Source organism: Magnolia sinica, chromosome 4 (assembly GCF_029962835.1).
Source record: "Magnolia sinica isolate HGM2019 chromosome 4, MsV1, whole genome shotgun sequence".
Lineage (NCBI taxonomy): Eukaryota > Viridiplantae > Streptophyta > Magnoliopsida > Magnoliales > Magnoliaceae > Magnolia > Magnolia sinica.
Genome location: NC_080576.1, coordinates 113,413,004 through 113,473,951, shown reverse-complemented (window position 1 = coordinate 113,473,951; position 60,948 = coordinate 113,413,004). Strand labels below are relative to the sequence as shown.

Here is a 60,948-nt window from a genome sequence, read left to right as displayed (position 1 = left end):
AGTCTGACTTTGGGGGTATGAGCTATTTATAGTGGGTCCTAGGATTTGGACTGTTTAGTTTGAGTCACACGTATGGTAAGAACCGCCGGTTGCGTATGACGCAGGGACTCAAACATTACACACGTGGCATAAATTAACTCAAACGGGAACTCACTGTCGTTTAGTTAAAGTCCCAAAATCAGATTCTTAGAATAATCCTAACCTCTGATTGGTGGAGACTTGTTTGTTGAAATAAGACCATCGGATTTTTTTCATTTATAACCGTCCAATGTTTGTCCACCAATCCGATAGTCAGATAATCGAATAAGCTTAACATTTGCCATATGAAATATCTAAACTGGGATCAATAATTTGAACAGTTTAATTTGATTACCTGTATTCCAAACATCCGATCTGTAAGTAGTTTCTAAGTGCTTGCGTATCATACATCATACACTAACAGAGTATCAATGCTTTTCTCTTCAAATAACGAGGGCGGATTAGGTGAGACGCCGGCCTCACCCGAGACCGTGCGGCCTTTACCATGGGGTTACCGCCGGCCCACCTTTATGTGTTTTATTATGTATCCACGCCGTCTATCAGTTTTTCTAAATTATTTTAGGAAAATATAACAAAAATTAACTATATCAAATTATCAGATGGACAATATCATAAGAAAGAGTGGTGACTGAACATTAATGGCCCACAAAAGTTTTGGATCAAGCTGATATGTTTTATTTCCTTTCATCCACGCTTATGTGACCTTATCGACAAATCAGATCCTTACTCTTGCTCGTGTGGTAAACTCTCCCGAGTTTCAACACCCGGTCAAAGGTTGGAGTATGCATAGTTGGTGAAATCACACTAGGGCGTGAGTGTGTGGAGGTATGTGTGCGTGTGTAAAAAAGTAAAAAAAAAAAAAAAGATTGTAGGAAAGTCAATCACCACTGTTCCTCATGGTATGATCCGGAAGCGGATTGCGTATTGAGTGGGTCCACCGTGATTTATCGACTCCGTCCATCCACATACTATTTTAGGGCTTGATCCTAAAAATGAAGTATATCCAAACCTCAAGTGCAACACACCTTAGGAAACAGTGTGAATTTAACATCTACCGTTGAAAATTTCTTGGTGGCCACAGAAGTTTTGGATCAAGCTTCGCCGAGGCCGGGGTCTCACCTAATCCGCTTCTTCAATTAACTATTAACTACCCTTCTTAAAAATGAGAATTTTTTCCGTCCGTGGTCTGCATCTTGTCATAATACGATGGATTTTCAATTGTGACACGCGGGGCCCACATTTATGTAATCCAGACCATTGTTCTGTTTCATCCTACGATGTATGTGAATTTCTGTAAAAATCAAAACACCTAATCGAAAGATCGCAGAGATTGATATGACGACATATTTCAGTTGAATTTAGACCGATGATAGTCGATCTTTAGGATACAAAGGAGTTATGGTCCTATCCAAGGTATTTTGATTCATAACCATTCAATGATGAGACACAAGGTATCTATGGTCCTGATTATCTGAATATAGAACCTAATTGCTACAATTAAAACTCGTGTACATAGATTAGCGCCACGTATCTGTTAGATAGTTTCTCCTCAAAAATACCCGCCAAAACAAGACGTGCACTCCAGTAGTACCGGTACCACCGTAAGCTTACGGTTGCACCGGGCAGATATGAGGCCGGAGTGGTTTATGTGACACATCCAACCGTCCATGAGATGATTTCCATTATCTTACGTCCAGTTGCTGAAAATTAGCACGATCCGAAACTCTGTGTAGGCCAGAGCCTAGGGAACTTGGTGGGAGGGAACTCTCACCCTTGATTCTCTCCGGGGTCCACATTAGTTTTATAAGATCTTATTTTTCTCCTAACCCTTAATCCATGGAAAATGAAGGGTATGGACAGTCTGGATTTTGTATAAACAATATGGTGGGCCCTCAAACAGACCGAGGGTGCGCCTCACCTTTCAACTTGTCCCCTTTTCTGTTGCATACGTGAGTTTCTTTTTGGGCTCATTTTGAGGTGCTGTAGGTAAATTGAGGCGAAGAATCTGATGGACGTTTCGGATTTAGTTAATACATTTCGTGGGACCCACTTCTTCCCCGTACCAACTTAGGATCGCACCTACAAAACAATGGCGGGAAAAGAACCATTTCCCGCCAATTCCATTCTTTCATTACATTCTCTATAAAAAAATTCCCCTCTTCTGTCCCGCTCAAATCAAATCCTCTCTTCGCTCTCTCACAAACCCTAGAAATCCTCTCCTCTGTCTTTCAAACCGTAGAAGTCCTCTCTTCTCCCTCCCTCCCTCCCTCCCTCTCTCTCTCGATCCCTAGAAAACCTCTCTCCTTCTCTCACTCAAGAAATCAAAAGGGGAAGATGTTGGAGCTGAGGCTAGTTCAAGGGAGCCTCTTGAAGAAGGTTCTTGAAGCTATCAAGGACCTCGTCACCGATGCCAACTTCGATTGCTCGGCCACCGGATTCTCGCTCCAGGCCATGGATTCCAGCCACGTGGCGCTCGTGGCCCTCCTCCTGCGATCGGAGGGCTTCGAGCACTACCGCTGCGATCGCAACCTGTCCATGGGCATGAATCTCAGCAACATGTCCAAGATGCTAAAATGTGCCGGGAATGATGATATCATCACCATCAAGGCCGATGACGGAAGCGATACCGTCACTTTCATGTTCGAAAGTCCCAGTAAGGATTTCTATCCATCTATTTATTTTATTTGGTTTTTTAATTAAATGTTTTTATATTATTGGGGAAATATGTGGCCATTTGGGCAATCATTCCATACTGGCGGGCCCACCTTTCATTGATCCAGATTGTTAGTCAGGTGGGCCCCACTATAGATAGGTAATGCTGGGGGAAATCTCCACCATCAGACAGTCCTGGTTTTGTGATACCCAACTGAACAGTAACATTCCCTAGTCTTAGGGAAATAGGGTGTTTATGTGGGCCAACATTTCATGCTGGTGGGCCCACCTTTCATTGATCCAGACCATTGATCAGGTGTGGCCTCCACTATAGATAGTTAATGCCCGGGAAGATCTCCACAATCAGGCAGTCTTAGCTATGTGACTATTGCTCTGTAAATGGATGGTAGCATTTTGTTGTAGTCTTGGGGAATAATAGTGTTCACATGGGCCATCATTTCATGCTGGTGGGTCCACCTTCATTGATCTGGATTGTTAGTCAGGTGGGCCCATAGAAAGGCATTGGGAAAACCTCCCCCATCAGGCAATCCTATCCGTGTGATAATTTCCCTACAAATGAATGGCAGTAAACGCAATTCAAGATTCAGAGTTTCTTGAATAGATCAGATCATATTATCAATCCTTGCATAGTATTGTGGAATGTATCTGTTGAGGTTTGCTAATTCTGTGGGCCACAAGCTGGTACGTGTGCTGATATGGAACATGCGTGCTTGATTATGTCTTTCCATCAGGAGGGCTACAATTTTTGGATCTTCTCTCACAAAATTCCAGCCCTTTCACACCACAGGTGGGCCACAGCAAGCAAAACAAATGAATAGCCAGACAAAAAAAAAACTTGTTTTAACCTTAAGCTTACTTTGTATATTGTGGCCCATCTGATGACTGAAATGGACTGAGTTGAGTTTTGAGGTCTTTCATGTGTTCTGTTTTGGCACTGTTTCCTGCATATGATGTGCAGGGCTCCCACCCCACGTCGTTATGCATTGACAATACAAACCATGCTTCCTGATGCATTGGCATGTTCTGATACAGGCCTTTTTTTTAATATTAATTGCCCAATGATTTTTATGCGAACTTTCAATATCATATGGAGCTTTGCTGAGCCACACACGTGGGCAATAAAGCTCGTGTATCTTCCAGCATGATGCAATAGGTCCTAGATTCAATCCATCCATCAAAAAGGAACCACTGTATTGATGCCCTAGCCCAAAAATCAGGGTGATCCACTGGTCAGGTAGACCACAGTTTGCAAAACAAATGCAAAGCTATGAAAAACTTGGCTGAATTTTTCTATCCCATCCAACTGTTTCCGATATTGGGCCCAGAATCTGATTGAGCTGGATTTTTTATTTTTTATTTTTGGGAAAATGTTCAAGGTTGGACCAACCTGATGATGGGTTGGGTCCCAGAGTGATGTGCCATGCTGGCAGATGTGTGGCATGCACATCAGTTTTTTTTTTTTTTCATAGGTATGTGCTTAGCAAACTCTATATCATATGATGCATTCTGATATCTTGAACTTTGGATGATATTTCTGATCTTGTATGTGCATGGGTGAGTCTGGTGAATGATGTTTAATTTACTGTCCTCTACAGTGTGGCCCACTGTATCAATAATCTTAATTGCTAGAAATGGGCCCACTATATAGGATGCTGACACAAATGAAAATGCCAACTGCTGTATTGTCTAGAAGAGAAGAAATGGATGGATAATTTGGGTCTTTTAGCAAATTTCTTCTGTTCATTGTGGAATTTTTTTGTATGTAGTCTATTTTATTTATTCTGGTTTATTTGTAAATTCCTTTTTATTGCCCATCCAAGAAAGAATGATTGAAGTTGCTGTTATCTCTCAAAAAAAAGAAAAAAAAAGAATGATTGAAATTATGCATTTTCCCCAGAAATTTATCACTGATCTAGGTTTTGTCATTCTTGAAGGTCAAGATAAGATTGCTGATTTTGAGATGAAGCTAATGGACATTGATAGCGAGCATCTTGGAATTCCAGAAGCAGAGTATCATGCCATTGTAAAGATGCCATCAGCCGAGTTCTCAAGGATTTGCAAGGACCTCAGCAGCATTGGAGATACTGGTATCATCATCATCATCATCATTGCATGAGTTAGTATTGAGATACTTCTGTACACAGAATATTGTGTACTGAATTCACCCACCATCCATTGGTTGAAATCTGAATCATCCTGCACATTTTGAATGTGTAGGCATTCTTGTCAGTTGTTTCATACTAATGTCCAATATTCATATCAACGGTTATAGTTCACCAACAATATCTATGTTTTGGATTGGGGTAATTGCAGTTGTAATTTCAGTGACAAAGGAAGGAGTGAAGTTCTCTACCAGGGGTGATATTGGAACTGCAAATATTGTTTGCCGGCAAAATACATCTGTAGACAAGGTGCGTTAGATATTGACTGCTTTTCCTCCTTTGTTAACAGGCTGAGGCATTTCTCTCCATTTAAGTGGTTGGCGTTTTGTTATTGTAGTGACATATAACCCAAACAGTAAGTTCATTAATGAACAAGTCATTGTAATAATGACAAATGTCATCTATTTGTCAGTGTTTCTAAGCTGGGCTGGACTGGATGGTTTGATTAATCTGGGTCAGAACCAGCCATGGAAATGAGTCAAGTTTCCTGGATAACCATTTGAGCAAGAAATCATTTAAACCATCCAACTCGTCTGCACATCTGGATTGGGAATATTGCCAGTTGGACTGCTGCTTCAATTCTACTGTTTATTGGTAAAATTCAAAATGGGTTGTGCTGTTGGAGGACCCTTTTATTTTTTTTTTATTTTATAGAGCGAACACTACCAACTGTGCTACAGGCAGCTAGTTTTCTGCTTATTTTATTTGTTTAAACATGTCATGGTTGGACTGGAGCAGAACATTGTTTGGATTTGGAACAAACTGCTGACAGAAAGGTCTGGTCTTAGGATAATGTTTGTCATACATTATGTATGGTGGGCTAAAGTTTTAATTTTAAACTCAATTTGGTGAGAACACGTTTGGGGTTACATAAGAGGCTCCTACCCACATGGTGTATTACCACATTTTGTTCAGTTTTCTGTGGCTGATGCGTGGAGATAGCAATGTGAATTTGAATGGGATTATTGTCCTGAATCCCATTTGGATCTGTGTTGCGCTTTGTGCCCCCCCACATTTCCACTGGAATTTGGTTTCAATCATATGCTACAACCCAATCTGATTGACGTTATGTTTTCTGAGGAAAACAGCCAGAGGAAGCGACGATCATAGAGATGAATGAGCCTGTGTCATTGACCTTTGCTCTGAGGTACATGAATTCTTTTGCCAAGGCTACTCCATTGTCGAATGCGGTGACCATAAGCCTATCCTCGGAACTGCCTGTTGTTGTGGAATACAAGATTGCAGAGATGGGTTATATCCGGTTTTATCTTGCCCCCAAGATTGAAGATGAGGATGAGGAGACCCAGACGAAGCCTCCGCCAGAGAAGAAGCCCAAGGTAGAAACAAAGACTGATGACTAGAGATAATCAGCCTTTTTGAAGTTGTTGAGCCTCGTTGTTATTCCTTTTCCAATTTCATCTTGCCTCATCTCTTTATCTTCTTGATTTAGTTATGTTTCTTATTTCTCCAACGAGAAAAGGAATTCTAAGAGAGATTTAGGACAGCTCGTGCATGTATAATGTTGTTTTGGGCAACTGTCAGGATAATATTTTTGGTGGAAGAATTATGTTTAATCAGTCTGAGTTATGCTTTGGACCTATGCCTCATCTATGGGGGACCCCCAAGTATTTGGTGGTTTAATTTTTGGAAATTGCATACCACTGGCTCTATTTTTTGTGAATGTGTATCCGCCATCAGTCAGTAGTATCAACTGAGAACTGACCCGTCTTACTCTGAACATTAATTGATCTCAAATATTCTCTGTTACTTCCTACAAAAAAAGCTTCAATTTCCTATCACAGCAGTCAAGAAACTGCATCTACGTGTACCTGCGTGTGTTGCCTTTGGCTGTGCACATGCACACAATATTCTTTACTCAAATCGACTTGAGGTTGGCTCAGGTAGAGTCAAAACTCGCCCATGGTACTGAATACGAGTTGATGTCGGTGAGGGTTTTAGTATTTTCGATTCTGAGATTCTCAGTGCATGGACCATAGTCAATAGGTTCCCATGATACAAATAACTTGGATCACTGAACGTCGCACTTTACCTGCACAGTGGTGTGAAGGGATAACGACGACTGCAGGAATGGATATCATCCCATGCTTCAAAGAGTTCTGAACTTGTCCAAGACCATGATGGGCCAGATTGTTCCTGTTGGGGCCCACTTAAAATGTCTCACCTCCCCAAAATCCAATCAACTGGTGCAGTCTATGGGTTGGGGTTTTGGGTTTTAGTCGGGCGTGTGGGTGCCAAGGACGAGCCTAAATGCAGGCCATTGTTCATTGGACGGCCCTTGTTGGTCCCGCCACAGATGGTCTGCAATATGGAAACTAGTCAGCCAGACCATCCTAGCCACAACGGATGGTGGATGATAACGATGGTTAAAACATTGGAAAAAGTAATGGCAGCGACAGTTTGATGTGTTTTGATCTGACCGGAACCGCTGATGGGGGGTGATCCGGATTCATACAGGTAGAAAATCCTAGCCGTTAAACTGCCACCATGAGTTGCTACTTCATTTATTAACCTGCTATTTGTAGGCCAGTGATCTGATGGTTCGGATCCTCTAACCTGAAGTGTTATTCGATATCTGCCATCTAAGATGAGTCTTGTCTGATCTGTGCTCCGGGTCACCAAAAAGTAGGTCCCATTCATATGGACCGGTGCATCACAGCTGCAAGACCCATAGTTCCAAATTGAATATATACATTTTGTTTAATACTAAACTATTTCTCTGAATTAAATCTTTGGGTGATCCTGCCTTTCATTTGCAGCTAATCTACCAGACAAGATATTTGGTTTCATTGACTTGTGGCATGTGCAGAAAGACTCATAGTATGTATGGTCTGGACCAGTCAAAAGAGGGGCTAACCCGCCAGCAATGTCCTGCCATACAAAAAGGTCAGCTTATGTTGGCAGGGCTTATCATAAAATACCCCCTCCATCCATACATGCCTAGAGCAGAAACCACATCTTAAAATTTTCACTTCCCAAATTGAAATAATTCAAAACAATACTATTTTCATATTATTTGGTGAGAAAGACAATCCTCCCAAATCTACACACCCTTCCAACCATGGATAAAAGACTCAGATTGACTGATTCAGCCCTCAGTCGTGGGTTGGCAGTGACCCGGGGGAGAGGGTAATCGTGGCATTGAACTGGATCGGGTAGCACCAAAATCCGAGTTGACTTGGACGGGTTGTGTTGGACCCATCCAAGTCCTAAAAACACCATGTTCTCAACTTCTCCAATCCACCATAATTCTAAGAGGGCAAAAACAATGAAAATGACCCTAGAAACAGGCTTCACATTCAACACCTTTCCAATCTACCATAATTCTGAGAGAGAAAAAAAAAAAAAACAATGAAAATGACCCTAGAAATAGGCTTCACTTTCAACACCATTCCAATCTACCATAATTCTGAGAGAGAAAAAAAAAAATGAAAATGAACCCTAGAAATAGGCTTCACCTTCAACACCTTTCCAATCTACCATAATTCAGAAAAGAAAAAAACACTGAAAATGCCGCCAAGAAGGCTTCATATACAGCTGCATATGAAGCTCCCGGAACCTAAAAAGCATATTTACTGTATGGCTCATACTAGTGACAGCAAACAAGAATGTAATATCAAATTATATAAAAATAAAAAAGCTGTGGATAGGGTGTCACGGGTACCTCCAACTTTCTCCAGCATAAACGGCATCACTTCCGAGCTCTTCTTCGATTCGGAGTAGCTGTAATAGATATTGGAAATCTCTGTCAGTTTCTTTTTCTCAATTTATCAGGCAACCAGCCAACCGGATATGGCTTAGAGCAGTTTAAAATATCATTTAAAATGTAAAATGATTGGAATTCAATTGCAGCAAGGTCATAAGTAGGTGCAGAACATGGACAGGACGACAGCTTAGAAAACTTTGGCTATGGCACTGTTTGGTCGCCACTTAAAAATGATCTCATCTAATTTTAGTTAACAGTACTTGTGTATAAGAGATCTTGGTTGATATAAATTATAGGTAATCAAGATTATTTTTAATCCTTCTCTAATTGACAATTACTGTTAACTAAAATGTGATCTAACTCATTTTAAGTGGCAACCAAACAAAGCCTAAGCTTTTCTCAGCCTTGTGTTTTTCTTTTTTGGTAGCCCACCTGATTTTTGCACCAGGTTATCTACACAATGGGACTGCCGTGATGGATGGTTTGGATCTCCTACATATATCAGTGTTTTGTAAGGTATTTTATCTACTATCATGATAAGGTAAAAACGAAGATTAAATATGTAACCAAGTGTGGATGTGAGACCATCGCCACTGGTGCAAAGACTCAATTGCAGGCTTTTATGCCTTCATAGCCCATGAGGTAAACTGATCCTAGACATAAATTATTATTGTTATTTTTTAAAAAAAAAATGTTTGCGTATATTTTACACTGTTACTGTTAGCTATGGGAAAGGGTGCAGCTTGGGTGATTGGGTTAGGTTGAGGGTCAACTGGAGCCCGAACTGTCCTCTAGAGGGCCCAACCTACAACCTGACCCGACCTGAATTCCAACCTGAGGTGCCCAACCCAAACTCCTCTATACTTGACCCCACCTGACCCAAATAGATGTGAACATTCCCAACCTGACCTAAGCCAATCCAATTTCAAAATGGGTCAGCATTTTCCAACCCAAACCTGATCCGGTGACCTTGACAACACAACCTGAACTAAGTGATGTGCCAGACAGTCCCAACAATAAAGGGGTTGATTTCAAGTGGATAGCCAATGATCAAACTTTCACCAAGAAAATCATGAAAGCCAACCTGAAATAGCCAGGTCAGGGTTATGATGATGATGATTGTTAATGCGGGAGAAACTTCTCAACCTCTAGGGTTTTAAGGAAACAAAATTGCATTCCCATAATTGAACTGAATAACCTTATAGTTTATATATCATAAAGCCATAATAAAAAGAACAAGAAAAACAAATGACAGACTAATGGCAATAAGAAGTGAATAACAAAGATACTAAAGTATTTGGGCTGGGCTCAGGTCATCGGTTGAATGGCAGACCTCCAAATCAGGCTTGGGAACACATTATCGAAATGGAAACTAGAAACATGGAAAAGCAATCTCAGTGGAAGACTAACTTTGATCAAGGCAGATAAAGCAGCTTTATCCAGCATGCTGGAATATCTTCATCTATTTTTAAATGCACAGGAAAGATTGTCAATGAGCTGGAATCAATCCAGAAAACGTTTCTGTGGAACGAAAATGAAGAAAGTGAATGTCCCGATTGGTTGCATGGAAGAATGTTTGCAGACAGAAGGATAGAAAGACAGGTTATTCACATTCCATTTTATGAGAAGCAGATAGAAAGCTAAGCAGTGGCAATTCTAAAGATTCCCCGGGGAAAAGATGTCTCCAGTATTACTAATAGTATGTGGATGAATCAAGTAGGGATGTAAATGGGCCAGAGCCGGGCTGGCCCATTGGGCTTTCAGGCATGGCCTGCTTTCGGCCAAAAAAGTAGGCCCAAGGGTCAATCCTGGGCCTAAAGTCTAAGCCCATCTATTAATCACGCTGGGCTCATGCCTTGCATAAGAACTTGTCATCTTGACCTACTCTGTTATGGTTTCAAGGGTATTTTTGTCAATATCATGCATGGTAAGGCATGCCAGATGAACAGCCTAGATATTGTACCAAAGAGGGTGGCGGGTGGCCAGGCTCAGACGTAGACGATGCATAATCATCATGGGCCATGCTCAGGCCTCTTTCTTTAAGCCTGTCATGGGCCCAGGCCAAGCTTGGACAGACCTCGGCCCAGCCCATCGAGAGCCCTAGGTGTTGGGTTCAGTCCTGAAAAGATTGAAAATATACCGAAAAAGAAATTTAAGAGACCATTTCTGAGTCATAAATGGACCTGGTTGTATTTTGCAAGCCGCTCTCCTCGGCAAGGTGCGCCCGCCCTGATTTGACCGGTGGCTAGACCCACAGCTAAGTCGGCGATGAAAGAATCCTCAGTCTCTCCGCACCTATGAGATGCCACGACTCCCCAGTTTGCATCTTTTGCAAGCTTCACAATTTCAATAGCCTCCGTTACAGTTCCTATCTGATTCACCTGGATTAAACCCGATAATTTATTAGAACATGGAAGAGATCCGCAGGGATTCCATAGTCATGTTCAAGCAGCTCTTCAGTTTAGACAATCTACCTACTCATATATGGCTCTGGGAAATTTACAGGGTACCGGCCTTAGCAAACATACAATTTGTAGGGCCGCAGGATTCCATTAGTGTCGAACACATGGTCCAGTGACCTAGACCAATGATCTGATAGGACCAATGATTTAAATAAGAATAGTATCGGCCTACACTGTGGATATAGCAGGTGGCTATACAAGGGGAGTAATTAAATTCCCATGTTTCACAAAATATTGCAATGCATTGCCAATATATCAATTCATTGCAACATTTTGCCAAAAAACTTCATAAAATTCCCTGGTGTCCTTGATAAATATGATGCATAGCAAATCTACGATATGTATCTGCAATAGATTCCCCTATGGAAATTCAAAAAAGAAAAAAGAAAAAACTCAAAAGTCCCACAAAAATCCATTTTCTCCCAAATTCGTTTAGGGGAATCTGTTATCCTACTTGTACTTTATGATTTATAAATTATAATGAACTCATTTTGGACATTATTGCATCACTTGGGTAGACAACAGATTGTTTAGTACCCTATACAAAGGAAACATTGTGCATCCTTGTTTTTTGCAATCTTTTGAGTTCTGTGTAATCATGTCTCTTTCAACATATCCTAAAGTTTTTTGGAAAAAATAAAAATAAAAATCTATCATTTCTCAACGTTTCCCTCAAAAAGTGATACATTCCCAGTACATGCGATATTTTCCATGTGATACTGATATGTTTACGTGTCCCAAGAGCGTGATATGTGCACAGATACCAATATTTAAATCACTAGATACCCCAATGTTTTTTGTTTTTGTTTTTTTTTTTTGAATTGATGGGACCCCACTATGATAGGGAATGCCCCTAAATCACTCAGATTGACAGATCCTAACCCTTTGATCTTCATCCTATTTTCTGTTTTGTCGACAATTCCTGTATTTACTTGACTGTTTCTTTCAGGCCACTGATCCAAGGATTGGGATCATCCAATCTGGAAAAAGTTTTTGGGGCCATCACCCATCGATGATGGGGTCCAACGGTCAATGAAAGGAAGAGCGGCACATACAGGATCCTGCACTTCAGGAAACTGCACATTTTCTGAGGCTCAGTATCCTATGGCTCTAGTATATAATTCACGTGCGACTCCCTTCAAGATTTTCTTTCCTTTCTTTTTAAGGATTTATCAGAGTGAACTTGAGATCCGATAGTTCTGAACGCAGTTAGGAAATTGAAATTCCAAGCTACACCAATGAGGAATCCTCTAAAGAAAGAAGCAGCTCACCCACCACTGCAAAACAAGAACAAACAACCACCCTTGACAAAGCATGCCATAGAAAGACATTGCCAAATTATCCAAATACCTTGAGAAGAAGGGCATTGCAGGCGGACTCGTTTATAGCTCGTTCAATGCGTTTTGGATTCGACATCAGTAACTCATCCCCAACAGCCTGCAAAACGGTTCTGTCTTAAGCCAGTCCTTATTTTAACATGGTGGGTTGTAGTAGGACAAGACAGACCTGACAAATTCCGAGGCCAGAGAATAACTTGTTAAGTTCCCAATCGTCCTTGTCAAATGGATCCTCAATTGAGACAATTGGATAGTCTGGCATACGAAAAGTCAAAAGATTAAAGCTGTATTCTCCTATTCTATGGAGCAAACAGGAAGAAAAAACAGAAAAACAGCCAAAACAATTCTAAGTTCTGTAAAGAGTTTCACGTGATACCTGAACAGAGTTGTGTGTATATCTCAATCATATCCTCTCCCGTCTTGAAATTCTGCCCTGACTTATTTGGGGATTTGAAGTCTAAATCGTACTTCTTCCCTAAATCAGGAAGGAGGAAATGAGCTCAGCAATTCCATCAATGAGCTCGCATCCTTCGATTTAAAAAAACATAATAATAATAAAGTATACACACATGCCTTGGACAAATCATGAGTTAAACAATGGTCAAAATAAAATAAAATAAAAAGAATTTTAAAAAAATACATTTGGAAGAGAAATATGCAAAAACAGTAATAATTTGAAGTTGTCAACTAGATGGAACTTGCAGGCCACTTGAAAGATGGAAGAAAACTTTTAAGAAGAAGACATGCCCATCCTCAGGACAGTTTTCAACTATTGACATGACCATAAAAAACCACACATTTTCAAATGCCACTAGATTATCATTATCTAGAGAATTTCATCATCACCTATGCAGAAGTCAGTAGCAGCAACATCCATTGCCAACTTAATTCTATCGTTATATCCTGCTCTGTCGATTGCCTCCTTTACAATATCCAAGCCTTCAGTGAAACTGCGAACAGGAAGTAAAACAATGATATAGTAAGTAGAAGCAACTTCGTTGTTTCAATTAGTTATCCAAGATACTATTGAATTCTTGATCTTGTGCATCAGTATATCTTAATGACGACAGCAACCAAATATAATCCTATTCATTTGTACTGCAGCCCAATACAAAAAAAGAAAAAGAAAAAGAAAAAAAGAAGAAGAAGAAGAAGGACAGAAAAACGAATATGGTTATATCTCAGCCAAAATATTCCATTTGTGGGTCCTCAATGAAGATGAAAAAACCATAAACAAGAACATGAATTTGAGAATCCATATAATAGTGTAAGGAAGAAAATAACATGCCTCGAGATATTTGGAGCAAATCCACCATCATCACCAACATTGCATCCAGCTGAGCCATATTTTTCCGTAATAACAGCCTGCCCTTTTTGTGAAAAAAGAGAGATAATTCAGAATTAGCGGAGAAAGATGGGCTGGAAGGATATAAGCATTGTGCCAGTAAAAAGGCCAGCTCAACATTTTTCTAAAGCTATACAGATTCATAAATATGTATGCATAAATTACAAAAACAGAATAAATCAGGATCACAGGTCCATGGATGTGAAGTGAAAAACAGAAAGCATTGACACTGTTTATGACTGAACTGAAGTAATGCATTTTGTTCAAAAGCTCCATAGATACTCTTCGAGAATATATACAGTAAGCCAGGCATTAGCAAACATGACTCAAAGCTATCGGACTTAAACATGGGGACACAGGTTGCCGTTGGAAATGGTTACAAGGAGTCAGATAAAAGGACCAGGAAACCTGATCCTCTAACACGTCCATTCGGTTATATGAAGATGCTGAGAACACGACAAACACAAAATGCAGAAAGATGCAACAACTCAAAATGAATTTACATATGGATGGTAAATAAACAAACTATTATGTACAAGACATAATAAGGTTTTCTCCTAACAGCTGCATCTAAGTGTCCAGCATGGAAATCTTTTCAGACAATGGAGTGTCGTCAAGACCAGAAGGTCATAGGCACCATTATCTTTTGTTACAGGAGAGCTTGACTCTATCATTGACCTGGCTATTCAAAAGGGCTTCCCCTAAGACCATTTCCTTCCTCAAATTTGTGCTGATCATTTCAGGGATTTTTTTATTTTTTTATTTTTTTGAAGATTAACTAAACACTTTATTGGCACCAAACCGGCACAAACAATTACACCCTTAACAGAAAAGAAAAGTTAAAGTCTTGTAGGAGATTTATACATAGCCCATTCAACTACAAGACTTTTAACCTTAAAAATGACCTCCCCTTCCTTAGAATTAACATCACTGAAACACCTACCGTTTCTTTCCCCCCAAATGACCCAAAAAAACAGCCAACATAGCCAAGTCTCCAAATGGCCCACTAATGTTTCTGAAGATGAACACCATGCCAAGAAATAAGGTCTGGAACTGAATTTGTCATGACCCAAGAGATGCCAAAAGAGCCGAGGATAGAGTTCCATACACTCCTAGCAAAAGGGCAATGTATGAAAAGATGATTAATAGATTCTACGACCACCATACACATGATGCAGATGTTAGGAAGTACCATGGCCCCTTTTTTGGAGGTTATCAATAGTTAGAATTTTGCCTCTGCCAACAAGCCGACATGGTGTTCATCTTCAGAAGTACACGCATGATAGGCACCTTCATGCAAGGTCCATCTGTATTGGAACCAGGGAAGCACATCATATCAATGGGATTTGGATCGAGAAAATGATTATAAATTAGCACCCCAGATTCTAGTTATGCATCTAAGCATGCAAACATGCGAGATCTTCTCAAAAGCGATTATAGTTTCTCTAGATTACAACTCATTTCGGCTTACATACTCTCACCTTAGCTTAAGAAGGGAAACAGAGATCTTTTTGGCTTACGGGCTCTGTGTTATGCCGAAAGACTCTTCTGATAATTTGGAAGAGTAACATCTTCTGAGAGTGGAAAAAAAAAAAATGATTGGCGAAGCAGATGCACTTCTTGAGCATATATTTCTATAAATGGACAAGATCATACCTTTTAACACATGATATGGTAAGTTCCCTTTTTAAAAAAAAAGATAAAAACATAGTTGATCTATATGCCATACAGCACACACTTTTCATCTTAGCTAGCTTGATAGCTATCAACCAGAGAGTTACAAAAGATCAAAATAGGTTTCTCTTAAAGTTCATCACATCTTTTGGTTTAACCATTTTGCCAGTAAATTTAATCAGGAATTATATGGTCTGTAGCACCAAACGAACAATTGTGGACCAACTCGGCATGGCTTTAGACAATGTCCAATACCAACTCAATTTCTTTCTGAATGATCTGGTCTACGGTAACAAACAAACAGTTATGTATCAACGCGTCGGCTAGTCTAAAGAAGGCATGGCGTTAAATATTGTCCAATACCAAGTCAATTTCTTTCTGAAATATATGGTGACGTCTTCATCTGCGGTTCACTGAAAATTTAACATAGGACAATGTCCTTTTTTTGTAGAGATGACTGTATTGTCATTCTGCCTCAACCTAACCAGCAGCAAAACAGCAAAGTAACCATACAAAAACTCAGGCCAAGACACCCACGGCCAACTTCCGAAGAAATATGTCACCCAAAAACAATTCTCCCAAACTCTCCGCAATGGGGGCAATGTACTTTTATCACCGTTGTAAGCTAGGCGGGGGAATCTCATGAACATTTATGAAATAGCTGTGTATCCAACATCACTGAGGAATACTGCTTTGTTCTCAGGGATGCCACATATCAGAAAAGCAAACTTAGATTTGCCATAACAGGTAGCAACAATTGAGTGGGATAGAGAGAAATATTGCATTTTAAATGGAAGTACCTTCAGGTGATGATAGGTCTCAGAACCCATTTGCATTGCCTCTTCAAATGAGTTTGCGCCAATTGGAAGAATCATAATTTCCTGATGATTTCAATTGTCAATTCAATATAAAGAGAAATGCCATGTATAAAACTATATGTCAAGAAGCTTAACTACAGAGAAATCTGTTTGATACCCTCACCATGGAGTTTTCCTAGGTAAAGAAACAAGAGAGGAAAACAAACAGAAAAAGTAATGATGCGCAAATAATGTCAGATATAACTGTAAGTAAAAAAACATAATTTTAATATGACAAGGAATTTCAGAAGTTTAAAACTGGGTTAAATATGTTACATAATCACAGACACAAAGTTATAATTGGTATATGGTCATACTCAGGTTTCCTCATTTCTCGGCGAAATATTGGATGTACATTTAGATAAAAAAGGAAGAAAACAAATTCATTGCTTTAATGCAATCTGTTGAATTTTAGTAGCATGGAATTCCTCTAGAAGACTAGGAATTGATTTCATGGCATTAAGAATTAAATATCAAATGTGCATTTATTAAGGAGTTTTGTGATGTGGTGTGGTGGATTTAATAAAGGACTGGAAAGTGGTCATTAACTCCAAACATGTTGCCTAAATCACCAACCCCTATGTTCTCCATTCCTAATCCCACTATCCAGATTATAGGTCATTTTCAATTCAGATAGCTTTTTAGCGATTGGAATAGATTACCTTGTAATGTCAATCGATATTCAGAATGTAGACTTATAATGAGATTATGCAAAAGCATGCACATCCTAACCCTAAAGTACCACGCATTGAAGAAACTAGCTACTGCATATCCATTTTCGTGCCATGTAGAGCGACCTGTGATCCAAGTAGCCTTGCTTCTAACTAAAACGCAGAAATGCCCTTTGAAGCTGCAAGGAGAATATTATGGTCACCCTTTCTTTGGTAATGTGGGCCCATCTGGTGCAGGTAATGTCCTATGTGATGAGGAAGAATATTAAAATGGAGTAACTCCATCCTGGCCAGTTGTATTGATTGTAGCAAGCAGAAGCTTTGGCCCTGGTGTAAGAGTCGCATACTTTTCTGTCCAATTTTTTTTCCAGGTGCATCACTGTAGGCTGATACATTGGTAGAGTTGTAATGTAGTTAGATAGATGTCCTCCCTGTATCAGGAACACATGTGCATTGCCTAGATGGATCTCTCTTAGTTTCAGCTAAGTTTTTGGTTATCTAATAAAGAAATTGGTTTGATGGATAATAAATAAAGCAACCTGCTGCTTAAAGTTCTATGATGGAACAAAACGCTCCCAATGTCACACAATTCAATTCATATGGTAAAGATGCTAATGCGACTGGCTGCTAGGGGTTCCCAGCATGAGATGCTATGCTTTCTTGACCAAACTTCTCCAAATATGCTCCCTTCTCAAAAACCAAAAGCAGGAGAAGCCAGGCCAGTGGTGAGAACTTTCTTCCATAATCATAAGATTTTTGGGCAACATAACAATCAACATAATACAAAATCAGAAAACAGTGCATGATAAAATCTCACTAACATGGGCCCAAAGCTGCTGAACTTAACAAACATTTCCACCTGTCTACTATTTACTTCATTATTTACTTCATCAGTTCCATTATTTATTGAGGTTAGTTTCAAAACTTGCATCAAAGGTACCTTTTTTCTAACAAACGGGGTCAAAGGCACTAATATGTTCCATGAACATACTCATTATCCAGTAATTGTACACAAGCAAAGTTCTTCTTCCTCCTTTTCCTTTTCCTTTTCCATTTTTTTTTTTTAACGGATAGCTCAGAATTTTATTAAAGAAAACAAAAGTGCTACAACAACAATGCCAAAGAAAGACAGCTGACTTAACACAGAGCATCCTGATCTCACACCAATACAACATACAAAAACCACCCTTATCTCCTATCTAATAAGAAAAGAGAATCTGATAGCTCCCTCTTTAGCGAGACGATCCTCAGAATTTGCTTCATGGTGCAAATAGGAGAAGGTCGCATCAATGTTATCAATAAATCATTTGCCGCCTTGATCAGATTAGAAACCCCCCACAGACGATGGCCAGATTTACCCATCTAATTGCATCGCTGGAGTCGCCTTCGATGATTATCCTAATAAGAGTGAAATTAACGGCTAATCTAACCCCCTGAAGTGAAGCCACAGCTTCAGCATAATTAGCATTGCACACTCCAACAAGGCCGGAAAACCCTAGCAATATGTCTCCCCGATCATTACCCAAGGAACTACCATCAAAATTTAGGTTGAAAATTCCATCAGGGACCCTATGCTGCCTTTCTCAATCCTTTCATCCTTCATCCACTCAAGATGATTTCTGCCCAATCGGATCCAGTCCAATGCATTGGAATGCCTTTCATCTTCTTACCAGCCTTCCTATCCGTCTTTCATCACCCTTCTCAGCAGCCCCGCCCGCCCCAATATCAGACTGGATATATCTTTTACAGTTTTGCTTACCAATCATTTGATGGTTAGCCTTCATACCCTTCAAGATTTTTTTTATTTTTATTTTTCCTGAGATTGAAATTACAATTTTATTAAAAGCAGGGATTTTTTTATTTTTTTTAAGGTGAGAAACACACACACTACCACCCCACGCACGCATGGGTTCTCGAACCCTTGACCTCAGAGATGAGACACACGGTGTCTACCACTAAGCCAAGAGAAGAGACCCCTTAAGAGTGGAGAAATGTGGGAAACATTATAAAGATAAAGCCAGGAGGATAAGATGATGGGAAATCATCCTTCCCCCACTCGGAACCGGGATACAGTTCCTTTGAGCAATAAGCTCATCTCAGTAACAATCATCAAATGCTTTAAGACAATAGCACACTCAACCACCCTCCCCTCATGCTCTCTGAAAGACCTTTCTTGGAGATTCTGATCTGTTGTTGAAGGTCTGGTTGCTGTTCATTCCAGATCGGTCAAAGACCTGCAGTAACAGCAGCCTCCACAAAACCACCTTCCCTTTCCACCATTACCCCAGTCCCGTGCTTGGAAAATGCCATCCATGCCATCTGGAACAAAGTAAAAAAACCTCCTCCACAAATCTGTCATGTAATAACAGTGAATAAACAAGTGATCCATAGTCCCAGAGCACATGATGCAATCATTGATCATGGGCACTTTGCTGCTTCAGTAAGATTTGTCTTTAACAACCAAGCAGCAAAACACCATTCTGAATCTGAGTAAGTTGAAGAACAATTTCTCTGAAACTCCCGGGACCTATCAAGGTTCCATCATCATCTCTCTGTTGGTCAAAGAAAGACTTATATCTTTGAAGCCACTCATGCAACCAAATGAATTCCTCGAATTGTTCATCTTTGAGGTTTCTTTGTAGGCACGGGTCCCAAATCACCGTTTCCCCAGTCACACTACAAAAGTACAAGATGTTCGCTTCCTCCAATAGAACTATCATAGATAGTATGACAAAGTCATGGCATAAAGGTCTATCACCACAACAGAGATGCTACACCAACATTGAAACACATCCCTTGGCGAAGCTACACCCCTAAAGAGTGCTCTCCAAATACATGCTCTTTATATTGCAAAACACTCCTTAGTAAATCACCCTCCCTCCCTAAACCTGTATTTACAGGCCATGATTTTGCTTCTACAAGCCACCTCTTTCTTACCCAAACCTTCACAACCACTTCCCCAGCAGGACAATATTCATGAGATCTAGCTTTTTACACTGCTCCCCCTTAAAACTGAGGCTTGCACACTCCTTCACACTCCACCAGATGGAATTTGTGTTTCTCTTTCTTTTCCTTCTGATTGAAATTCCTTTGCAACGTTTCCATGATACTGGAGATATTAACCAGGAACTTCAATAACAACATGAAGCAGATCTGCATGCCGGTCAAAGCCACTTTTATGAGAGTAATGCAGCCTCCGAGATACAGGTATCTACTTTTCCATGACGAAAGTTCTTCATTAGATCCGCTCCATCCCAAACGATCTTTAGGGCTGGTTTGTTTTGCTGAAATTCCTGGTAAGTTGAAGTAATTGTGTCGTCATTGCGATTTTACCACAGCCGAATCGAACACAAGAATGGTTGGTCAAATTCATATGCATTCGGGAGTCAAGTAAAGGAATTTGTAATCATTGCACTTTTCAAGTAATTACTGTGAAAATCTTAAATCAAACAACATCGTCAGTGCATTTTGGTGATGATTTGGCATTGATGTAAAAATGCCATCATTACAATTTTACCGCAGATGCACCAAACGCAGGAATCGGCGGTCGAGACAGGTAAAGTAATTTGTAATAATTACACATTTCCTTTTACTTACCAGTAATTTCGGCAAAATCACAGGCACTTAGCTGGCTTTCTCACAAAAAGCAAAATATCATAAAGTTTTCTATCCATCCTCTCCATTAGCTCTTAATTTGATGAAAATATCCATGAAGCACTAAGTTTCACCTATGAAGATTACAAAAGTTAGATTGCTTGGGTGCATTCATATGACCTCGTCCAAACATCAAATTGCATTTGCTATATCTACATTTATTTTGTGCGAACTATGAAATGTAGACAATTAAAGGGCTTGTTGCTCCCATTGAACCAAAGTCACCAAATATAAAAACTGTGCTTTAATTTGTTACATATCTTGCAGGTGCCTCAGAAACGCTATACATGAACAGCTAATTCTAACAAAAATATTCATCAATCATTTAAATTTTGTAACCTGGATCTATATAGGGCATACTTGGACGGCCAGATTATTGCCAGCATGCTTCCCACCACTAATAACAGTGATGGCTGGGACAGGAAGAACTGGACCGGGTTTACACGAAAGATCGGCAATGTGTTTATAAAGTGGGACCTGCAAGAACAAGAAAGAGGAACGTGGGAACTTGAAAGCAGAGAAATTCAAACAGTCCAGTAGATAAAATTGGAGAAAAAAAAAATTGATGAGATCTAAAAACACTTGCCTCCTTTTCAGCAGCACCAGCTTTACAAGCAGCAATTGACACAGCTAATATAGCATTTGCACCAAGTTCCCCCTGCATCCCGAAATGTTGCAGTCCAGATATTATAACTGATAAAGTGGACATGTAATGATTTTCAATTTACCAAAAAAGAAAAGAAGATTTTCTCTGCATTGGTATATCTATATCATCAAATAGATCAAGTGGACTGAAGCATATTGAAAGAAGATATGCAGACCCAAAAGATTTACAATCTGCCTCTATACAATGTTCACAGTATCCAACTTATTCCATATCAATCAAGTAAAGACTTCCCATATCTGATATCTCCTCATCAAACTTCCATAACAAAAGCAGCATTTTCTTCTAAATAATCACAAATTTGAACTATTTTCTTTTTAGAAAACTTCCAAATTTGTGACTAAGCAGAAAAGAGCCACTTTCATGCACAAAGCTGATGTGGATGGTATGGGGCCCGGCAAACTCTGGATTAGGATACCCTAACCGCTCACACAAAGCATTAGGTATTTACGAGGAACATCGATAGTGAGCATACAATGCTCTACAAATAAGCAATAATACCAGCACAAACAACCAGCAACTTGTGATGTTAAAAATTTCCAGCTCATTCTACATGCAAGCAAAAAGGAGATCCCATGAACTACTAATTCAGGAATCTTGTACCCCAAACTGTGTTAGTTTCTCTAGAAATTACTCACAAAAATAAAAAGAATACATACCATCTGAGCAATTCTAAAATGTCTATGTTTCCCAAATATGAATTTTGGTAATTAAAAATGCTCGTAATAGATTAGACTTACATGAGGTAGTCGCAGATTGGATGGGCTTTTCAGGACCATGGCAAATAGAACACTGATGAGTAGTTCCTTTATGAAAACAAAGACTAGAATGAAGTTCACTTTTCTATATTCGACCTGGCTAATTTTTGAGGCCACATCAAGCTCAACTAGATCCGACTTCGTTCTTAGTATGTGGCTTCAAGCAAGAATCAAAAGGCTAGCATTCAAAGTTCATAGTGTCTGTCCTCTCCAAAATGACGTGTGCTTAATAATTAAAATTTGTTGAATAAATTAGAATTTACATGCTACCTCATAGTAGGTGCATAAGGCAGCAACAGATCATTTGAATAGGCATTTTAGCACCAGGGCAAGTAGGACAAAGATGAATAGTTCCTTTATGAAAACAAAGACGACATTGAAGTCCACTTTCTACATTCAACCTGGTTAACTTTTAAAGCCACATTTGGCTCAACTGTATCTGAATTCAACTTAATATGTAACATCATCCAAGAATCATAAGGTTGGTCGTAGACACTTCCATTCCCATGTACCTCAAGAATAAGTTTGTAGGGTCTTGAAGCTGTGCTGAATAGTGGGATTTCTAAAGTAAAATTTTTGAAATGGAGAATGAATATCTACATATAAGCTGCAGCAATAGAACAAAGAATAAAAAGCAACGAACAGATCCAGAGAAGACTGACTGGTGGATCGTACCAAGCCTCACATCTCACCCCCAACATCCATCTAGATTGGAAAAACATTACGATCTATAAGATTCAATCCATCTGAAAGTAAACAGATATCAGTGACAACTTGACTTACGACAAAATACACTCCAGAAATGCCATTTATCTCTGTAAAACAATGAGTTGGACAAGAAGATCATTGATATTCTCATACTGGCTAATTGACGTTTTCTTGATATGCTGGGCGCATGAATTCATGCTAGAAAATGTACATGTGACATTCTTTTTATGAAGATTGTTTCCAAATCAATATCCATTTTTAGATATAAAAAATGGTATAAAATGCAGAATCCCCGAGTCCTATTCAACTTAATTTGAGGACAGAAGTCTTGCCTTATTTTCAGTTTTGTCCAAGTCTACCATCGCCTGGTCTATTTGGGACTGAAGTGTTGGATCCATACCAATCAGGGCTTCAGAAATCTTCTCATTGATATTCTTAACAGCTTTAGAAACACCCTTTCCAAGATACTTTCCCTTGTCCCCATCACGTAATTCCACAGCTTCGTGCCTAGTGAAAGAAACATGAAGATTAGTACCCCATTGGGATTAAAAAAAATTAAATGAAAAAGGGAAAGTAATCATGTAAAAGATAAGAGAGGTTGGAATAAGGTAAATGATGAAAAGCAGCTGAAAAGACCTAAGGTCAGGTTTTACAAGGGAACTTAATGTACATATATAATCAGCAGCATGTAAGCATACCGCAACAGAAACGACAAGTTTTTTTTTTTTGAACAGTGCAAAACATTTTTATTAAAAAAGAAAACCACAACCAGAATATACAAAGAATACAGAACCGAAAGAAAAGCAATGACAATCCAATCCAGCTATCAGAAACCACAAGTTATTCATTCCAAATGATGGAAACTAAATTATTATGCACATTTGCATTGTAAGCATGACGGTAGAACCCATAATATCAGGGGTTCAAAGAAAAAGAGAAAAAAAAGAAAGATCCTAAGCATTATTTATATCAGCCATTATAATTGTGTAACAGCTGATAAAAACGCCCTCTAAATGGCTTATCCTAGGAACCGTTACCCATGAGAACCCTTTGAGAACTCATCTCACGTGATGTGGGCACAAAATCCGAACCATCCACTAGATGTGTCACCTCATGAGCTCCTTTGTTTTTTAGTTCCCTGAGGCCCCAAATGGACTGGATCATTTCTGCCAAAATGAACGCAGAGCCCATTCCGAATGCTTATCTGATACGGAAGTTCTAACAAAGAGAAGAAGATGCCGTTCCCCCTCCCTCTGTCAAAGGTTCTCTACACACACACACACACACACACACACACACACACACACACAAATGCTTTCATGGGAATTGGTTCTCACAGTAACTTCATGAGAACTTTTGACACGTGATTTGGGCATAAAATCCGGATGGTCCACTAGATGAGTAACCTCATGAAACCCTCAAGGCTAACCTTTTGTCCTGATTTAAAAAACTGATGGGCCATAGCAACGTGAAAACTTCCAGGCCCTTGATTTTCCTCTCACTTTGTTATGGCCCACCAAAATTTTGGATCAAACCAAAAAGTTAGCCTTGGGGGTTTCATGAGGTGACTCATCTAGTGAACCATCCGGATTTTGTGCCCACATCACATGTCAAAAGTTCACACAAAGTTTCTGTGAGAACCAGTTCCCGGTGAGCATTAATATATATATATATATATATATATATATATATATATAATCTCCCTCTTTTGCAAGAGTCAGCAACATCATTTGCATGCCTTCAAACGTTACACTTTAGAGAATAAAAGACAGCTATTTCCGTGTGTCCCTGAACCTCAAAAAATATGAAGCGAATTTCACTCTCCTAGACGCCCACTTAATAGCATTATTACAACCCTCTTCAATGATCAAAGGCCCCACATCCAATTGAAAAATGACATGCGGACCATATTCAAGAACTCGAAACTCGACCTGACTTGGATGTTCAGCTGGGTCAGGTTGACTCAAAGGCCTAGACAGTTCTTTACTTGGCTCAACTCATATTTGATAATTAATTTAATAATGTTTATAAATATTTTAGGTAGTAGTATAAGATGAAATATAAAAATCTGAAGAAATAGCAAACAGGCAGCACTTGGCATGTTGCTTAAAGACCTCAATCCTTCTCATAGAGGTTTCGGGTTCAAACCCTATATATATATATATATATATATATATATATATATATATAGAGAGAGAGAGAGAGAGAGAGAGAGAGGCATGCTCACCTACGCACCTACGCATGTGCGCACCTTTGCACACGTGTCATGGGTGTCGAATCCGAACGGTCCATAAGATGCGGAATCCCATGAAACCTTAGGGGGTAAATTTTCACCCTGATCTAAGATTCTGGTGGGCCATAGCTAAGAGAAATTCAAATCAAGGGAAGAAACTGTTTGCATTTTTATGGCCCACCAAAGTTTTGGTTCAAAGTAAAAATTGGTACCAGGAGGTTTTATGAGCCTCTGCTTCACGTGGACCATTTAGATTTTCGAGACTCATCAAAAAGTTCGTAGGTAGTCTGTATGGTTCCCATGAGCTCATATATATATATATATATATATATATATATATATATATATATATATATATATATAGAGAGAGAGAGAGAGAGAGAGAGAGAGAGAGAGAGAGAGAGCTCTTTTCAAGCAAGTGGCTCCATTAAATTCGTGGTGAGTCAAACGAGACAGTGACTCAGTCAACCTCATGAGTCGCCCCAACTCAAAAACCGACTCACTCTCACAAACAAATTTCATGGTGACTCGACCTAGAATCTCGTCAAGTCGACTGGGCGGAGTTTCAAGTTGAGCCACCAAGTTTTAGAACTATGATGTGAACTTTCCTAAATAAGCAGGATTTCCACATCATTTGATCCCACAACACTGCAAGGACCAAGGAATGCATACTTTCGCCCTTTTCACTTCTTAGTACACCTCCCACGCTAGAGAGACCTGGGATTCCAACTCTTGCCCTCCATCACACCTTTCCATTTAAATGCTCCGAAAACTCCAGGCTAACAAATGCCCCATCAACAATCATAGACCTCATTTTTCTTTTAATAGTCTCCACTAATGAAACTACTAAAAGGGGGGAAAACTGGGGAAAAAAAGTCCTACCATTCTCTTGACTTGAACAACCCTGAAACATATTTTGGCCGAGAGGCTGATGTCATTGCTGACAGGCTAGATGAGGAAGAGGTGGTTTGGTTGTGTTTGGAAGTCATTTTCTCTATGCTTAATGCTTTTCTTTCAATAAACTATCATCAGCTCTCATAAAACAAAATATTCCCACTCCTCTCTTTCCATATAACCTCCGTAATGTCATAAGCCAATATTCCACACATCGTTCCCTTTGCAGGCAACATCTATCCACCTGATTATTGACCTGCAAATAAATATTTACAAATAAAATAAACCAATGGGTCCACAGTCCACACGCAACTGAAAATAATCCATCAGTTGATGGTAGATCGTTTGATGGCGGATGTTCTTGTTGTCTATTTCCCTTCTGTGGCAAGGCTGAACAGAAATAAGATCAACAGTCTGATCATTGAAAGATGGGCACCATCGGTAAGGAACACTGGCTCAGAAGAGAAGTACTGCTCTTTCAGACCCTGCATTCCCTGATACCTCTAACGATAGAAAACTCCACATTACAGTACATAACAACTCAAGTACAATCAAATTACCAAATCCAAATTAGAGTGGGAACTTATTTCTATCTATAAAAAATAAAAATTAAAAAAAAAAAAAGAAGAGGCTAGTACATTGTATTGATCAAGGACACATAAATTCAAGGTCTTGGATCGAATCAACCTACAATCCAAAAGATGCCCCACTAGGGGACGCAGCACGGAACATTCCTTTGTTAGTGTACAGATCAACCTCAACCGTAGGAATCCCTCTGCTATCAAAGATCTGCCGAGCTTTAATCTTCGTGATTGCCGAAGGAACAGCTTTCTTCATATGATTCGACTACAATTTTCAAAAGAAAAAAAAAAAAAACACCACAAAAAGTTATAAAATTCCATATAGCAAAATATTAAAAATCTTGGGGAAAAAACTTACAATGAAGAGAACGGGATCTGGAGCTTTTGCCCTAACGGCGGCATTGACAGCATCTTCAATCTTCCGAGAGAGCATGTGCTTGTCGAGGTACTCTTGTACGGACATCTTCACTACGAAGAATCTCTTCCTGAGCAGAAGCGTGAAAAGATTCTGCCCTGGATTCTCCTATGAGCAGAAATGTGACGATTGTTGCCTAGATCTTCTTCAAAACCTATAATCTGAAATGAATCTGCACTAGTTCTTGATTTTCCCTAGATCTTAGGGTTTTTTCTAACCCTAGGTCGGGGATCCTGAGCTGATTCCTGCGACTCAGAAGTTGAGATCTGAAGAGCTTCGTCTTGGCTTCTCTTTTTCAGTAGAAGCGGTTTCTCGAAGGCTCGGTTTTACTAGAAACCCTCGTTTGCAGACTCTTTTCCTTCTTTATGAATTAAAAAAAAAATGCGGGAAGGATTTTATTAAAAATGGTAATGCTGATGAGGAACTAACTGCCCTTGGAAACTCGTTTCCAGGATTTTCATTTCTCTTTTCTTATCCCAGAAATCGGAAACGGATCGGCAACTCACCCTGCCACTAGTGGTCGGTGCTCTGTTGACCCCGACATGATGTCTGTGTCTCATCTCCCAGATCATTTCATCGTATGAGCCCAAAAATGAGGTTGATCCAAATCTTAAGTGGACCGCACAGTGTTGATTGAATGGCTACCATTAATAGCTTCTTTGGGCCACGAAAGTTTTGAATATATTTTTTCCCTTCAACCGAGTCTCTATGACCTGATCAAAAGGTTAGATGTTAAATAACCATTACAGTGGGCCCTAGGAGGTTTTTAATGGTGGACATTCAATCAAAAACTGTTTTCATATGGTGTGGTCCACCTAAGATTTAGATCTACATCAATTTTGCCATCAAACCCTAAAACTATCTTTCAAAATGGATGGATGGACGGTGTGGATAAAACACATACATCATGGTGGGCTCCACGTAGCACCGGCCACTAACCACCTGGCTGATGGCAGCGTTACTAGCCCAACAGCGTCCCTAGAAATCCATTCCCTTATGGGAGCGGATTACCGTGGGGCCATGTTGGGCCACCCAGCCCTTTTCCATGGGAAGCAGATTGTGTAGTGGGTAACTCACTAAGCTTAGGATACTGAGTAAACACCGTGGGGTCATTAAGATTTTTTTTTTAATCCTCTCCATCTCCATTTTACCAGATAATTTTATGAATTGAGACAAAAAATGAGGCATATATAATGTTCAAATGGACCATACCACTTGAAAGAGTTGAATTAAACATCTATCGTTGAAAATTTCTGGGGGCTACAGAACTTTTGGATCCAGCATATATTTGTGTTTTACCTTCATCCATGTCTGTATGATCATATGAACAGGCTGGATGACAAATAAACATCACTGTAGGGCCTATAAAGGTTTCAACAGTGAAAATTATTATCCCCACTATTTCCCGTGGTATGATCCACTTGATCTTTGGATGTGCTTCAAGTTAGATGGAAAAACGGATGGACGGTGTGGATAGACCACATACATTCAAGGTAGTTCCAACTGAGTTTACATAAATCATGTTGGACCCGTTTAAATGCTTCTCTTTAGTTCACACGTGTGCCAAGCTGCACATGGGCAATGAGGCCCATCCACCATTTCACCCCCATTGCCCAAGCATCTCACCATCCCGATCTCTATAATAATCCGTCACTGTTTAAGTAACCTACTACCCAATACACACGTCAAATGCTTCAGTGATGTGTATTTTTCATTTAACTCGTTGATATGATCACACAGGCTTAGAATGAAAAATAAAAAATAAATATAAACTTGATCGAGAACTTTTGTAATACTTTTTTATCATATGGCTCACCTGAATGTTTTCTATTTTTTTTGTTTTTCACTTTTTAGCTCGTGCCTGAAATGATACCGAAAAAGGAAGCAGGTTGCATAATAACTCGCGTGGCATAGTGAATAAACTCTGTAGGGTCCACCACAGCTCTATCCGTCCAATTTCCTAGATTATTTTATGGCTTGATGCAAAAATTGAAGTATATAGAATGATCAAATGGACCACACCATAGGAAAGTTGACTCAAACTTTTACAGTTGAAAATTTATTGGGGCAATAGAAGTTTTGGATCAAGCTTATATTTGTGCTTTCTATTTATTCATTTTTATATGATCTTATGAACAGGTTGTATGACAAATAAACATTACCGCGGGGCTAGCAAGGTTTCAATGGTGGAAATCATTATCCCCACTATTTCTGTAGTATGATCCGCTTGGTCTTTATATATTCTTCAATTTTGGGCTCAACCCCTTAAATTAGAGGGAAAAACAGATTGTCGGCATGGATAGACCACATACATTCAAGGGCTCAACTCCAATTCAGGGCCCATCATGTGAGGAGGATCAGTGGTTATGTTCGGTAATCCAAACCATTTACTGGTGGGCCACATTGTCGGTAGAAGATACCTAATAATCTCTCTTATAAGAATGCTCTAGCACTTCGATTATCTAACTCTTTTTTTTTTTTTTTCCTATTGATTTTGAACTCTCCTCGACCGTTGCTTTCTGGTCCATTGATCCAAAAGTCTATAGTTTTCTAATATTCAAGATTTTTTGAGTCAATCACTTTCATCTCTGTATTTCGACGGAATAACAGTCTGGATAAATGAAAATGATCCGAAATCCAACGGTTCGCTGTAAGGCTACAACAACCGTCCGTATATATTCTAGCAAACCTCTTCCTCAGCTGCCTATGTGGACAAGGGACACTTCAAGAACCCACATAGGCCCACAGGTATGGATGGTCGGCTTATCAATTCTGTCCATTTTTTAACACTTTCTGGTCCATTCCCAACCCTAGATCCAATGGTTGAATTAAATAGTAATTAAAAAGATGTATTATGTGGGAAACCGTTGTATTAAACCCCTTTCAACCATACATTTGACAGCAATCAATCCAATGGTTAAAATGCTCGTGTAAACAGCAGGGCCCACCACTTTGATCAGTTTGGATTGAAATACATGCATACCGTATGTACATAAGCATGATCCACGCACAGAGATTACCATACTCTACAAGAATGGCTATTTTCTCAAGTTGGTTTTGCACGTGCTGCGACTCGTACGCCACCACTAGAGCCCACATGATCAGATGGTATGATGGTTTGAACGGCCCATGTTCTCGTTGCTACCGTACAAAAGCAGTTTTCTATAATGAACTAACCGTTGATTTTTAGATTTGAATGCAAGCCAACAAAAAATGGCCAGCAAATGCTAACATAACATCGAATAAGATCTGCACGTGCCATATACGTACACATGCGTGCCAACAAAATGGGCAGTGGATGTCATGCACACACCAAAATGGACCCCAGAGAGCTCAGGCCTTTTACCCGTTGCGTATAGCTGTTATTTTGGATTCTGGTCATAACGACTGACAGTTAGGATTGTCCTATCAGTGGGGTCCACAATTAGGACGTCCAGGCCGCGTGAAAGAACAATATTCCGATAATCTCGCAGCGTATGGTGAGGGCTGATATGGAAGCCCTGCGAAATACTAATTCGGAAATTGCGTGAGCCTCTCTTGCACCGGCATTTTCGGGAGCGGACTAGGTGCCCCTGACCGTGGGGCCAACGTTGTATATCCACGCCATCCACTAGTTTTTCCAGCTCATTTAGGGCATAGCCCAAAATGAAGCAGATCTAAATCTCAGGTGGACCACACTAGGAAAATTAGTTGATTGAATCTCCACCGTTAAAAACATCTTACGGCCACCTAAACGCCCACCGTAATGTTTATTTGACATCCATCCAACCTGTTGGCAAGTTCACAAATACATGGACGAGGTTGGATAAGTTCACAAATATGTGGACGAAGGGAAAGAACAAATATCAGATGGATAAAAACCTTTTGTGGCCCACAATAAGTATTTAATGGTCCATCACCACCTTTTCCTATGGCGTGGTCCACTTGAGAGTTGGATTTGCTTCATTTTTTTGGCTCATGCCATAAAATAAGCTAAGCATGGACATACAATAAATACATGGCCCCACGGTCAGGGCTGCAACGTGTTACCTGAGGGGCGCGGACTGCGTCCTACCCCCGCCCGGACTATAATCCATCCGGGCAGGGTTCTGTGGGGCCCAAAGTGATGTAAGTGTTTTATCCACGCAGTTAATCACTTTTATTAGACCATTTTAAGTTATATCTCAGTGAAAAAGGCAGGACCACACCAAAGGAAGCTGCAGTGATGATGACACCCACCGTTGAAACCTTCATGAGGGCCACTGTGATGTTTTTTTTACCATCCAACCTACTAACAAGGTCATGTAGACGTGGTTAAAGTGAAAACACAAATATAAGCTTGATTGGAAAATTCTCCAGCTCCCAAGAACTTTTAATGGTGGACGTTCAATCCCCACTTTGTGGTCCAATTACGACTTATAGTGGCTAATATTTTGCATCATACCTTAAAATGATCTGAGAAAAACGATTAACCGCGTGGATAAAACACTTGCATCACTGTGGGCCGCCCCACAGAGCCCTGCCCGGACGGCGGGGGTAGGACGCAATCCGCGTCCGTTACCTGAGGCAGGGCCGCACCTAATCGGCTCCCCGCATTTTCGGGCGCAGAGCCTGTGGAGGCACCACATCTTCTGTGCTATCCTGAACAAGTTTCAGGCATGATCAGATCAAAACCGTCCATGCTTCCAATGGTGATTGAGCTATGGTCCAAAAACCAGTGTTCAAACAATACTAGCCCATTACTAGGTAGCATAGAAATAAACATTAAAAACAAAAACTAACATCAGCTCCTATTTAGTGAGAAAAGGCCATTTGTTAGATGGTTAAGATAGAAGAATAATCAAAGAAAATGATGGTTAATGGTCCATCGATATCTGGTTCAGATCAGCATACAAGTGCCACTTGTGTGGTACGCAATCTGGAGGCACTCGGTGCCACCACAGGATAGGTGGGCTTTGGTTTCCAAACCGAGCAGGCAATTTTTAGTTATCGACTTGTTTGGTTGCACCAAAATTCATGATTAATCAATCTAATTTTGTACAAAGTATCAAGAAATTTCATGATATTGGACAACCAAATGCACCCTAAATCTTAGTTAAAAGGCTTGAAAATGCAATAAATGTTCAGCTAGCGCAACTACAGTTGGTTGGGAAGGACAGTTCTGGTAAGAGAGGCCTCGGGTTCAAAACTCGCAGAATTTGAAGGCAAGTCTCAAAATCAAGTCCCGTTACAGAAGATTTTCGTCGACTTCTTTTGCTGTGTTATGATGTCCGTGCTAATACCAAAGCTAAATTTCCAGTTCTACTACAAAAGATTTTTCAGGCTTGAGCATTGAAAGTGATTCAAGGATAGCTGTAGATATGTTCTCCACAGGAAGTGGGCCACCCTCAAAAAGTTTGGTACCGCATTTGGAAGATTAGGATAAGATCGGAATCATATTTCTAGTTCTTTGTTGGTTAGATCAGAGTTCGATGGAGATGCAACAGGCTTGTACCAATTTGGAGTAAAGCAGGTTTAGTTGGGTTGGGGTTTTTGGTATTTATTTTGTAAGGTTTAGGAGAGAATTTCAGTCCCCTATCCTTTTAATGAAATTTTTTCCCACATCTATGGGTGTGTTTGGTTGCACCAAATATAATGAAATTATATTTGGTGCAACCAAATGCACCCCATAAAATTTTTGCCTGTAAATTTATTTATTTTTTAAAGAAAAAAGGACAAGGAAAAAAATGCATTCACTAGTACACAGAACAACCAACACTAACATGTACTAAAGCATCCAATTATAAAGCACACATCATGAAACCATGCATAATCTCTAGGCATGCAGCAACATCCATCATGCGTCCATGGTTTTTTTAAAATCCTAGACCCTCTTTGGTAGATGCCCAAAAATGAGTCAATCTCATTTAGCAAACTGTAGTTTATGTATTAAAGATATTAATCTCTTGTGCAAAATAAGTTCATGTTAACAGTGATCATACATCAGAGATGTAAGAACTCTAATAGAAAATAACTGTCAACTAAAATGAGATGAACTCATTTCTAGGTGTATAAGCCTATTAGTTCATCAACATCAACATCAATATCTAAGCCTTTATCCCGATAAATTGGGCTGGCTACATGACTCCTTTTCAACCATTTCCACTCTATCAAGGGACATACTCCCAAGGTCTTCCATAATAGTAACAGTGGCTGTAATGATCATTATGGCCTTAAAAAAAAAAAAAAAAAAAAAAAACTTATTGGCCCCGCAACGCCCATTACGGGCCATTTTTTTTGTAATGACTGTTATGGCCCCAGAATGCATAACAGTTACAGCTGTTACGTAGCCATTTTTTTGTACCTCGGCCATATCTTCAACTAGACCATACATATCATCAAGTCTTTTCTTATCAACACCACACACAACCTTTTGGGTTAGTTACTACAATTTATATCTACACTTCACTTAATATTTAAAATGTACAATTCATTGAGATATTGTGAAGAATCATGTCATCTGTTGTGCATCCAATGTAAACAATGTCACGGGTTTATCAAATATATAAAAATAGAATGGATAATCAGTTCCCCCCTCGCTCATGGGCATTCACCGTGGGTGCACCGTTTACCAACCAAACCTCAAGATGTTGTTATATCTTAACATGAATATGTTAATGAGTTCTAACTAATCTGATAGCCAGATAATATTAACTTGGATATCGTAGATAATCCTTTCCATACTCAGTACATGTATCCATACATGTAACTGGAGACGTGATGCATAAACTCCACAAAAGAACATGACATTTTGTGTTAGTTTTGGATCAAGAAAACTCATTATCCTTGTAAACGGAGTACCAACAAAGTACCCTAATCTTCTTGTTTGTGCTTGTAAGTATTTAACCCTATGAACTACCCACACGCCAATCTTTATGTCCTTCCAATATGTCCATTCCTGCCTATCTAATCTCCGAGTATGGAGGTATGATATGCCTCCATTGACAGAAAGGATAAAGATTTGCTTATGAACTCCAACAAATACTATTAGACCAGAACCTTGAGCCCATATTTTAATTTGGCACTTGTAGATAATAATTTCCATACTCAATACTCGTATTGGTGGATATAACTGGAGATGTGATGCATCAACTCCATAAAAAAACATGATCTTTTGTGTGAATTGGACGGCTCATACAAAAGACAGACATGGGATATGCATGAAAGAACTCCATTGTGAATTATTATGCAAGTATTCTACTTCCGATGATTCTTCCACCATCCCACAATAATAATAATTACCAAATAACATTTACATGATCTGATTGTTTATTCACATAAAAGTTGAATTCATCATACTTAGTGCAGAATGGATGAAGAATTAAAAAACAATGTCTATCTAGACTGAACTCTACCGAGAGATGGGATTTTTATTTTTTAAAGAATGACCAAAAGACAGGATTAATCATCCCTTTGTTAAATGAACCCAAGGATTTATTTTATTTTATTTTATTTTTTATTTTTTTAAGTTCTGAAAACTTTGAGGGGAGCTATGCTCATACAATTAGCCTTAATAGTACCAGTTCTAGAAAGCAACCTCTTTATACCCCTAGCCATTTTGTAAGGTGACCTCTTTGAAGAAGCCACAGCCAGGTGGTGATGTTATTGAATAACTTGCATGGACCTCCAGGCAATCCTAATCCCCATTCCATCACAACCCATCTACAACTTGTCACTGGGTTTAGAGTAGGAAATACCTACCAATATCATTAGATCACTAGCAGGTTCTCCAAGCAAATCCTAATTTCCATTCCATGCGCCTATCAACAACCCGGCAATTGGGGTCTAAAGTAAGATGAGTAGAACTTCAATATTTCAGCAGAGTGCAATGGATGATGCGCATGCAGTTGGAAATTACTTAGAAGTTGCATACTTGCCACACAGGTAGCTGAAATTAAATTATCACAAATATGGCTACCAGTTTAGATGTTTCATGAACCAAAAATTACACTTATTTGATTCTCCAACTATCAGATTGGTGGATGCTTACCGGATGTTAAAAATGAAAAAAAATAATAATAAATCCAATAGTCCTATTTTAAAATGTCACCACAAATCAGAGGTCGGGATTGTTCCACCAATCTGATTTTGAGACTTAGTGACAGTGTGTTCCAAAACTTCTTCTGTTTAACCAGAGTTAAACGTATGCCACATGAGGGCATCAGAAACTGCCAGAGTGTCAAAGCACTCAAACCCTATCCCTGTCCTATTTCAAAATCACTCTACAATTTTTATTTTTTTTCTTTTTGATCAGCAACAAAGGGATTTTATTGAAAAACACATAAGGGAAAAAAATACAAAATCCAGGAAAGCAATTGACAGTCCCCTATACAAAGAGAAGATCAATGAGCCCCTTCCTTTTCAAGAGTATCTCCGCTGCAATTAGCCTCTCCAAGAATATGATGAGAACTGATTCCTGTGGACCTAGACATCAACAGCATCCAAGCAAGTGTGTACATGGATTATCCCTCCATCGAAAGGCCCCACCCACTCTATTCACAAAGATCTCCACCCCAGTCTTAACAGCCAACAACTTCCTTATGTCTTTCTCATTATGCCTTCCTCACCCCTTAGAACTTCCCCATGTTCCCGAAAAACCTAGACTCCACAAACAACTCTCATATCAATTTTCCCAGGCCCCAGGGGGGAAAGGGATCCAATTATCGCTTACCCTAGCAGAGCTAACCCTACTCATAACTTATATAGAATATGAGAAACAAGATTCAATAAATGTAAAATATTAATTGGAAGGCAGTCACGACATCCAAATCCAAAGAAGAAAGGCATCTTTTCTATGAAACAACGGCTAACAATGTTAAGTCTATGAGAAAGTAATGAAGTATCTTTCCCAAACCTAAATAGACACTCCAAAAGCAACACCATTGCATCCTCAAAACTGACAGTACAGAAGCAGAGCCATAGATGAATATCTAATACAAATAAATGAATAGGCGACCGAATTCATGTGACAATTGAAAAAATGATAAATCGCAAAAGCATTGACGCAGATCTAACAAAACATAAATACTTTATTAAAAGGTATTATCTGTATGAGCAGTGAGGAGCAAAGTGCTTCAAATCCCCCAACATTCATTTCAAAACTACCAGCAAAGAAAAGACAAGCAAAGATATAACCGTTGGCTGCAGCGAAAGCACAAATATCTTTTTCTCTTCCTGCTCTGTCTATTCCGAGCGGTTGGCGTACCTTTCAACCTTGTCGTCTTTGAGGTTCAGGCCAACCATAGCCTCTCCCAGGCCGCAGCTCACCTCCGCAAGAATCTCCGGGTCGCTATAGTTGGTGACGGCCTGGACGATAGCACGGGCACGGCGGGCCGGGTCACCACTCTTAAAGACCCCCGACCCCACGAAGACACCGTCGCAGCCAAGCTGCATCATAAGGGCAGCATCAGCGGGGGTGGCAACGCCACCGGCGGCAAAATTGACGACGGGCAGCCGGCCGAGCTGCTTGGTCTGCATGACAAGGTCATAGGGGGCAGAGATCTTCTTGGCGAAGGAGAAGACCTCATCATCGTCCATGTTGCGGAGGACCCTGATGTCGCCCATGACAGACCGGACATGGCGGACGGCCTCAATGATGTTTCCAGTGCCGGCCTCGCCCTTGGTCCTGATCATGGCAGCCCCCTCGCGAATGCGGCGGAGGGCCTCGCCAAGGTTGCGGCATCCACAGACGAACGGAATGCGGAAATTGTGCTTGTTGATATGGTTCTCATCGTCAGCAAGAGTGAGGACCTCGCTCTCATCGATGTAGTCGATGCCGATAGCCTCCAGGATCTGGGCCTCGACAAAGTGACCAATGCGGGCCTTGGCCATGACCGGGATCGTAACGGCCTGCTTGATTTCCTTGATCAGGCCGGGATCGCTCATGCGGGCGACCCCGCCCTGGGCCCGGATATCAGCAGGGACGCGCTCGAGGGCCATGACAGCGCAAGCGCCGGCCTCCTCAGCGATCCTCGCCTGCTCGGCATTCACAACGTCCATGATGACACCGCCCCTGAGCATCTGTGCCAGGCCCACCTTCACGGAGAAGGGCGAGGATTTTTTCGCCTCCGAGAGAGTCCCATTCCCATAAACGGTCACAACGCCACCCGTACCCGCCATTCCGATTACAAGAATCTAAGAATAATAAAAAGAGAATCGCTTACCCTCGAGTACGCACGATTGAACGATGCGATGCAGATGGATGGAGAAAACCTGCAAGCAAACCCCACCGCACCCGTTCAGATACTCAACATCAATGCCCTAAGACAGAGGGAGAAATAGGTGTGTTTGGTTGGCCAAATATCGTGATATTTCCTGATTAATAAAATATAATGATCAAATGGTACAACCAAACGAACCCTAAAGCAGAGAACGTACTAGTAATAGAAGAAAACGATGATAAGAGGCGTAGGGACGAAAGTATGAGATTCGGAGATGAAGGTAGAATGGCAGGGAAGCGGCGGGAGCGTTTATATGTAGGCGAGGAGGAACTATGATACTCTGGCAATGCGTGGTGGATGATACACAGGCACTTACTTGGTGTACAAGAAACTCAAGTTAAACTGTCCAAATTTCCTGTCCCACTTTATATATAATATAAATAAAAATTATGGTTATTTGAGTAACTGAATGTCGGATTTGGTGGAAATTTATTCCACGGCTAGAATGGAAAAGATGCAATGGTCTTGTTTCGGTCAACAATTGTAAAAGAATCAGATATTTTGACCTCATACTGGGAGTTCCACAAATTGGTACGTTTGATTGAGTTAGAATATAACACGTATAGCATTACCATGTGTGCCTGCGTATCAAGCGTCGCATGCAGCCAGAGTATCTAATAACTCGCTTATTGTTATCTATATACAGAGGAGTTCGTTTTGCCTATATCGCGACTAACAGACCGCATGCGTCGTCTCCATTGGGACCACTGAGTGTAACGACGATCGTAACCGCCCACTTCTTGTAATCTATGCTTTCACCTCCGTCAGAAGTTGTTTTGGTTATCATCATCTGTAGATGAAATTGGTACATTGAAATGGATACTTTCGATGGCTGGAATTCAAGTCCAAAAAATCAAAGGTGAGGATCATTAAAGATATGTGATAATGGGATGATAGATTATTTACACCACCAATGAGGATAGGGAAGGTTCGAACTATCGGCCCATCTCATCAATCTGCGCTCCAGTGGGCCGCGACACATGCTGTATGCTGATTCGCGACGGAGGAGATTATTAGAGAGTGGGAATTCAACAAAGCCAGCGGCACTAGCTAGTCTTCAGGAAAAGCTAGCGACTCGCGCGAGGAACAAATGACACGTGCCAACATAGCTTACGTATATCGGAGCCATTCAGTAGGTGGGCCTGACCATCAACAGATTCTCTCAAAAAATCAGGCCAATCCACTCAACACCCGAGCCACTAAAAATGAACATTTATAAAGAAAATCACCAATGGTCCTTTTCATTGTGAATGTGTGGCCACGACGGGCGGCTTTCGTTCACGTGGAACCTACCGCATGGCGTATGTCGCGCACACGTGGCACATTTGCAGCGATTTTCTCGAATGCGGGTTTCTTTCGCAGGAAGTTCCTGCCAGTGATACTAGGTGGGGCCCACCGTGATGTTTGGGAGAAATCCACACCGTCCATCCGTTTTACTAGATCATTTTATAACATGCCACAAAAAATGAGACGGTTCTAAAACTCAACCCTCATTCGAGAGGGATAATTGGGCAAATAGTTTCATACCATTGAAACCTTTCTGGGATTCACCTTGATGTTTACATCCCATCCAAACCGTTTATAAGGTCATTCCCACTGAGATGAAGTGAAATCACAAAAATGAAGCCTGATATGAAGTTTTTGTGGCCACATTAATGTTTCAACGGTGGTCGCTAAATCTCCACTCTTTCCTCTCGTATGGGACACTCGAGTTTGGACCCACCCCAATTTTGGTTTCATCACCTAAAATGATTTCGGAAAACGGATGGACGGGGTGGATTTCTCCCAAACATCACTGTGGACCCCAACTAGCATCCTAGCGCATGAACTTCCTGCGAAAGCCTTTCGCAGGAAACGGGCGTCCGATTTTCTCTTCACTCCCGCGGAAGATGGGACCGGAGTCGTCCACATCACTTGTGTCACGCACATGCGCAAAACACGTGAGCTCTATGAGGCCCACCATGTTTACACGTAACTTTACTCAGTCCATCAGGTGACAACCATTCATTTCAACCGTACATCTAAAATATCAGCCCAATTAAAAAAAATCTAATGCCACGCCTGTGGATAGAATGTAAAACTGCTTATAAAACATCTAATCTCAGACGGTGCAACGATCCTAATGTTGGTTTCTTTATTTTCACTTCATCCTGTTGAGTTGCACCTGATTAACGGGTTTGATGAGATATATACACTATGTGGCCCCACGCAAAAACTTACGGTTTGCATTACATCTCTTTTTTTCCCTTTTGTGTGGCCCACATTTATGATTTATCTAGTATTTTTTTCTTGATGTTCTAAAATCGAGGATAAAACCTGATGGACGGAGTGGATTTTTTATTTAGACAAAATGGTGGGCTCCACAAGCTTGGGTGTTTTACGCGCTGCGTAGAACAGGTGCTGTGCAGATACCGCTCATCGAAGATGAGAGGCTGAATCTGGTCGACGTGGCTATGCCTGCTCCTAGTCCTATTCCATTGATGAAAACAAAATGGTTTTTGGGACGAGTGGAGTTTTATGATACTCAGGATATGTATGACGCTTGATACTCAGGCTCTCAAAAATGTTACACGTAATACATATTAACTCGAATGAACCGATTGGATTACGGAGTCCAATGTCACCAAGCCACGAGTACAAGATCAGTTTGGTTGAACAATCCTAACCTCTGATTCATGGACACTTGTTTGTAGAAATTGAGCAATTCAATTATTTCATTTTAACCTTCCAATAAAAGTTCACAATCCGATCGATAGTCACGGCCACTTAATTTTTGGTTCATGATACATTTACACCGAGTACTGTAATTTGGACGGTTTATTTTCACTACTGGTATGCCACGTTTGCAATTTATAAGTAATTTTTAAGTGCTTGCGAATCATCCACCGTATATTGCAGAGTATCAAAGCTTTTCGTTTTTGGACGCCGCAGCCTCTAATTGTTTATTAAATAAAAGATTTTCTTTAAAAGTTTACTAGAATACATCGGGCGTACTTAGATACGGTAAATCGAGAATTTATCCTTCGGATTTGGTTTCTTTTTAACTATCCAAACCATTTATCTGATAGAGATCTGGTTGGATGTAGTCTCCGGAAGAAGATAATTCTAAAAAAGAATGTTTAATCGTTTGATTTTACAAAGTACATGATCACCATATATATTCAAACTTAGAGAGCCGGATTATCGTTGGGTTAAAATGAAGCTTTTATTAATTGATTTACACCGTAAAAAGTAGGATCGATTACATACACGGTTTAGCTCTTCAGAAAATAAACCAAATTCAAAAGCTAAAGTGCCTGCATGTTATCTGACAATACATCTCAATGTATTTGAGGAAACCACTTCTCGAGAAATTCCCCAGTGCTGCTGCTGCTCCCATAGCAGACTAGAAGAGCTGCGCTGTTTTACCTACCCACGCATTGATACGTCGGGAGTCTCGCCGCTGGATGTGGACTTTTTTTTAATAAAATAAACGGTATCTTTGATATGATTCTCAGATTGAATATTTTTATAGGTTGATGATAAGAGAGATCCGTGACCGTTCTCGCTCAGGTGCCAAATTATTAAAGGGTTAAAACAATCCATAGTGGTCCAGATTAGAAAAGGGTTGAAACAATCTTAATTGTGTTTGGCTCAAAAATAGGTGATTATTGTGTGTACGCATGCATATGACAATAAAGAGATGGATAAAGAAACCATAAGCTGTGGTCCAGGACTAAATACTAATGCCCTCACTTGTAAATTAAATTAAAGAATTAATGAAGGAGAATATTTATTCAAGGAAATGTTTGTTTTGGTAATAAATTCTTTTTGAAAAGACTTTTCCTCATCGTAATAATAAAAATAGTCTTTACTTATATGACATGGAAATAGAAATAACTTAATTATATTGTATTGAAATAAAAATAAAAATTTACAATAATATTACTTAATGGTTTAGTGTCAATGACATAGATGATAAAGTCCTAAATCTAAATCTTCCTTGGTGTAACGACTTAAACGTAAACAGTGAAAATCACATTATTGAAAAGAAAAAAAAAATCTTACAATCCAACGCTCTTCGTGTGCAATAAAGGTAGATTAGATCAATTTAATTTAATATGTGTTGAATTGGCTAATGTAAAAAACACTTCAAATTTTCTCCTCTTTATAAAAGTTTAGGACAATTATTAGAGAGAGAATCACGACCTATTGAACAACACAAGATATGTTAACTGTTATAGGAAAATGAACCAACCAATGAGAACAGGTCAGGTCGGAACTTTATGCACTTAGCCAAATTGAACAATGACAGATACTGTAAATCTGACCTCCAACTACGAAGCCGAGTAGGAAATGAGATCAAGCTCGACTTCCCGCCAGCAAGTCGAAAGACCCACCAACCTCGACAAGAGGGGCCTAACCACTCGCCAAAGAGGACAGATCGGCACATCCCAAGCCCGCATATCACGGGACGGTACATCCTAGCTCGGTGTACTCCAAATCGGCGCATCCCAGGTCGATGTACGCCAGGTCGGCAAAACCGACAGTCTACTGCATCCGGCCCCTCAACTGCGTCGTTCCATGACCTCGGCTGAAGATCTAGGAAATTGGCTCTGATACATATCTATCCAGGATTCTAGCCGAAGATCCTAGGAAATCCTATCGCCATATACGGGTCCGAATCCCACTATAACTCATCCCTGCCAAACAGGGAGATCTCCTCTACGCCATTGCCCCTCCTCACCCACAAAAAAGAGTCCCTCGATTAAGAGATGTATGCACAATTCTAAGCCTAAAACCTTACTCTCGACTAGACTCAGATTCATTAGCTTAACTTTGGCATTAGAGGATCCCCTGTACTAGCCAGAGTCTCATTTATCCGTCTCTTGTGCAGGTACACGAAGGTCCAAGGAAAGGCCAACCAGATTTCTGCATCAACACTAATTATTTATTATGGGTTAGCTGAGTAAAATCTATTGGTTCGACTATAAATGTATACATTTTATACATGTTATTATAATGCCCTGAAAATCGACATCTGAGTACATATACTCCAATCCCGAGTTCTTGGGTGTTAACCAAATGAAAATAGACGTGCGACCTCGTTCAGATTCAAATTCATTTCACACACAGATAATGAGAGTTGCACAATTCAACTTAATAAAACCAAAGTGAGTTAGAGTTAGCAAAAATCCGTAAATGTAGGGCAAATAATAATAATAAATAAATATAGTTCCAATAGTGGTGATTGTCCAAAATGAGGATTATACATGCTGCAATCCACAATATACATACCTATGACGGTTAAAGTGTAAAGTTTTCAATTTACGCCAAATTCTCAAAAACATAATGGCATTGGCACAACCCGATATAAGCCTACCTATCCGAGATCTCACTAGTACCTGCATCAACGATATGCCTAATTGGTGTTTTAAAACACCGTCCCAGGTGAGAGTAAGTAACTAACTTAGTGATTCCGTTAGTTATAAGTTACATATGTTATCAAACCAATCACTGCAGGTAATGATAAAATAAGAAATCAAACATTTCTTAAATACTCTTCTTAAATGCGCATATGAAGATATGACATGATGCATGCTCTCACCATTCGATACTCCCTCAAGACATGACTCCAATCACCTAGTTCACAAATGACAACACTTCATTAACATGCAACTTCAACGCCTGTTTCGTCATATTTTAAACTAATGCAATGCGATAAATGATCATGTTAGCTGAATAATTATCAAGTTTAATTCATCCAGCATATTAGCGAGGCTAAGATACCGACGTTATATCACGAGTCCTGATCCAGATCACCTGCCTCGTTGCCGCACATAACGACTCATTACCAGTGTTCCTTGATCCAAATTCAGGTGTCACCCATTTATCTCACAAATCAACAATTTCAAATGTACGGTATGATACCTAAATGTATAAGGATCAACCTGATATGGGTCGTCACCTAAATCGAGTATGATCACTCAGTTTCGAGGTTGTAACAGCCCACACCACGCTACCCCGATCGACTGAAGTGTTATTTTCGAAGGGGGTTTGAATCAAACGACTCACCCTAACCCTTGCTCGGACCACAGTCCTGATGAACAGTGGTTGGGGAGTTACAGATGTATGGGCTTATCACATAAAACCAAATCACCATAAGGAAATGGCTCGTCACCCAATTTCATTCACGCCTGAGTCATTCGAATGGTACTCTGATACACAACCATCGATCGGGTAATTTGATGGGGGCCGTTTGAACAATGATTTATCACCTCTATCAGTGCTCACTGGTCATTATGGGGAGGCTCGTCACCCCAGTATAGGCCGACAGCTCGAACAAGGTGTCTCGTACCACCATACCCAACTCATGAGTCTTAGTTGCTCACTGGTCAGTACGGGGAGGCTTGTTACCCCAGCATAGGCCGACAACTCGAACATGGTGTCTCATACCACCATGTCTGGCTCATGAGTTTTAGTGAGATCGTATCGTACTAATGGTTATGAATGGATTCATCCACTGGGAACGGGGTATCCTATATTCGATTTGGTCATGTTATACATTGTGAACATTCATGATCAGTTTGCTAGTGGATCAATTTGATTAACATGGGAGAACCGTGGCACAACCGGCATTGGGTGCAAGAATCCTGTGTAGTCCAGCTACTGTCGGTCGTCTGTGTTCAACCCAGGTCGATCGAACAAGCGTAGGGTGACCGCCTTAACTTGGGTCACTCCTTTAGTTCGAGTGGTTAGCCAACCGACCTAACATCATAGAAATCATAAGTATCACTATGGACTAAACATTACATCGCATAATTATAGCATGGGTTTTACCACACAATCACTCAAGCATTTCATCGAACATGTAAACATCAATAGAAGCAACACACCTACTTATGCATTTTATCGAAAATGTAAGCATCATTTAAACAACACATCTACTTAAGCATTTTATCAAACATTTGGGCATTAACAAAATAACACATTCAGTTGAACTTTCAATCAAGCATATGAGTATCAATAAAACAACATGTTCAATCACCTAGACCTTTTATCAAACATGTAAGCATTTATATCCAACTAATAACATATATTATAAAAAAAATTAAAACACCAACATATTAGCATGCACAAATTCATCTACAATCATTTAATCATTAATTGAGATCCTTAAGGGTCGATAAACAATAACCTAGAGACGATGGTCCGCACCTTTATAATGATTCGTTCGATTCAAAGCGCTTCTAGGATTAAGGTTATAGAGAAAATCCACCAAAGCCTAAACAATTATACAAACCATTGTAAGGACTAAAAAACCTTATCTAAAAGACTATATTAGAGAGTATATTCTATTTCTTATCTCTAATCGCCACCGACAAAACTCCATAAAGTATCTGAGAGTGACAATGTGGCTATAGAGAGGGATGAGAGAGTGAATGTGCACAAACCCTCACACTTCCATGCTCTCTCTCTCTCTCATCTTTTTCTTCTCCCTTTCTCCCTTATTTTCTTGTTGAAATTTGTATGGGATAAGGGAGTGCTTAAACAAGGCCTCTATATAGTGTCAGAAGTTTTGCAAATAGCCCTAATGACCCTTTATCCACTATATTAATTGTAAGGGAGGTTGTTTCCCACATATAAGGTTTTTCCGGGGGCCCACTGGCTTATCCACGTTATGGAAAAAGTGCCCCACTACAAGATTTCTGGTTTGTCCGAATCGGGCAGCAATTGGACTCTTCGATCAATCGTGGGGGCCCCGCTTACGATGGACGGTTTTCGGTGATCGATCGGGGCCGTGGCTATACAGATATGAGCATAAAAAGATCCTTAACTTATACATCGAGTTTGGTTGCGATCTAATAGTTGGAAAGTCACAACTTCGCAAAAGAGCGGAATGTTAATTTCACTTAAGTTTCAGGCTTCAGTGTAGGGTATTTGTATATTTCAAGCACTTGGGTTTTGACCAAAGTTGCGCAGTTATGGGTACTATCTTGATTTTCCACCTGTGATGGACGTTAAACCCAGTGAGACAGACATTATTTTATAGTTTTGAAACTAGTGGCCCGCTAACGAGTGATCTAAAGCTTGTTTGGAAAATCAGAGCATTTATGTAATGAATTAAATATTAAGATTTTTTGTACTTAATTATTAGGGTTTAGATTAACTGCGTTCACAGTGTGTCATATTTATAATTAGCAGAAATGACAATATGATCTTAATAACCTTAAACTGTTAGTTTTTAGGTTAAAGGAATAACTGGATTGATTTGATTTATTAATTAAGATCTGACCTCTATTTGTCTTGGCTTTGGGTAAATATTTATTTCGTTACGGTTGTCTCGATTTATTAGTAATAGGTTGGCTAGATTTAAACCCTACGTGAACAAATCTCGAGGCTAAGCTCGATGTTTAAGTGATCGGACAGATTCATTAGCTTCCTACGGTTGATTGATCGGATTTGTGCGATTCTTTATTAGTATTATCCGTGTATAGGCTCACTTTGAACGTCGAGGGCTAATAAGCGACAACATAAGTTAGTCATATCGAAAATTTTCAAGGATTTTTAAAAATTCAAAATAGTGAAAATTCAAGACATTACAGTTGTATATCTATTTTTCTAGCTCATTTTATGAGCGAGCTTAAAATTGAAGCATATAGAAAGCTCAAGCTAACCATACCACATGAAACAATGAGAATAATAATTTCCAACATTGAAACCTTACTAGGCCTACAATGATGTTTATTTGTAATCCAACTAAGATCACGGAGACAAGAATGAAAGGAAAAGACAAGCATTAGCTTGATCCAAAACTTCCATGCCCCCAGTGGATTTTTCTACTGCAGATGTTCAATTCACACTAAGTGGTCCACTTGAGATTTCGATTGGCTTCATTTGTGGTCTACCTGAGATTTTGATATGCTTTATTTTTGGGCTTAAGATGTAAAATTACACGGTGAAATAGATGGACGGAGTGAATAAAGTACATAAATCACGGTGGACCCCGCAGCGTTTATTAAGTACGCAATCGTCTACCGAGTTACTGCGGAAGAGATTGAGTAGTGCCTTTCAGTTTGATTTGCATTTTTTTTCAACGGATTTTAGCCGCTGGACTTGCATTATTTTCAATGATCTAAACCGTTTATGCGATGGATCTCACCTTGGATTGGTAGACTTATAAATGAACTCTCACATTTAAATATTTAGTCATTTGAATATACAAAATTTATGATGGCCGTTGTTGTCGAAACCAAAGAGTAAATTTATCAATGGTTAAAATCAATCCAACATAGAAAATTTTTATTATTTTATACACAAAATAAAGTGACCCACCGAATGGACGGTTTAGATAATTATAAGATAAACCAATTTCAAAAGCTGAAGTCCCTACCCATCGTATTGCAATATTCCCCCGATGTATTATAGCAAACCTCCTTTCGAGACGTCCTACAGTGATCGCAGAGCAGTGCGAATTCAGTCTGGTCGGTACACCAAGTTCTGTAAGGTCATTTCCGTGGGGCCCATTGAGATGTATGTACCATATATCCACGCGGCTCATCCGTTTTCTCATATTATTTTAGGGCATGATTCCAAAAGTGAAGCATATCCAAATCTAAGATGGACCACACCATAAGAAAGTAGTGATTGACAGTTAAAACTTTTTGTTGGCCACAAAAGTTTTGAATGATGCTGATATTCATGTTTTCCTTTTATCCATTTATGTGCTACATAATCAACAGGTTGGATGTTCAGTAAACATCGCAGCGGACCCAATAAGTTTTTAATGATAGGCATTCGACGTGGAGCTTTAAAAAACGGATGGATGGCGCAGCCGCGCGGAGATACAAAACATAAATCCAGGTGGGCCCCATGGAAAACACCTGACGAAACTCGGTGGGGTCCCAACCTAACTGAATCCGAGCCTATATAGGTGCGGCCCTTACTGTGGGGGCCATTTTGATGCATGTGTTCCACACCCTTCATCCATTTTAATTTTTTTAGATCATTTTATGCCCAAAAATTAAGTAGATTCAATTCTCAGGTTGCCCATATCTTACTTTCACCAATAGAGTGAAATGCGGGTGTAACTTTCGTAAAGTTCATTATGTCCATCATCGTATATATAAAATGTATAACTACCTAATTGGATTAACCATTAAAAATAAAATAATAATAATAAAAAAATAAAAACTCTCCACCATGAGCCCGGTTTGCAAGTCCGGCGAAATAATAGGGTTGGATTCCAGATTTGGGGTGTGACAAGGTGCGCTGCCTAACACTAGCCATGGAACCTAGCAATTACGATCATACAATAATCAGGTGGGCCACACACAGGAAAAAAATCGAATGGAACATCCACCGTCAGCTCCGTGCAGGGCCCGCCATGCAATCCAATACATTTGGAAGGAATTGCCCAAAAATGACAACATTTCCAAACTCACGCATACCTTGTGAATTTAAAGGTTTTACGTATGAATTTATGGGCCACGAATTAGTCTGACTTTTGGGGTCAAGGCCAACAAAGGGGTGATATAGCTGATGAATGGGATGGATTTCATGAACGTTAAGTAGAAGGATGGGGTGTCCTTCATTTCAAGGATCAACGCAAAACAATCTCAGCAGCTAATTAAAATTGACGGTTTTGAACACCACACCATAGGCCTAGAGAAATGATATGGGAGGCAAGGTGGTGTATCAATTCAGATAGTCCTCTGTGCCTATCATATGAATGGGATTAGAAGGGATGTTACATATGTTACAAGCATGGAATTAATCTTGACCCATGGCAACAGGGGACAATCCGAGGGATGGTTATAGGTTTCCTAATAAAAGTATTTATATTTTCCGTATGTTACAGTGCTCCTAATTTTTTCGTAGCCGTCCCTTGTTCAAGACATGGATGGGATGGTTATAGGTTGCCTAATAAAAGTATTTATTTAGCATCGTAAGCAATCCATGATGGACCCCAAAAACTAGATGGATCAAATTGCTGATTACACCTATTTTGTGCAAACAATCTTGACCGTCCATAGTAGAGACCATTGGTGTAATGGTTAGTATTTGTCAGATTGTTGTAACGTTTACAGAGTAGCTCATGAAATGTGCGCTGGACTGAATGAACTGGAGCGTTCCACTGATTCATAGACTGGGTGGAATATAAACACAACGGTAGGCCCATGCAAAAACCTGGGTCGCGGATTGGATACTGACAAGTTCAGTAGCCGAATGGCTACTGAAGTGACGTCACCAAGCTCTGTGGACACATCATGATGCATGTGTTGTATCCGTACCGTCCAAACATTTTTAGAAATCTTTTTACGGCATTACAAAGAGAATGAGATAGATCTAAAGTTCAAGCGGACACACCATAGAAAATATTGGGGACAGTGACATCCACTGTTCAAAACCTCTTATGGGCCACAGTAGTTTCCAATCAAGTTGATTTTATTTTATTTTTTCACTTCATCTATCTCTATGTTAACTTATGAATAGGTTGGATCTCAAAAGCACATTATGGTGGGCCCTATAAATGTTTCAACGGTGGCTGTGACTGCTCCCACAGTTTTCTGTGGTGGGTCCACTTGAAATTTAGATCTATCTCATTCTCTTTGTAATGACATAAAACTATCTCTAAAAATATTTGGACGGTATGGATACAACACATGCATCATGTATGGTCCACAAAGCTTTGTGACATCACTTCAGTAGCTGGCTACTGACCTTGTCAGTATCCAATCCGCCCCCAAAAACCTGTGGGTGTTTGGCCCACGGTATTGGGAAAGATTAGATGAGATGAGATTCAAAAAATGTAATTATTATATGTAACCGGGATTTTCCCTATTTCCAATAGAATGAGATTTATTCTTTGGTCCGCTTTACATTGAATAGATATTCCCACAATCATTTGAAACTATTGAGAATAACACCTATGTGTTATATCCAAACCGTTTATCTTCTTTGTCACCTCATTTTATGGCATGAGCATAAAAATGAGACGGGTCTAAAACTTATGTGGCCCCAAAGAAGTTTTCAACTGTAGGTGTTCAATCCCCACTGCTTTCTATGGTGGGGTCCACTTGAGCTTTAGATCTACCTAAATTTGCCCACGCTCTAAAATGATCTCAAAAAATGGGTGAATGGTGTGGATATAGCCCACACATCATGGTCAGACCTACACAACTTGTTAACATTGAGTGGAATTGGCACGGACCAAATGTAATTCCATCTAATTTAATTCCGAGCATTTCCGCACACACCCCACACACTAGTGGAATTTCACCACCAATGGGTACTCAAACCCTTAACCGGAGTTGGAACTTCTAACAATCTACCACCCGAGTAAGAGTAAGGCCCTGTTTGTTAACGCTTAATTTTTGTACTTAACGCAGAATAGAGAAAATATTCTGTGTTTAGTGGTGTTTGTTAATGCATCAATAAGAGAAGAAAAGCACTAAGAGGTTTTTCACTGAATTCTTTTCGTGATAGGAGTATAGCTTAACGGTGAACATGAAATGCGCTCAACGAATTTTTTATTAAACAAAAGTTTTTGTTTCCAAAATTATTCCTTTTAAGTTAATATGACAATTGTTTCTCTTTAAATTGTTTGTGCAATGCAAAACTAACTTTTAACCTCTAAAATTTCTTTATGCCCCACCATGATTTATGTGTTTGATCCACACCGTCCATCAACTTTTTTCATATTATTTAAGGTGTGAGCTAAAAAAAGAGGCAGGTCCAGGGATTAACTGGACCACAAGGTGGGGATTGAACGTCCACCATTAAAAACTTCTTAGGAGTTGAAGAAGTTTCGGATCAAGTTGATATTAATGTTTTCACTTCATCCACGTCTACATGACCTAATGAATAGGTTGGATGGTGTAAAAAACATCACAGTAGCCCTCAAAAAGGTTTCAACGGTGGATGTCATTATCAATGTAGCATCCTTTGGGGTGGTTCACTAGAGTTGTGTACCTGCTTAATATTTAGGATTATATGTTAAAATAATATGAGAAAAAACGAAGAATGGCTTAGATAAAATACTTACATCACGGTGGGCTCCACAGAGCTTGCCCTGACGGTAATGTGTCCGGGCGGAGGTAGGACGCAATCCGCGTTGGAGCAGATGGGCGGCAACGGGATTGCTATTGAAGTGACGTCACCAAGTTTTGTGGCCCCACCATAATGTATGTTTTGTATCCATGCCGTCCATCCATCTGGAGAGATGATTTTAGGATAAGATGTAAAGAATGAGTTACATCCAAAGATCCAGTGGACCCCACCATAGAAAACAGTGGAGAGAGTGATACCACCATTAAAAACTTATAAAGGCCACAAAAGTTTTTGATCAAGCCGATGTTTGTGGTTTCCCTACTTTAATGCTTTTTTAACTTTTTAATAGGTTGGATTTCGAAAAAAGTTTCAACGGTGGACATCAATCTTCCCATTGTTTTATGTGGTGGGGTCCACTAAAGCTTTGGATCTGCCTCATTTTCTGGGTCATGCATTAAAATAATATCTCTAAATGAATGGACGTCGTGGATACAACACATACATCATAGTGGAGTCCACGGAACTTAGTGACGTCACTTCCGTAGCGAGTCTCGTCAGTATCTAATCCGCACCCATCTCCACCAGCTATATAGCTGGATACGGAAACGGATTGTCTACTCCCCTGCCACCATCCCGATTGGTGGTGGTCGGTGCTCTGTGGCCCCCATGATGCATGTGTTTCATCCATTCCATTCATCTATTTTTATGTATCATTTTATGTCTTTATCCCAAAAATACGAGGGATATAAATCTCAGGTAGACCACACCACAGGAAAACAATAGTGATTGGATATCCACCATTAAAATCCTCATAGGGCCCACTATACTGTTTATTTGACATCCAATATGTTTATTAGGTCATACATTCCCAGATGAAGTAAACAAAAAAAAACAAAAAACAAAAATCAGCTTGATCCAAAACTTTTTACCTGTATTTATACATGCAAATCATTAATTTTTTATCTATTTTTATGAATAATTATATTTTAATTTTCTATTAAGTACTTTATAGTTTATTTAAATTAAATAGAATAATTTTATTTTTATTTAATAAAAAATAATTTCTTTATAATGTAAAACATTTCCAAACAGGAAATAGGGGTAAATATGTCAAATTAACATATTTCAGACATTTCAAATGTTTGTTAACAAATAAATTGTTTCAAATTCAGTAATTAATTTTCAGATTTCAGCCATATCAGATTTCATATTCAGGCTTCAGATTTCAGATTCAGCTTCAGATTTCAGATTTCAGGCTTTAGACTTTAGATTTAACAAACTGGGCCTAAGAACCCTTGACCGGGATTTGAAACTTCAGAGTCTACTTCTGAGAGTGGAATTCCATCCTACCTAATCCCATCTAATACCATGCGCCAAACGCCCTCCACCGTTTCCTTCGGTGCTGCCTACCTGAAACGTAGATTGTGCTGATTTTTTATTTTTTATTTTTCCCAAGGATATACCATGAAGGGGCACATCTGATGGATGGTGTAGATCTCATAAAATCTCTTATGGTTGGCCCTATATTATGTTTGCATCATCCAAACCATCCAACAGGTGAATTCATCTAAAAATCAGACCAATCCAATCACCACACGCTACACGTGAATTTAGAGATTTTTATGGAGAAAGATACATTGTTCTCTGATGTGTGGCCCACCTGATTGTTGGATTGCCCTAATTTTTAGGTGTCTGATCATCATGGTGGAGTCTAGTTGTCATGCACACACACACCATGCGGCCCAAAATGGGCTGCCTGTACCGAAACAGACTCGAAAAAACTGACTTACCCACATATGGAACAACATGTTAGAAACATCATAATTCAAAAAACTTAACTAGGACTTGACTCGATATCCAGCCTTGTCGGGTTGACTTGAAAACTCAATTCGACTCGACCCAATATTTAAAAACTAGGATTAATATTTCAATAATAACAATAGATATTCACAATGGTAAGAGTAGAAAAATAATCTAACCAAAACACAAAATAGCTTTGATGGATCACCAATGGGCCATCACATATTAGGGGTCTAGTGCAGTGTTTTAGCAGAATAGTAGGGGCTTCCTTGCCTGTGCTCTAGGTACATGACAGAATTTTATGCTTTGTTTCATAGCCCAAGTCAGCCTAGAGTCTTGGTACATGACAGATAGAGATCGATGGTTATCAACATACTAAAGGGAGGACAAGGCCCATCCTGAGAAGTCATCCATATGGTACAGAGCTAACAAGAAAATTTGGCTGAATTTGAAGACTGGAGTTTGAATAACATTTACCATGAAGCTCTCAAACCCTCCACCTTCTTACTATCTTTGCTTTAAGTGCCTTTATAATATCGTATTTTGCAGCAAAGAAAATAAAAATGAAAACATAAATAACCGTGGCTTGTTGGTAAACACTGTGATCTCAGATGCATTTATCTTTTATTTAAAGGTGAATTCACTCAGCAACTCGAGTCGACCGAGCAGGCAAGCCCACTCGATGAGTCATTCCCAGTCGTAAACCAAGTTGAGCTCGCCAGTGAGTTTCATGGAGACTCAGCTTGATTTCTCATTGAGTTGAGTTGAATCAGATGAGTTTCAAGTTGAGCCACCAAGTTTTAGAAGTATGAAAAATGCCGATATCAGCTTCATAGTAGGATTTTACAACAAGAAAAACAAGCGGTGTAAAAATAGAACAAACAGCTCTCTGACCTGTTAAGACCCATTCGTCTCCCACTTCTTCATTTGACACTTCGACCATTGAAAGAACACAGTTAAAAAATATTATACGAGGTGAGTGAAATATAAATAAGCATACAGATATCATGACAGTCCCCACTCATCAGGCGGGCCAAATGTGTAAGATGGAAAAAAAATGGATGGCTAAATATGGATCTGACAAAACAGTCAACATTCAACATACACATTTCACTCACCTAATTGGTGCACCCCGCATGATGTTCGGGCCAGGGCATGTTCATGGCAGAATCCACTTAATAATCAACCTGGTTCTACTCAATCTGGTTCATGAGACTACCTTCAGCTTTAAAATTTCCAATCGTGAAAGAAAAAGTTCTAGTAATTCACATAAAATCTAAAAAATGACAATCTTTTTTGAAAGGTCTAAAAAATACCATTAAAAAATAAAATCTAGAAAAAATCGACTGAATGCTGTCAACATACCCAATCTTGGCGACTCCACATTTCACAGATGATGGAGACATCAACACCTTGGGAAGGGTAACAATGCTACAAAATGATGGGCAAGCTGAATGACTGATTTGTATAAGTGGCCTGATGGTGTGTTGTGATGGGTCCGAATGTGTTCTTCTTCAATCGAAAATCTTCTCCCCAGTCGAGAATATCAAAAACACAAATGAACTGAATATGCAGAGGCACCCCGGAATGAAGAACACTGGCTTCCAGCTTTCTGGGCTCGAAAGATCCATATGGGTGGTCTTAGCTGCCTCAAGAATCCGGCCTGTGAGCCCGACCCCAACAATGCCCGCTAGCGTCCCAGCAGTGTTGGAAACTCCCATCACAATCCCCGCGTACCTTGGAGCAATGTCCAAGTGATTCACGGCAAACCCAGCTCTTCCCAATGCCAAGAAACCGAGACAAATGGAAGAACAAAAGACGGCGCCGGTGGAAGTTCTGAATATGGGGAGGGCCATCAAAGCGAGGGCTGCAACAATGAACCCAATCGTGTTCAAGAACTTCCGGGTCCGGGTTACAGACATGATCCTTCTTGTGATCAAGTGGTCAGCGACGACTCCACCTATATTGGAGAATATGAACATGTTCAAATAAGGCAGCATTTTTGACGAGCCCATCTCCTGAAGACTAAGCCGGAGCCCTAGTTCAAAGTATGTCGGCAGCCAATTCATCAGCACGTACAGCGCGTAATGGAAAGTGAAGTTGTTCGCAACGATTGCCCAAACAGGCAAGCTGAGGACTATCCTTTTCCATGGTATTTTGACGACGCGGACCGAGCATCCTCCATTCTCCACCTTCACCTTCTGCAAACCCCCTTTTGGGGAATCTTTATACTTCGTGATCGGCAACAAAGATTCCCCGAAACTGGCAGCAGTTGCTTTTAGGGGATCCAAACCTGGTGGGTCGCTCGCATATTTGAACCAAAGAAGAGACCACATGGAACCCAGAGCGGCCTCAGCCAAAAATACTGACTGGGGCCCCTTGAACTTAACCAAGCTCGGCAACAGGAGCATGCCGGCTGCTGCACCTAGGTACATTCCTGAAGTTGTGAGAGAAACAGACCGTGACCGTTCATGAGGTGGGACCCACTGTGCTAGAACGGTGTGGATCGAGGGAAAGATGAAACCTTGGGCCACCCCGACGAGCAAGCGAGCGATCACCAGGATCTGGACCCGGTTGGGGTCAAGCGGAACTAAAGCACATGTCATGGACCACAATACGAATGACAGTAGTAGAACACGTCTCCCCCCAATGCATTGCGCGACCCACCCTCCAGGGATCTGCGATACTGCGTACCCGAAATAGAACGTTGACAGTATCATGCCCTTGCTTGATTGGTTCACCCCAACAGCATCTGCAGCTACTGTGTAAGCGATTGAGAAGCCGACGCGTTCGATGTAGCAGATGCATGTGGAAATGAACATTAAAAGCACAATCACATACCGCTTTGGAAGCACAAGCACGGACCGCTTCGGAAATTTCATACTTATCATATTCTACTTGTTATACACATGAAAATTTTATACATTTGTTTTAGCTGTGTATGATTCGTCCAGACACAAATGAAACCCATCAATTCCGCTCAATATGGAAACACGTATAGACCAAAGGCAGCATTTTCATGCCTCTAAACACCAACAAAAGATCAGATAAAACCTGTAAAAACCAAAAAAACAAGAAAAAAAAAATGAGAAAAAAGGATGATTATGAGGGAAAGAAACTATACGGGAAATTGTTATTTCCTATGCACACACTCCATTTTCCTAAAGAAGTAACTTGTTAAACAAACACCGGACACACGTCGAAATTGCAATTACAATTTACAAGAGAACCTTAATTTCTCTTTAATTTGTAATACCTAATACTTGTCAAACAAGCACCCTCCATTTTTCCTAAAGAATTACCATGTTGCACCAGACACATTTCGAGATAGCAATTATGAGAAAACCTCGCTTGGCCTTTGTTTTATATTTTGGAAGTATTTATATACTGTTTAATATACTTATAATGTATTTTTTGTCAGGAAGATATTTTTCTTTTTACAATTGATGCATTTATGAACTAAAATTTACATAAATAATACATTTTTAAATATGTCATGTATCTCTACACATAGAGCTTTGCTAAGCCCACACAAGCGTGGAATAAAGCTAATGCACACGCCGCACATGTGCCAGCATGGCATGATGTCTGAGATCCAACTCGTCCATCAGAACAGCACCATTATGATGATGCCATATGCCCAAGAATCAGGTTGCTCTACTGGTCATCTTGGCCACATTTTGCAAAGCAAATATAGGGTTCTTAAAAACTTGGCTGAAGTCTCTAACCCATGAACCTCTATCCATTATTGAGGCCCACATGCTGATTGGACCGGATTTATTTTTGGGAAAACACGTATAAGGTTGGACCAACCTGATGGATGGGCTGGATTAATGTGCCATGCTGTCACATGTGTGGCGTGTACATGAGCAGCAAAAAGAGAAGAAAAAGTTGTTGGGGTTGTGCCCTGGAAAGCCAATATTACATTACCTTTTATACGGTTTATATGCATGATTCAATCATTCATTCATTGGCTTAATTAATGTGTAACATGTTTATTCATATGTGTTAGAGAGGTTTTTCCTCTAAATGTCCTAAGGTACCTGAGATGAGGCACAACGACTATTGCCCAAGGGAGAGTTGTGCTCCATCAATCTCCTGATGGATGGACTGGATTAATGTGCCATGCTGTCATATGTGTGGTGTGTACACGAGCAACAAAAGGAGAAGAAAAGAAGTTGGGGCTGTGCCATGGAAAACCAATATTACATTACCTTTTATATGGTTTACATGCATGATTCAATCATTCATCCATTGGCTTAATTAATGTGTCACATGTTTATTCATATGTGTTTAAGAGGTTTTTCCTCTAAATGTCCTAAGGTACCTGAGATTAGACACAACGACTATTGGCCAATGGAGAGTTGTGCTCCATCAACCTTATTACCCTGGCCATGACCACACAGATTCTAGGACAAACCTGTAGTTTTCTATGATTGGTCAACTTATGAGAGGAGACTAACTTAGTCTCAATGTGGATAGTCCCCACCATTTAAGGACGTTGACTTGGTGCTGGCATTGCCTTAGCCCTACCCCACACAAGCATGTGAGTGTGCCATGGATATAGTAACTTGGTGGAACCATTGAACACTTGCATTGGTAGGACAGTTGGCAAACATCCAGACTGGGAGACTTATCTGGGCTAGACTAAAGGACTTGCGACTGCACTCACTCCGCCAAATCCCTAGACATGAGCATGTGTGGTTGAAGAGGTCCTAATTGAGCTTACTTTGACTCACTTGATGAGTCCACTGCATGGCCAGTAAAAGTAGGTGTGATTGGGTGCATTCATCATGACTGTCGAAGTCCACACAATTCAATAAGAGATCCACTTAGTCTGCTCGAGATGTTATGAGTGGGCTGATCTTATGGTTTGGACCACCCATCAGGTATTTTAAGGCTAGCCAACACCTCTAATGTTTTCAATTGGTTAACCGTGAGTTTTCAACTATTAACTATAAGTTTTAACCATTGATTTGTTTCAATCATACTTGATGGACAACCAATGGCTAAGATCTATTAATCCAGTCCCTGCATGCGAATTGGCCAAGGATGGTGACCAAAAACGGTGGAGGAATATGGATGGTTAGGATACATGAAATAGACAGGTGTAACCAACTTCCTTCATAGTAGAAACACAAAAGTCTGTTGGTCGTTGGAGCTTCAAATGGGGTGCACCCTTAAAACCCTAACTTCCTCTTACATATAGATCATATCTCAGAGGGGAGAGAGAGCCCTGGACGTCCAACCCCCTGGAAGCCCACATTAGAGAGCCAGAGAGTGTGTGTGGAGAGAGAGACTGGGACGCACCCACGTCCTGGACGTATGCATGTCCCTGCTTGTGGGGTCCATTCCATGGATGGCTCTGCTCAGCCCTTGGTCCTTAATGGTTTTGGACGGTGGTTCTCTACTCTCCTGAATCTAAGATGAATCAAGGAGAGAATATTTAAGTTGGAAGAACGACAACAACAAAATCGATGGATTTCTACATTGAGGTATGAAATTGTTTATGTGCATTTTTGCTTTTCTAAAAACATGGCATGCATCAAAATGGGATCCTTCATGCTATTCTTGAAATCTGTACTTTTCAAATCATTTTATATTCCGCTACGTTTCGAAAAATCCAACAAAAGCCCCACGAGAATCTTCTAAGATGAAATTGTCTGGTTTTTGTTCTATTATTTTGTTTGACAACATTTTCAGATTCCTAATCATATCTCTGTGAGAAATTGTATGATCCTCAAACCAAGGAAATGCAGTGTCTTTGAGCCTTCAGTTTGCACAAGTGGGGCTTATGGTTTAATGATCCAGACTGTTTATCATATGGGCCGCACACTTAATGGGAGATTCCCCAAAAATTCTACCGATTGGACAATCCTAACCCTTCTATCAATGGCCTACAAATAGAAAGCTAAGAAGAGAACATGAGAATTGTCTAAAACAGAAAGAAAGAGAGGTTGAATCACATAAGCTTTCAATTTGGGAGTTTTTTAGCACAGTCTACCCATCTTGGAGCCAATCAAATCAAAGGTTTGGATCAACAACTCATAGGGCCCACTTGTTCAAACTCAATGCTCAAGGATAGTCTACATATCCTCGGCTCCAAGATCATATAAACCCAGCTATACATTTCCCAATTCTTTGTTATTTAGTTCACTCTTTTAATTGGCTTGGTTGTCTTTGTTCTTGGCCATGAGCAATAAAGCTGCTAGGGAGCCATCTAATCCACACTCTACGGCCTTCTATGTCATATTGAATATTAGGGTATCTACTTCCCCGATGTAGTGAGCCTTCTTATGCTATTGGGCTATGTGGACTATTAGTTTGCGTGCTCCTACGGACACCAAATCTATTGTGATTTTGTTTAATAAAACTAGGGTTAGAGAGAGGATTAGCTAACCTCAATTTTCTCACTTTCATGGTGTCAAAGCTAGGTTTTGATCCTGGGACCTATAGGTTATGGGCCCACAACAATGAGCCCAATACTCATCAATGCCCCACTATGGGGTCATTACCAAAGGTTCTCGGATCTCATAGAACAGACATTCATATTATCAACCTGTCTTGGGCCCAGGAAAGAAAGCTTCTTGGTAATAAATAAATAAATAAATAAATCTTACTCTCCTCATTTCAGACATGGTTGCCTCCAACAAAACTTGCAATACTAAAGTTCAGTACGAGTTCCATAGCATTTTTGGAGTCTTGATCTGACCAAGGTATTCAAAATCGGTTACGTAATGGCCGTTACATAACAGTAATAGTCATAACTGTTACGCGTTACAGGGTCGAAACGGCCATAATGGCCGTTACAGAGAAAAAAAAGGCCGTAATGACCCCGTAACGGTTCTGTAACAGTTTTTTCAAAAAATAAAAAAAAGGTTGTAACGGTCGATGCGAGGGCCGTAACGACCATTACGGCCCGTATCATAACGGTAACGGTGGTGGCCGTTACGGCCACCGTTACCGTTTTGGAACACCTTAGATCTGACTGATCTGTTGCTCAGGACATTTATTGTGAAACACAAAGACGGGACCTACCTGTACACTAGAATTTCGAACAACACTTTATGCAAAGAATCTAAAAATACAGATTTGATGGGAGTCAATTCAAGGTCAAGCCAATACAATCTCATGACTTTGGTGGGGCGCATCTTATGAGAATTCATTGAAGAAACCTTGGTAATGGAATAGATGGGGAGTTAGTGGGTCTGTAGTAGAATTACTAACAAAGAAACTACAGTAATGGGCATGGATGGTATAACGAAAATTGGAAATATTAGAAAAGATTATATTCCTCTTTTGCATACAAGGAAAAAAAAATTCCCTTGTATATTTTCCATTTTTATTAAGTTTGATTAGAGATAAATTGATTGTAATATACTCAATGAAATACACACAAAATTCTCTCCAAAATCTATTTTATCATGGTATCAGAGCCATTTTCTGATTTGGGCCATTGTTACAGTACTATCATTGGTAGATCTGAACTCTAATCAAATCTAGGCCATCATTCACCTCTGCCCTTGATCTAATCTATTCTCTACCTGCGCAAGATCATGAATCAATAGGTCCAATGTCTTCATCTTGATTGGCGGTCCATCATTCCTACTGTGATGGACCCTTCTCTGGTTCCCATTATTATTGCAGCCGTATGCCTAATTCCCATCACCGACATCGTCTCTCTGGTACCCTGAACCAAATCTGTTGCCATTGACTTCGATGATTACTACCAACTAGCAAATTCGGCGATTACCATCACAACCTTGAACCAACGAAAATCTGGCAAAATCCATCTCCCATCTCCGCCTGTTCAAAATCCCTATTCAACCCCATCTACATCTGTCACTATTGTAAACCATCACCATCACCATCACCATCACCGTGCGATCCGTCCGCCAGTTGTTGCCCTCCATTCCAGACACTGTGAAACTCATCAGATGATCAGAACAAACACACCCTATTTACTGCATAGGGCCCCCACAACTGGTGACAACCCTCGACCAGTGCACAGTGCCCTCGCTCCTCCACCCCCAATCATTATAAACCTGTTGCAACCTCAATCCCTATTGTTTCAGACACGAAGTGGTTTTGACCACCCCACCTCATCCGACAAACCCATCCCATCTCCCTATACATTGCACCAAACACGACCTAATTCCTTCATGCCAATGCTAATCCATCTTCTGTTCATCAAAGCAACCACAACCCATCATCCATGGGCCTCATCACCACGTCACACCTACTGCCGACCATGCTCAGACCGGTTGACCTCCTGCTTTTTATGTCTCCTATCATGGTGGTCCCTCAACCATTCGCATATTGGTTGTTACCTGTTGGATTGCTGGAGTGTGTTATTTGTTATGTACATGATCTCCTAGGTCATTAGTTGCTGACTGTCTACTATTGGAGAAGTGTCGGTTACTTGGACATATGTGGAATCTTCTAACGAGATCCTGGCTGCTTAGGCCCAGTTTTTTCTGCTTAGACGCACACTGATTGTGTGGGCCATTCGTTGTGTGATTGTTGCTTATGCATAGATGCTCCCACCAGATTGTGATGTACTGAATGCTTTGAAGCCTGATTCACGGTAGGCCCATGTTTGATTGGAGAGCTTAACCTGGTGTTGTGGACATGTCCTTTTTGTGGACAATTGAACATTGAACTAGTCATCCTAATGACCTTTGTCTCTTGGTTGAAGAAATCAGTCCGCAAATCTTCTTCTACTGCTCACGCCTCTTTACATCCATCACTCCATCTTTTAGGTGCTTCCTTTCCTACCTAATGGCCACATCATCCAGCACGTTGACTTTTTCATCTTGTTTCTTTTGCAACTTTGACATCTCTTCTCCTCGCACCACTTGGATCATAAACAATGGAGCATCTACCCATATGTCACCCAATCTCTCACTCTTTACAAACCCCACATAACCTTATAATGCTAAACCCATCACCTTACCAATTGGAGATGTCACGCCCATCACTTATGTTGGCTTGGTCTTTTTATCTCCATATTTCGTTTTATATGAT

General features: G+C 40.1%; 4 protein-coding genes across 7 annotated transcripts in view; 1 reads left to right on the top strand and 3 right to left on the bottom strand.

Annotated features, from left to right (window-relative positions):
* The first annotated feature begins 2,220 nt into the window (after positions 1–2,220).
* On the top strand, positions 2,221–6,474 carry LOC131243926 (proliferating cell nuclear antigen-like). The gene is made up of 4 exons (XM_058243553.1): positions 2,221–2,692; positions 4,647–4,799; positions 5,026–5,123; positions 5,963–6,474. The coding sequence occupies exons 1-4, from the start codon at positions 2,374–2,376 to the stop codon at positions 6,233–6,235; spliced, it is 843 nt and encodes a 280-aa protein (XP_058099536.1). The 5' UTR covers positions 2,221–2,373; the 3' UTR covers positions 6,236–6,474.
* A 1,693-nt stretch (positions 6,475–8,167) lies between these two features.
* On the bottom strand, positions 8,168–27,316 carry LOC131243925 (cytosolic enolase 3). 2 transcript variants are annotated; one of them, XM_058243551.1, is made up of 13 exons: positions 26,795–27,308; positions 26,547–26,701; positions 23,061–23,235; positions 21,185–21,256; positions 20,959–21,075; positions 16,217–16,297; positions 13,686–13,762; positions 13,244–13,347; positions 12,774–12,872; positions 12,567–12,652; positions 12,411–12,497; positions 10,782–10,979; positions 8,168–8,615 (listed from the first exon to the last, which is right to left on the bottom strand). In XM_058243551.1, the coding sequence occupies exons 1-13, from the start codon at positions 26,897–26,899 to the stop codon at positions 8,547–8,549; spliced, it is 1,425 nt and encodes a 474-aa protein (XP_058099534.1). In that variant the 5' UTR covers positions 26,900–27,308; the 3' UTR covers positions 8,168–8,546. The 2 variants fall into 2 exon arrangements, with proteins under 2 accessions (XP_058099534.1, XP_058099535.1); XM_058243552.1 differs by lacking the exon at positions 10,782–10,979 and having other exon boundaries at positions 26,795–27,316.
* Positions 27,317–35,880: 8,564 nt separating this feature from the next.
* LOC131243924 (pyridoxal 5'-phosphate synthase subunit PDX1.3) lies at positions 35,881–37,396 on the bottom strand. Its single transcript, XM_058243550.1, has 2 exons — positions 37,247–37,396; positions 35,881–37,081 (listed from the first exon to the last, which is right to left on the bottom strand). Exon 2 carries the CDS (start codon positions 36,986–36,988, stop codon positions 36,053–36,055), a length of 936 nt encoding a protein of 311 aa, XP_058099533.1. The 5' UTR covers positions 36,989–37,081; positions 37,247–37,396; the 3' UTR covers positions 35,881–36,052.
* A 15,398-nt stretch (positions 37,397–52,794) lies between these two features.
* LOC131243923 (probable anion transporter 6) overlaps positions 52,795–60,948 on the bottom strand; it is a 14,395-nt gene continuing 6,241 nt past the window's right edge. For 2 of the 3 annotated variants that reach the window (XM_058243548.1, XM_058243549.1), the window contains one exon: positions 53,142–54,975. In XM_058243548.1, the coding sequence (XP_058099531.1) occupies positions 53,436–54,812 (1,377 nt within the window). In that variant the 5' untranslated portion in view covers positions 54,813–54,975 and the 3' untranslated portion in view covers positions 53,142–53,435. Of the gene's footprint in view, positions 54,976–60,948 lie in introns of all 3 variants that reach the window. The other variant, XR_009170220.1, reaches the window with a different exon arrangement.

Coding starts and splice junctions, on each gene's coding strand:
- LOC131243925 (XM_058243551.1), bottom strand. CDS start 26,899: ATGTCCGTACAAGAGTACCTCGACAAGCACATGCTCTCTCGGAAGATT. Junction 21,257..23,060: donor TGGACAAAACTGAAAATAAG/GCAAGACTTCTG, acceptor TTCGGGATGCAG/GGGGAACTTGGTGCAAATGC. Junction 12,873..13,243: donor TGCTACTGACTTCTGCATAG/GTGATGATGAAA, acceptor TTCCTGATTTAG/GGAAGAAGTACGATTTAGAC.
- LOC131243924 (XM_058243550.1), bottom strand. CDS start 36,988: ATGGCGGGTACGGGTGGCGTTGTGACCGTTTATGGGAATGGGACTCTC.
- LOC131243926 (XM_058243553.1), top strand. CDS start 2,374: ATGTTGGAGCTGAGGCTAGTTCAAGGGAGCCTCTTGAAGAAGGTTCTT. Junction 4,800..5,025: donor CAGCAGCATTGGAGATACTG/GTATCATCATCA, acceptor GGGTAATTGCAG/TTGTAATTTCAGTGACAAAG. Junction 5,124..5,962: donor AAAATACATCTGTAGACAAG/GTGCGTTAGATA, acceptor TGAGGAAAACAG/CCAGAGGAAGCGACGATCAT.